Consider the following 60,948-nt stretch of genomic DNA (forward strand, 5'->3'; position numbering starts at 1 on the left):
CCCGGAGGTAATGAGCATTATAAGCCCACAAGAGCAGATAAAGCAGAAAAGAGCCGTTTCCTCTCTCTCTCTCTCTCTCTCTCTCTCTCTTAAGCACGCACACGGAGGCTACTCGGGGTCTTTCACCATTCTCGCTTTCCCTCTCTACTAGATAATGCAAAGACCGTAAAAGACTTGGGAAAAATCGCCCCTGTTTTTCGACGGGAATACGCTGAGAGGGAGGAAAAGAGAGAGCTTTTCTAGAATGGCTTCGAACGGCCTCGCCGCCGCAGTTTTGCTGCTGCTCGTCCACATTGGCCTGCTCTCGAGCTCCTGCTATGCCGACGATCCGTTCGTCTACTTCGATTTCAAAGTCTCCTACATCACCGCCTCTCCGCTCGGCGTTCCTCAGCAGGTCCGTGCTCTCAGATCTCCTGCTCTGTTTTTCCCCTGAATCTGTATCTCCTTCGTGCTCCGTCTTTCAGTGTTGAGCTCGGCTTTTTGCCCGCTTATGGTTGATGGGTTTGTGCTGAATCCTCGAAAGTTTCCATTTTATGTACGGATCTGTGTGATGTGAGCTTTCGGTAGTTTGCTTTGAGCTGATGCGTTTTGGTTGGAGGTCGAAACGGACAATGTAGTGTCGACAGAGTGAGTGTTCCACTGGGCTTATCGTTTGGGTTTCGATTTTGCTTTGCAGGTTATTGCTGTTAATGACAAGTTTCCAGGACCTACTATCAATGTCACTACTAACAACAATGTCGTTGTCAATGTGCGCAACAAGCTGGACGAGGGTCTTCTTATGCACTGGTATGATTTGCTTGACATTGCGAGACAGGAGGGGGCAAAAAAGAAAGATTTGATTTTGCTGCTCTTTTGATCATGTGGAGTGTGTGGTGTGTTGGTTATGAGTAGGTCCGGGATACAGCAGCGGCGCAGTTCGTGGCAAGACGGTGTTCTGGGGACTAACTGCCCCATTCCTCCAAAGTGGAACTGGACTTACCAGTTCCAGGTCAAGGATCAAATTGGGAGCTTCTTCTACTTCCCCTCCACTTATTTCCAGAGAGCATCGGGCGGATTCGGTGGCTTCATTATCAACAACCGGGCTATAATCCCCATTCCCTTCGCGACTCCCGATGGTGATATTGTCATTCTGATCGGTGATTGGTATACCAGGAACCATACGGTCGGTGATTGTTTGATGATTTGGGATTGTGGCATGTGGTCGAAAGCTCACTTTTAAGATAGATTTTTTTTTTTGCTGTAGGCCTTGAGGAAGTCCCTCAATGGTGGGAAAGATCTTGGGATGCCTAATGGTGTTCTTATTAATGGGAAAGGACCTTACCAATATAATACAACGCTGGTCCCGGATGGTATTGATTATGAAAACATTACAGTCGACCCAGGTAATATTAATTAAGGTTCTATTATTAAACAAATTATCTGTGATTATTTAAGCAGACCAAGTAAGCTCTGCTTCCAATTGATAATGTTATGCTGGGGTTTTACTTGTCATTGTGGAGTTTTCCCAAGACTCTCAGTTGTGTGCTAGAAAAGAATTTGGCTGACCAAGATAGGTGCCAAAATTATCTGGTCACTTTTGCACTATGAGTATGATTTTAGGAGTTGCAGCCATGTCCTAAGAATATCTGCATCACCATCGTGGCGTTAAGGGTGCTTCTTATGTTTTCATGCTCATTTCTGTCATTCTCTTCTTGTGTAAGCAGCATTATCGTTCTTGATTTTTGCTTCACCATCTGCAACATTTTGCCTCATCAGGGAACATATTTATAGTCAATGACGTTAACAATCTCATGTATATTAGTTATTTGATTGTTTCGTAATGCTGCTCGGTCTAATTAAAGTGAGCACACACAATAATTTATCCTGTAACTAGTTCATGGGTTGTGGTGGATATGGCTCGAGCTGCACACCGAAGTTTGATCGTTCTGTTTCCCTTCTTTCTTTTCTTTGTTTTTTTTTTTTTTTTTTTTTTTTTTGGCGGGGGGTGTGGAAGGTTTAGGAAGTCCTGCCTGATTTGTTTGAAGGTGGGGTAAATCATCAATAAAGCTTGTATGATTATGAACACCATGAGACTTACTGATGCCAATATGATTAACAGGGAAAACATATCGCATCCGTGTGCACAATGTGGGAATATCAACAAGCTTGAATTTCAGGATTCAAAACCATAACCTCCTTTTGGCTGAGAGTGAGGGTTCATACACGGTGCAGCAGAATTATACTAGTTTGGACATCCACGTTGGTCAATCATTTTCATTCTTGGTGACAATGGATCAGAATGCTAGCTCTGATTATTACATTGTAGCAAGTGCCCGATTCGTGAATGAATCTCTTTGGAAAAGAGTAACTGGTGTCGCCATATTGCATTACACAAATTCAAAAGGGAAGGCAGTGGGCCCTCTTCCAGATGGGCCACAAGATGAATATGACAAAACCTATTCTATGAACCAAGCGAGATCAATCAGGTATGCTTCCAGGAATTTTATACGTAGACACTTACATTTCTTTTCCTGACTATGGCAGGAGTATGTTGAGTCAGCATCACCTTGGATTCAACATCTGGACCACTTTTTATCTGGAAAAACCGTCACTGCAATGAAAAGTCTTAAATTTGCATTCTGAGATTGTCGGTCCATGTTAGTTTTAAAAGTTGATGAGAAGATCAATGCATTAAATGTTTGAAAATAGATCAAATGTGGCGTCAAAAGTGCCTCCCTCATTTGTTGTAACCTAATCTTTTAATCGCTGACACGACATGTGCGATTACTTTGTTTATTGAGACAATAGATAATTGAATCTCAATTCTTTGATCTGATGCTGGGATGCAGATGGAATGTGAGTGCCAGTGGGGCTCGTCCCAATCCACAGGGGTCTTTCCGCTATGGCTCAATTAACGTGACTGATGTGTACTTATTGAGAAACGCTCCTCCAGTGACAATTGATGGAAAACGGCGCACGACGCTTAGTGGAGTTTCGTTTGTGAATCCTTCCACCCCAATCAGGCTCGCTGACCAGTACAAAGTGAAAGGAGCATACAAGCTTGACTTCCCCGAAAAACCACTGACCGGACCGCCGAAGATGGAAACATCTGTGATTAACGGAACTTATAGGGGATTTATGGAAGTAATATTGCAAAACAACGACACCAAGGTGCAGTCGTATCACATGAGCGGATATGCATTCTTTGTAGTGGGGTAACTTCTTCTGCATCGCCATGCCTACTTGCAACATTGCTTTAGCTTTCCATGGTTATACTAGTGCTATTTACTTTGTTAGTTGGAGTGGTAGGAATTCCCTTTCCTTTTAATCAAAGAATGGTGACAAACATCTTCTATGTATAGGATGGATTATGGCGAGTGGACAGAAAACAGCAGAGGGACGTATAATAAGTGGGATGGCATTGCCCGCTCCACAGTCCAGGTGCGTTTTCACTAGTTGAAAAACTTCTACCGGATAAATTTCTAAATATCCTTATCTTTACCCTTGACTTTCTCTGAATGGTTGGGCTCATTTTCTGCATTCATTGAGGAAGACTCAGCATTTCATTGGTTGTTGTATGCCTTCGTAGTGCTTTATAGTTGAGTGTGAAAGATGCTTATTGCAAATGATCCTGCAGTGGGGATGCTCTATGGCATCTCCTGTTATTCAAAAAGATAACGCTTGACAACTTATTTTAGTTCATAAGAAGCTGAAGTGCCTCATGTTTCTTGTTTCCTTTAGTCAATGCTAGATTTTCTCCCAAGTAAATGGGAGACAGATGAAAGATTGCTTATACTGATTACTCTCTCTCTCTAGGTCTTTCCTGGAGCATGGACAGCGATCCTTATATCCCTTGACAATGTCGGAGTTTGGAACTTGAGAACAGAAAACCTCGACTCATGGTACCTCGGCCAAGAAACTTACGTGAGGATCGTCAATCCAGAAGAGAATAATAAGACTGAGCTGCCCATGCCTGATAATGCTCTGTACTGCGGTGAACTTAGCCATCTGCAGAAGTAAGTAATCCAAATCTGCCCCTAAATTCTTTGTTTCGATAGATAGAACGATCATCAGACAATTAGGCAGCCTTTCCCTTTCCGAAATCACGCCTTTGACCCTGACAAAAGGCATCTACTGCTCATTTTTTTCTTTTAGTATCTTCAAGGAAACGTATTTAATCTAAAAACCAAAGCATAAAGAAACAAGCATTTTGACCTATCTTATTGTTTTGGTGAAAGCTTTCCTGCCACATACTAAAATTCAATGCCTCCACTTGCAGGCCTGAAGATATCTCTTCGGGAGTCACAATCACTGCCAGTATATCAACCGTGGCTGTCACTGTGCTAACGATACTCTGCGCTCTCATGTCCATCTCCCGCTAGGCATCATCGTTGCCATCTCCTTCTAGTGTTTCCTTTATGTCGCTTCGCCGGATTGTAGCTTCTTAGTGAGGTTGGTTTGCGAGTGTTTTAGGGTGTGCCATTCTAGCCTGTCCATAATTCAGTGATTTTGACATGTATTCTTTTGATCCACAGTAGTCTAAGTGTTCCGCACGGGGTCCTTTCGTCCAATTTATTGTGATCTTACATTCTTTTAAATACCCTACAATTGTATGAATGACTTATGAACAATTTTCCGAAGCAAATCTAATTTTCTGCCCTCCGGTTTGGCTCTATTAATCACTCATTAGCTTTGTCCTGTCTTTAGAAGGGACTAGTCCAGATTACATATCGACTTGGAAATTTGAGCCTTTGTTGCCTGGCTTATGTCATTGCTTTGGAACTGTAAAGGAGTTAGTTTTCACACGTGTATTTTTCATTTTATTACTGTTAATATAAATTTATTGTAGGTAGTTCACTTAACAAAGGTCGACATTCTGACAAGAAGACCTAAGTTCAGTTAGTCATTTCGATACAACAATCGTCCATCGTATTCTTTTCCCAGGTTTCTCAAAGGCTATCTCTATTTGCACACAAGAATCAGAATCCAATGTTCACGTTTTGGCATACTTTAAGCAATGCCTCGGATACTGATAGTGACGGACTTGGCATCAAAAACTCGAAATCAATGACTGGTGTACACATCCAAAACCAGTTGAAAAAAAATGATGAAAGGATTTGTCTGTGGCAGCGATCTTTAACTTGTGTGCTTCCGACCAAAAAAAGGGCGGCCAAAAGAATCGTCACGACAGAAATCCCATGCTCTCATGTCTTATGCTTCACAAGCCCTTATCTCTGAGGAATCCTCAGTTCTCAGCAACTAAAGAATGGTAATGAAGATCCTCAAATCGATTACCCAGAACTGAAGTCTCCTTTCTAAGAAAGAAACTCGTAATTCCATGAACAAAATCTACGGTTTGGCTCGGTACGAGATGTGCGGAGCAAGTAGGCTCGCCCCTTTCACTTCAGGTGAAATTTACATTTGGTTGGGTCAAGAGATAGACTGAACCAAAGGGTTCGTGGACGAGCCGGACGAGGAGTCATGCTGCCCATTAAGTATCTCAATCACCCGCTGTTTGGCGAGATGCAAGAGGAAGCTCAGAGGGTTCGTGGGTATGATATCCGGCTGGGATCAATGTACATTGCAGGATTTGGGAGTTTGAGAAGGTGAAGATGAGGATTGTCACCAGAGATTGGCGTCGGCAACAACAAAAGCCAGGCTGGTGGTAGCATTTGCTAACCTCACTAAATTCAAAACGTTTAATCTATAAATTTAAAGATGATAGAATGAGCGACTTAAGGCAATGGTGATTTTAAGTCTGGTGGTGATCAAGATTTATGATTGGTGTTCCACAAGTTGCAGGTCCTCTGTTCTTCAGTTTCTAATTCCTCATCGATCTGGTTATTTGATGCAAACATCAAACTACTTTCAGAGTTCTGCAAACTATGGAACTCATCCCCGACTTTTCCCTGTCATGGGTGAGCCGATCGTCTCCAAAGTACGCAAATAATAAACTACACAAGATTGGGCATATTGAAACTAATTAAAATCACAGCATCAAAGCTATCCTGGCCTAAAATCAAGGCGATCCTCCTTCAAAGGATGAGGATTGTGAAAAGAATGAGAAGCTGCCCAATTCTCGGTCTTGGATTGTTATAAGCCCAACAAAAGTACATAAGGAAGACATGCAATAAGGAAGTCTCTAACAGTGTCCACAGCTGAGCCATGTTTGAATTCTGTTCACCCTCAAGCTCGCTCAATAACTGATGCTGCTTCGGGATCAAGAAATTCACCTCTGCCCCTCTTTAAATTGCAGAAAAGTACAACAGTCGTAGTCCAGCTCATTCGAGCATGGTGAAAATTACAGTGAGAAGATGCAATTCAAGGGGAAAAAAAAAACCCCTCACATTACCAGCAATTCAAACTTTTATCTCCTGGTTGTGTAATCAGTTTCTTTGTATTATTCAACTCACTGCAAATGACTATTTTCTAGTATCTACCCCTCCAGGAACTCCATTTGAGTTTCAGTTGGTACCAGAAAGGAGAGATGCCCAGAACTCCTCGTGGTATCCTTGGGTCAAACACATCGAACTGCACCTGACTGAGGGTATCTAGCATTACTTGCGCAGGCACAGCCGGGAGCAGAACTGGGATCGCCTCAACAGGCACTGTTCCAGCTAATTCACGAGCCTTCTGCAAGTGGATGTTAGCCACAGATGCCATCTCGAATACTGCATCGCAAAGCTTCTCACGGGAGTCTAATCGAACTTCTGATTGACCTCCCATTTCGACCAGCAATCCATGCTTGGCCGCCACTTTTCTAGGTATATATAAAGAGTGGCGGCTCTTGCTAGCATGATATGGCAGCGACTTAAGCAGCAAAAGAAGGCCACTGGCCTTTCCAATATGAGATGCCGCATGATCAGCTGCAGTGGACCTGATTCCACCAGATTGAAGTGTTGTGTAAAGAATGGTTGATGCAGTGTCCTCGGCATACTTTTCCAATTCATCAATGGTTTCTGGCATTTCAGTCACCTCTCTGCTAGCATCATTGATACGAGCTTCAACAGATCGTTTCAACCATGCTTTGCTAAATTTGAACTCAGATACAACTGCAGATAAGGCCCGTGCAGTTGGGTGTTCAATTAGTTTATTAGCAAAAATTTTGTCTATAGCTTCCTGCCACCACACAAGGCGCATGAGGCCAATTCTTGGATCAGAAGCAATGTCCATGGCTCTGGATGTTTCAACATTGAAAGCACGGAGGGCAAATGCAGCCTTGCGCATGTTGGGTGGAAGTTCAAGAAGGCAAAGGTAGTGATGGTAATCATAACTCCGAACCTGCTGCACGCAATGGGAAAAAGCAGTGCGTAAGTTAGTAGATGCACCGGAGCCGCTCATCAGTTCAACGTCAGAAAACCACCCTGCAGATACACAGAACTCGAATGAGAACAGGAGATCTCTGTAAAAGACAGGAAGAAACTTCAGCTCGTTTAAGTTTCCAGGTAGCCTTTCAACTGAAAATTTTGGCTTTCACACATGCATCTACGATTCTACGCTTCTTATTCTCTTTGCCAATGCAAACCTCTATCCTATCTATGCAAATTGATGGCCCCAACATCTTGCTATAAACGCAGGGCCAGGTCATTGAGTGAGATGGATAAGAAACGTCATGCTAACCGTTGCGCATCACTAGAACTTCTTTGATAGTCCTTACTCAAAATTAAGCTAGATATTCCGCTCTTTTCTGGTAGAGTTGCAGTTTTTCCCGCCCCACAACGCGTCATATGGCCCGGGAGCACATACATAAATTGGCCCAATTGTTGCAGACCTTTTAGCACACAAGTATTGATCACCACACGCTGCTATGCGTTCTACCAAATTATTTTCACCAATGCCAGTCCATTTTAGTACGCGTGAATTCACGACGGGACACAACACCAACTGTTCGGACAAATGCAGTTGCTAAAAGAAGCAAAAAGCCATTCGGCAAAAGGATCAACGAAGTCCCCATTTTAGCAGATGTGGAAACGCACTGGCATGAAAAGTACGGAGTTGCGTGTGACAAAATTTCTGGAACAGAAATTGATTTCTGAAAGTTAAAAATTTTAGTTTTTGATTTTTTCTTCAAATCTACTTCTGAAATATAAATCTTTTCAGAAATAAAAAAATCAAATTGCGTTACCAATCCAAAACTGTTCCGGGAACAGAGAAATAGAGAAGTAAGCGCCCGAATACGATCTCGCTGAAGCACGCACTCACAGAGACATTTCGTCAAACAGGTGGCCCCCAACGTAATTTCCAACGGTCGAATCCAAAATAAGCTGACGCAAACGCGAATTTCGGATCTTACCCGGATCGTCACAGGCGATGGCCGGCGCCGAACGGTGGTTCCAGCTTCCAGGTAAATACCAAGAGGCGAGTTGGGAATGCGGTTCCGGGACAGCGAGCGGGAAGCGGGTATGGCGTCGCGGGGAGCGGCCGAGCTCTTCGGCACGTGGAGGCGCACGTGCGGGATCTCCGGCGGGGGGGAGGCGGGCGCGAGCGAGGGCGGCGGAGGGAGGTAAGGGAAGGGGAGGAGGAGGAGAAACGCCGCGGTTGCGGGCGGAGTTACGCGAGCGGCGTGGATCTCGGCTGGATTTCGGTTTGCTCTCGGCTCTGTCAGATGTAGGCTCGTGTTTTGTTAGTTGGGTGGGAGGGGAAAAACACCGTTGAATCTGAAAAAACCAGAAACTATAATCAAGCATGCCTGGTCATTTTTCCATTGGCATTAGCACATCATCTTGTTCTTTATAATTCCTGAATTTATGTTTTCGCATGGCCATCATATTTTCTTTCTTATTATGTAAAAGTGTTGTAATTGAAATGCGACGAAATCTTGTTAATTTTCATCAATTTATGTGTTAAACATAGTCGTGTCTGACACTATCGGCCTTGAATATAACCGATGGTCTATTAAAAAAAAAAAAACAAAACTGAGATCATTTTGTTATAAAGTTAAATCTTTAGAAGAAAATGTAAATCAATCTCGGCTGTGCTTATTTTTCACCTCCTAAACGAGTTGCCCTTCTTTGTTGTGAAAGAATCTTAGGTGAAAAAGCAATTATTTAGCTATTTTACACTAAAGGAGAACTTATGAATAGTTGCTATTTTTCAAATTACATATTTTCTGCGGAACAAATGTATCTAAGTATCATTTGAGTTTACTCAATAAAAAAATTCATAAATAGGAACAAAAAAATTGGAAAACCAAAAAAAAAAAATACTTAAAACCAAAATCTGACCCAAAAATAAAAAACAACACGTTAAAGTTTAAAAAGAGGGAGAGTGGTGGGGCTGGGGACAGACCAGAGCGTAGCCACGGCGGAGACCGATCCTGCTCGCCTCGACCACCGGCATTATATAGTTCGACTGTAGAACGAAAATAAAAGTCCAGTAGATCCGATTTCATATCTGAAAATGCAGAGCACAAGCCTTTTATCCGCGTAGGAATCACGCAACTTCTGCGGTTGGACAGAAAATTAGAAACATTCAAATTTCCTAATCATATTGAAATTTTAATTAAGATGAGTCTGTGGCACATAGAGGGTATAATACTTTTCATTGTTTGATTATTTGAAGTTATGCAAACCTTCATCTATAAGACCCACCCCATTGTGGGCACATTGGCTCGGGCGGACTTCCCCCGTTCTCCTTGGGGGGTTCGATTCTCCCCACGCGCAATTGCGCAACTTAAGTGTGCTGCCATGGGAAGTGGGTCCCTGTACTAGTATCGTCCTAGGTTTATGTCGCCGCCTACCGCCTGTACGGCGGTTCTGAGTCCAAAAAAAAAAAAAAACCTTAATCTATAAGAAAATATATTATGAGTTATTCATCTTTTCTGGAAATAAACGAAACTCGTTTGATTGGCCATTAGAAAGGGATAAACGCAATATACCAGGTGGGATTATCAGGCTTACAAATTTTTATTTGACGGGAACCGGACTAAGTAGATGGGCCTAGGCCCAACACCTGTTTCAGTTTGTTGTTGCAAAGAGCTTAGTGGGCCTGACCGGGTCACGTTCGGGTCCCACACGTTAATCGAGCTGGGCCTAGGGTTTCGCCGGAGTCGTCTCCCTCCTCGAACAGAGAAACACAGAGCGTGGGACGAGAGCAAACACCACTTTTTTTCTTCTTCCATTTCACATATTTCACAGTAACTTCTTACATTCGAAATCTCAACATGCGACAGAAGAACTTCTTACGTTCCTGCATATGTTATACATCTTATATAACTAGTCCTCTTTCTCATCGCCATTTACACATTTCTCAGAACTATCGTTTCTTTCAGGGTCGACCCCGACCTTGCCTTCCCACCGTGATGCCCAGATCTACGGCTGCCCTTTGGCCCCGCGGTGCCTCGACCCGTACCTGTCCACGAGGGCCAGAGCGTTGCTCACCACCTGCGCCAGCTGCAGCACCTGCCCCTGCACCGCCTTCTTCGCGGCCCCGTCCATGCCGGGCCTCGCGAACCCGTCGAGGCACGTGTTCTCGTCGGTGAGGGCCCCGCTCACCCACGTCTGCGCGTTGCTCATGTGCCAATCGAACGCCGCGGCGGCGGCCGCCTGGCCTCCCATCTGGCCGAGCTCGTCGATCGCCTGGCTCAGCCGGCTCACGCTGTGGCCGACGTTCTGGACGCAGTCCTGCACGGCCTGGGACTCCCGGGGCGTGATGCCCCGGAGCCGGGACAGGCGCCCGATGTGGGATGCGGCGGCGCTGGCCCGGGCGAGGCTGACCTGGAGAGCGGCCCGGGCGAGCTGGCGGGGGTCCTGCTGGACGGAGGCGGCGTAGCCAGAGAGGCACTGGACGCAGAGCGCCGGGTAGTGGGTGGACCTGCAGGAGGACTTGATGAAGTCCGTGCTGGGAGCTTTCGCGGGCTGAGAGTTGGACGGTTCGAGGAGCGCTGTGAAGAAGAGGATGTGGAAGAGGAAGAGGAAGGAGAGGGATGGTTTTGCTTTGGCCATGTTTATGAGCTGGTTTCGGACTGCGTGCATGTGAATGTGAAGGTGAAAGGCATCGTGGAGTGCATGGTTTATATAGAGAAGTTGAGAGAGAGAGAGGGAGGACCTTCCTTGGAAGCTCCACGCCAAGTCATTGTTTATTTACGTCGCAATTTTCATTTATTTATTTATGTGGTGGCAAAAATGAGGCAGCCACGTGACTGCCTGCCGGCCCTTTTGAGCTCCCTTCATTTAGGGTTTGCATTTATTTTAAGCTCTAAAAAAGTCGGTACCATGTTATTTACCAATTTCGACTTCATTTCTCTCTATGGTATCATGCAGCGAGAACAGAAATCGGGAGTTTGATTTGTCCTGATACACAAATGAGTAGTGCTTGACTAATACATGATCAAGCGATATCGGGCAAGGCTACTAGGCTTATCAAGCGACGGAATGGACAAGTTGCTGTGTATGCTTAGTTTAGTAACGAGAAATCACGAGACCCACTTTTGTCTTGCTAAGGAACACGGGTTCTCGCACGACCTTTAGGCCCCAATCAAATCTGTATATCTTTCGTATATAACGAGATTACCCGATATATATTTCGAGAGAGTGGCTTCTGCCTCGAGGTTTGTCGTCCACCCGGTAGTTAAATAAGCGGCTGTTGTCCTAACTTTGATCGAGGAATCAAATTTTGCGCATATGAAGTTAAATTCTAAAGGTTAAATGCATAAAAAGAGAAGCACAAAAAGTCAATAAACTGGTGTAATATTAGCTAAACTAGCATCTTGATTGCGATTGCGGGTCTCAAGAAGTGTGGAAATTTAGGGTTTAACTCGGATTGGACATAATCTCTTTGAGTTTGTGGGAAGCCCTTACATCCACAATCTTGGAGGCTTTATTGTTTTATAATTGCCACGAAATCCATTATGAGGTGATTTACTTTTGACAGAACACTAATGAACTTCAAAAACAAATCATACAGCAGTATTGTTAAAATATGTCTCGAGTTTAAGCCCAATGCAAAATTACGAATATTCCGAATTGGATATGTTGTGGATGTTCGAAATCGAGCAAAGAAGATCCGAAGATCAACTTCCTGAATTTGAATCCGCGTTGGAGAGTTTGGCCGCTAAAATAGGAAAGTCCAACTTTGACTAGGACTTGGATTTTGTTTAAAATATACAAAGATATATTTTGGATAGGAAACAAAATCCTATGAGAAGTTGGCAAAAGAATAAGGGTTTTACTTATATATAGACTCGAGGCCGTGGGTGATAGACGTGGATCACAAGTTGTTTTGAAGCGTCACGTGAGTGCTTGGTGTTCCACCGTTGATCATGAAGAATTGGTCTTGAAGCACCACCTCGTTGTCGAGTGCTTGGGAGGGATTTTCTTTGTCGTGAATTACATCCAAGAAGGTTTAGTGTTAAAGCCAATTAAATCTTGTGGTAAGATTTGTGTGTAATTCCTTCGTGAGATTGAGAGATTATTTCTTGAGGAATTTCGGGGCTAAACACTGTGTGTGTTATTGGGTGTAATTGGGGCTTGGGAAACACCGAGAGAGTGTTTGAGTGACTTGAGTGTGTAATCTCCTTGTATTGCTTGATCTATAGTGAAATTCGCTGCTGCTCTCCCCGTGGACGTAGGTCTTTACGATTGAACCACGTAAATCTGGTGTCCGATTTATTTTCTTTTTCTGTCTATATTATTGTTCGATCGCTCGCCCCATCGCAACAAGTGGTATCAGAGCCAGGCTTGGCTGAGTTGAAGCGAATCGATGGCGACAGAAGAAGTAAAAGTGAGAATCGACAGATTTGATGGGAAGGATTTTAGTTTTTGGAAGATGCAGATTGAAGATTATCTTTACCAGATGAATCTGCACTTGCCTTTATTTGGGGAGAAACCAGAGACGATGAAGCAAGCCGATTGGGATTTGCTGGATAGACGAGCTATGGGTGTTATTCGGCTAACATTGGCTCGTAACGTGGCGTTTAACATCCTGAAGGAGAAGACCACTGCTGATTTGATGCAAGCCCTGTCGGATATGTATGAGAAGCCCTCTGCAATCAACAAGGTCTGTTTGATGCGACGTCTGTTTAACTTGAAGATGAAAGAAGGTGTGTCAGTTGCAAATCATATCAATGAATTCAATGTGATTGTTAGTCAATTGAGTTCAGTTGAGATTGATTTTGAAGATGAGGTATGTGCTTTGATTCTATTATCCTCATTGCCTGATAGTTGGAATACTACCGTTACTGCTGTTAGTAATTCCTCTGGGTCAACAAGTTTGACGTTTGATGGGGTTCGAGATTTCATTCTGAGCGAGGACATTCGCAGAAGAGAATCTGGCGAATCTGTATCTACTGCTTTAGTAGGTGAAAATAGAGGAAGATCTGTAACACGTGTGGGTAATAGTAGTACTAATATGAACAGACATAGTCAATCTAGGACTGCTAATGTTGTCTGTTGGAGCTGTGGCAAGAGGGGGCATCTTAGAAGGGATTGCCTTAAGCTGAAGAATGAGAAGGGTAAGGGAATTATGGTTGATTCTACGAGATAATGTTGCAGCTGTAGCAGATAATGCTGATTATGTCTTGTCTGTCACTGATTATTCATCATTTGATGGATGGATTATGGATTCTGGTTGTTCTTTTCATGTCACACCAAATAGAAATTGGTTTATCACTTATCAGTGCACGGGTAGTGATAAAGTCCAGTTAGGGAACAACGCTAAGTGCGATGTTGTGGGTGTTGGTGATATTAAAATCAGAATGCATGATGGTATCGTGAGGACATTGACTGGAGTGAGGCATGTTCCGAATTAAAAAGAACTTAATTTCTTTGGGTGCCCTAGATTCAGCTGGTTGCGGGTATTCTTCAAAAGGTGGAGTTCGAAGATTGTTCGAGGTGCCCCGGTGATAATGAAAGGAATCAAGCACGATGGCCTGTATAAACTTCAAGGTGAGATCGTGATAAATTCCGCTGCGGAGACGTCGGATACATCTGTTCGAGAGTCTTTTGACTACTCGAGGAAGACCTGGGTGTTTGTGCCAAGGCACAAGTTTAATGCTGATGTCAGGATCTCGCAGTCAAGAGCTTTGATCGAGACGGAGACTGGTAAGTCGATCAAGCATGTGCGGATTGACAATAGCATGGAGTTTTGCTCGGAGCTGACAAATAAATTCTGCATGAAAGAGAGCATAGTGAAACACCGCACTAGTGCTAGTAAATCACAACAATTTGCAGAATTGATGAGCAGAACATTACTAGAGATGGCCCGAAAAATAATCTCTAGTGCTGGTATGGCTAGGAGAATCCTAGCTGATGTGCTAAGTATGGTAAGCTACCTGGTGAATAGATCCCCATCAACTGCTATTGAATGGCAGGCTCCTAAAGAAGTGTGGTCGTAACGTTGCCGATTATTCTATTCTTGGAATGTTTGGTTGCCCATGTTATTTTCGAGTGAGTGATGGTAAGCTTGATGGGAGGGCAAGGTGCATATTCCATGGCTATGCACAAGGTGAGTGGGGCGATCAGTTGTGGTGCCCAGATATAAATTCACCTGTTAACAGCAGAGAAGTTACCATTGATGAGTCTCAAGTACTTCTGGCTAGGAGTGATTATAGCAGTGTTAATTCGGATCTGAATGGTGTTCAGCTTGAGGTGGAGTTGCGACCAGAAACTCCTGAGGTAGCGAGTACGAGTACTAGCAAGGTAATCGACACAGATGATGCTCATAGCGAGGTGGAGCTTATAGAGCCAACGGTTCTGAATCGCCGATATTGACAAGGTATGTATTCAATCTCCCGATAGATATGGATGCAATAATGGTTTTGCTTTATCTGCGGTTGAGGAGGTTGTGTCGAAAATCCTTGCGGAGCGAGTTAAAGGTGCATGTAGAGTTGGTATTCGATGAGGTCCTCGGTTATGGCGAAGTTCAAGCGAGGCTTGGACTTGGATAATATCTCGTGGCGGTTGAGCCCATTGGGGGCTAAGGGAAAGTAGCAGCACAATTTGAATTTTTACGAAGCGATTGTTATTTGGCTCAAACGTCGAGCCAAGGTGGAGATTGTTAAAATATGTCTCGAGTTTAAGCCCAATGCAAAATTACGAATATTCCGAATTGGATATGTTGTGGATGTTCGAAATCGAGCAAAGAAGATCCGAAGATCAACTTCCTGAATTTGAATCCGCGTTGGAGAGTTTGGCCGCTAAAATAGGAAAGTCCAACTTTGACTAGGACTTGGATTTTGTTTAAAATATACAAAGATATATTTTGGATAGGAAACAAAATCCTATGAGAAGTTGGCAAAAGAATAAGGGTTTTACTTATATATAGACTCGAGGCCGTGGGTGATAGACGTGGATCACAAGTTGTTTTGAAGCGCCACATGAGTGCTTGGTGTTCCACCGTTGATCATGAAGAATTGGTCTTGAAGCACCGCCTCGTTGTCGAGTGCTTGGGAGGGATTTTCTTTGTCGTGAATTACATCCAAGAAGGTTTAGTGTTAAAGCCAATTAAATCTTGTGGTAAGATTTGTGTATAATTCCTTCGTGAGATTGAGAGATTATTTCTTGAGGAATTTCGGGGCTAAACACTGTGTGTGTTATTGGGTGTAATTGGGGCTTGGGAAACACCGAGAGAGTATTTGAGTGACTTGAGTGTGTAATCTCCTTGTATTGCTTGATCTATAGTGAAATTCGCTGCTGCTCTCCCCGTGGACGTAGGTCTTTACGACTGAATCACGTAAATCTGGTGTCCGATTTATTTTCTTTTTCTGTCTATATTATTGTTCGATCGCTCGCCCCATCGCAACATAACGTTAGTGGGGAAATTAATGTCCTAAATGTGAAAATAATTTTGACTATACATCTAAGCAAGGGCATACGGACATACAAGGTTAAATTCAAATTTCATACCAAAGAGAGCCAAAGAAAAAGGGGTTTAGAGACAAATGCCAAAATAGTAGCATGGTTACTCGAATTTTAGCTTGGTCATGACCTCGAGCATAAAGACTGTAGAGAGCTAGATATTCAAAGTGGTACATATGATTAGATTTTATGAACATTAATATACTGTGACGGATAACGTTGATTAATTTTTTCAATTGATACAAATGTATGATATTCATTTTCAAAAAAAAAAAAAAAAAAAAAAGGAATCCCAAACAGAATAAAAACTAATTATATGTCAAGTTTTAGGACAGTTTGGGTATAGGAGGGCCGACACCGGAGGAACAGCTCTACAATGATGAGTCTACAATAATCCTATGAATCAACTGGCGACGCCGACCGGCTAAGTACAAGCCTGCCAAGATGATTCTCCTTCTTCCTCGATGCTTCTTCCTTGTCACTCAAATCTCATGCAACTACCGTCACAGATCATATGCGATTCCTGTACGACCGCTGCATTAAAAAACAACAAGTCCACGTTTCTCGCTTCTCGAGAAGGCGCAGACCACACGGCCAGTTGCACAATGTCAACCCCATCGATTCAAACTTGTTTCCCGTGTCAGGGTCTCCCAGCACTTGCCTCAGACTCAGAGCAATATAATAAAAAACAGCCACTGCCAGTTATTAGAAGCTGTCCCTTCCTGTCTAGTGCTCTATTTCCTAGTCTCCTCGTGGGTCTGTTGCGCATTAAAAGATCCTGTCTCAGAATTTGCTTGACCAGCAATGCCGATACTGGTTCTGGTCTCTCCCTTGCTTCTGTAAAGAAAAAAAGATGGGATTACACAACTTGAGTTATGGCGTGGCACGTTACCCAATCCTTGGTCAAACCTCCAAACTTGCCTTGGATCTGAAGATTATCTAGGGTTGTCCAAAACCGCCTCCTTTAATGCGTGTACACGCATGAAGATGACCGTCGAGATGGATTTTGTATCCGCAAATAATGAATCATAGAATTTTATGATCAAGGATCAAACTTAGCTTCTCATAAATTTAACGAGTACCTAAGACTACTAGGCAAATGGTTCTTCTTAGAACAATTTAAAGGGTCTTTTATCACTTTTTCGCGTGTAAGTCAATTTATGTACCTATGAAAGACACGTGAAATGTTCTTACCAAAAGAAAAAAAAAGACACATGGAATGTACAATGAGATATCTAAAGAACCAAAAAATATATAAGATGAAAAATGATGGACATGATAAGGATCGATGGAAGAGAGTGTTAGGGTTCAGGCTCATGCAATTATGTTGGTTAAATCACTTTTTTCTCAAAATATTTAAATTGTTCAAAAACAGAGATATTATCTGTGTATAGCACGTTTCTTACCAATCGGCAAAGAATGAGGATATTTGAAATTAAATCGCAAGACTTGACAGCCATTTAAGATGACGACGAGGATTGTGTGATGAATCCCAATGATATATTGTCATCGCTATATATTTTGATTTTATAAGCTCATATTAGCTAACTCAAAATTTGAAAAACTAGCTAGGCATCCACATTAAAATTGGGGCTACGTGTCCTTAGGTACACGCTATCGGTCCATTGACTAAACATTACATCGTTGATGATTTTTGTTGGGTCGACTGCATTAATGGGGAGACAATATTGCTGGTTGACTCCACTTTATTAGAATTTATCGAAAGAAAACAAAATAAATCAAAACACAATAGATAAAAATAAAATAAAATCCACCATTGGCGAACGCATCTCCCACATAAGCCCAGTCAAACTTCTAGCTGCGCCTCTAAAAGTCTGAAGTCGTGCATTGGGCGGGGAACAAATTATCTTTTCAGCTCACGTGTGGATTTTTGTTTCCCTTTTCCATATGTACAACACAATCGTCACCCATGTTCTAACAACAATTTAGGCATGCGTTTACTAAGGCTCCGTTTGTTTTGTAAAAAATAATTTTCAGGAAAATGTTTTCCGAATTTTCCGGCGTTTGTTTCGAGGAAAATGAATTTCTTGGAGAAAATGTTGTCCATGAAAGGAAAAAAGTCTTATAAATTAAGGAAAATATTTTCCACTTTTGAAAAGTGGAAAATATTTTCCTCACTTAATTTCTCTTATCTCATACATTTACAAATCCTCACTTCCTCCTCCTCTTTTTTGTTAGAATTATTTTTTAATTTTCTATTTCTTTTCTTTTTTTCTTTGTTTCCCATCTTCTTCTTTCTTGGCTAGTCGTTGGCCGTTGCCAAGCGAACCTCAAGCTCATCGATCTCAAGTTTGCGCTTTGCATTCTTGCTTATCTTTTTCTTTATTTATTATACCTTGCAATTGTAGATTACTCAAGCAAAGGGCTCTACATGCTTTGCTTCTTTTTTCTTTTATTTATTAGATCACAAAAGACGCAAGAGGAAAACAGGCCATTCAACTGGAAGATTCTCATGAGGGCTATACATGCTTTGTTTCTTTTCTCTTTTGTTTCTTTTTAAAATCTATATGAACATTTTTTAGAGTAGATGAACGTTTGGTGACAATGAGGAAACAAAAATATGAAGTAAGTTTTCTTGGTAAAGGCAAATTCATATTTGATGGATTTGTAAGTTGGTAAGTGATGCACGCCTAAGTGGTGAAGTATTAGAAAGTATTTTCCTTACCAAACACCGGAAAATATTTTTCGAAACATTTTCAGGATTTAGCCGAATACCAAAAAATATTGTCATTTTTCTGGAAAATCATTTCTGGGAAAATATTTTCCAAAAATGGCCCATTTTCCGCGAAACGTACGGACCTTAAGACTTGCTACATTGATTTGATTTCTCTTTGGACCAAGATTAACGTTTTCGTAATTCGAGTTTGAATGCACCGCTGGAATTGTCTGATAACTTTAAGAAAATCTCGAACTTCAAGTTCTCCTAGATGAAGATTATGGTGTGGAAGTGAAGGATTAGGGTCGAGGTCTTGGCAATCGTGATTGTATTGATCATAGATCTAGAGGAGAGGCTCGTCGAAGTCGAAAGGTGAAGGCTCGACCCAAATTGACGGGAAGTTCGATTCCTCCTTGACGTATGCATGTACATCAGAGGCTGAATTATGTAGTGACAGAGCCAGAAATCTGGCTTAGGAAGGCGAAATTCCTAGCACAACTCACTTTAATTTTCAATTCCAAATTTTGGTAATCATTCAGTAATACCAACTTAATTAATTTACAATAATGAAACAAAGCCTAATTATTCAAGAAAATGCAACATAGTACGACCACTTATATTTGAAAATAGAGAATTATTACCAATTCACATCTTACTTTATTTATATTCATGAAGGAAGGAAATCAATTTTAAAGACTGAGTTACAATGTTTAGCCGATATAGTCTTTTGGGTTTAAATCATAAAAATTTGTTTTCCAAAGTACATGAAAAACTAAATATATGTTGGTATTGCGTTCAAACTTGTTGGAGATTTTATGTATCGTTCCTGCTAATTATGATAAAGATTTGGGTAATCAATAGTCATATTGCTTCGTGAGGGGATTGTTTTACCTTAGAGAGAAACGGACGTGAGAGCAAAACATCACTTTTCTTGCAATTCACATATTTCACAAAACTTCTTACATTCACAGAACATGAACAGGCGACAGCAACAGCAGAACTCACGTTCCTACATGCGTTATATATCTAAACACTTCTCTTTCTCATGACCATTTACACCAAACCCAGAACTATCATTCTTTCAGTCTCAACAGCAGACCTACGGCTGTCCCTTGGCCCCGCGGTGCCTCGACCTGTACCTGTCCACGAGGGCCAGCGCGTTGCTCACCACCTGCGCCAGCTCCCCCACCTGCCCCCGCACCGAGTTCTTCACGCTCCCGTCCATGTCCGACCTCGCGAACCCGTCGAGGCACGTGTTCTCGTCGGTAAGGGCCCCGCTCACCCACGTCTGCACGTTGCTCATGTGCCAATCGAACGCCTCCCCAGCGGCCCCCTGGCCTCCCATCTGGCCGAGCTCGTCGATCGCCTGGCTCAGCCGGCTCACGCTGTTGCCGACGTTCTGGACGCAGTCCTGCACGGCCTGGGACTCCCGGGTCGTGATGCCCCGGAGCCGGGACAGGCGCCCAACGTGGGACGCGGCGGCGCGGGCCCGGGCGAGGCTGACCTGGAGCGCGGCCCGGGCGAGCTGGCGGGGGTCCTGCTGGACGGAGGCGGCGTAGCCAGAGAGGCACTGGACGCAGAGCGCCGGGTAGCGCGTGGACCTGCAGGAGGACTTGATGAAGGCCGTGTTGGAAGCTGTCGCGGGCTGTGAGTTCGATGGTTCGAGGAGCGCCGCGAAGAAGAGGAGGACGTGGAAGAGGAAGAGGAAGGAGAGAGATGGTTTTGCTTTGGCCATGTTCACGTCTGCGTTTGAGGTTAGAGAGAGTGCGTGTGCGTTTGAGGTTGGAGAGAGTATGTGTGTGCGTGGAGGTGAAAGGCATTGTAGAGTGCATGGTTTATATCGGTTTATATAAGGAAGTTTACAGAGAGAGGTGCCCACTTGGAAGCTCCACTGGAGTCAATGTTTATCCATGTCGCATTTTTCGTTTATTTATTTATGTGGTGGCAAAAGAAGAAGAAGAAGAAGAAGAAGAAGAAATGCCGTCACGTGACTGCCTGCCGCCCCTTTTGAGCTCCCTTCATTTAGGGTTTGCATTTGTTTATGTTCTTAAGTCGGTACCATTATATTGACCCATTTCGACTTCATTTTCTCCCCATGGTATCATGCTTTAGATTTCTTCAGTGAGAACAGAAATTGGGAGTTCGATTTGTCCTTATACACAAATAAAAAGTGCTTGACTTATACTTGATCAAGTGACATCTATTATAACATTATTAATGTGATTTTACGTTCAGTTTATTATTACTCATGTTACCTAGTTTTATTGATGATTTATTGTCCGCATTAAGGTGCATGATAACTATGGTATTTGCTCAATATTAAAATTGGTGTTGATGAAAAACATTATCCGAAAGGGATGTGGACATATAAATAAGTTATTTAAGTCAAATCCTCTTCTTATTAATCTTAAAATCTGATGATCAAAAAACACACCATCAACGTTGAGAAGGTAATTGGCTAGAAACATTTATTCACCAATCGTGCAAGACTTTGCGAAGATGAGTTTTAAGATAGTTTGGGTGCTGGAGGGCTGACGCCGGAGGAACAACTCTAGAACGATACAATAATCCTATGGATGAACTGGCGACGCCAACCGGCTGAGTACAAGCCTGCCAAGATGGTTCTTCTTCTTTCTGGATGCTTCTTCCCTGTCACTCAAATTTCATGCAACTACCGTCACAGATTATACGCGATTCCCCTACGACCGCAGCATTAAAAAATCACAAGTCGACGTCTCTCGCTTCTCAAGAAAGCGCAGACCACGGCCAGACGGCCAGTTGCACAATGTCAAGCCGTCGATTCAAACTTGTTTCGCGTGTCAGGAAGGCACCTAGCACTTGCCTCAGACTCAGAGCAATATAATAAAAACTAGCCACTGCCAATTATTAGAAGCTGATCCTTTTGGTCTTCTGGGGTTCTATTTCCTTGTGTCCTCGTGGGTCTGTTGCGCATTAAAAGATCCTGTCTCAGAAATTGCTTGACCAGCAATGCCGTGCTGATTCCCGTCTCTCCCCTGTTTCTGTAATGAAAAATAATAATTGGATTACACAACTTGAGCTATGGCGTGGCACGTTATCCAAACCTTGTTCAAATCTCTAAATTTGGCTTCGATCTTAAGTTTGTCTAGGGTTGTCCAAAACCGCCTTCTTTCGTGCGTGTACACATATGAAGATGACCATCGAGATGAATTTCGTACCCACAGGTAATGAGTTGTGGGATTATATGATCAAGGATCAGCTTTGCTTCTTGATGATATGACATGTTCGCATGTAAGTCAATTCATATACATTTGAAAGACGGGATGTACGACGAGTAACTAAAGAATTGAAAAAAAAAATGAGACGAAAAATGACGGGCATTATAAGGATCGATGGAGGAGGGTATGTTAAGGTTTAGGCTGAAATCACTTATTTATATTGAAATATTTCAACTGTTCGGAAACAGGGTACTAATAATATGCGCACAGCATGTTTCTTACCGATCACCAAAGAACGAGGGTGTTTGAAATTTAATCGCAAGACTCGACGGCCATTTTAGACGAGGACGAGGACGGTGCGATGAATTTTAAGGATATAATGTCATGCCTATATATTTTGATTTTATTAGCTCATATTAGCTAACTCAAAATTTGCCAAAAACTAGCTAGAGATCCACATTAAAATTGGGGCTACATCTTCTTGGGTACACGCTAACGGTCCATTGACTAAACATAACATCGTTGATGATTTTTGTTGGATCGATTGCATTAATGGGGGAAAATTTTGCCGGTCAAATCCATTTTATCAGAATTCATAAAAAGAAATCAAAACACAATAGATTTTAAAAAAAAAAAATTCCACCATCAGTGATTGCCTCTCTCCCACATAAGCTTGGTCAAACTTCCAGCTTTGTCTCTAAGGGCGCGTTTGGTAACTTTTCTATTCAAAATTGTTCTACGTAACAAAAATAGAAAAAACTATTTCTGTTTCAAGAAACAATTTTTGAACAGAAGAACACGTTTAGTAATTGCACAAAATTTCTATTCTTGGAATAGAAAAAGAACAGAAACACGTTTGGTAAACTTGTATAATTTTTTTTTGTTTATTTTAATTTTATTTTTCCTTTTTATTTTTTATTTTTCTTTCTCTTTTTTTCTCTTTCGCGTCGCCGACCACGGCGAGCTCGCCGGAGGCCAGCCCCGGCCCCAGCAAGGCTTGGCCTCGCCTAGGCCGGGAGAGCTCGACCTCGCCAATGGCCGGTGACGCTCCGGCCAAAGAAAAAGAAAAATAAAAAAGAAGAAGAAAAAGGAGAAAATAATATATATATATATATATATATATATATATATAAGTTTTCTATTTTTGTTCTTTTGTTTCTTCAAAAAATGTTTTCGGAAACAAAAAACAAGTTTTTCTTGTTTATTATTTCTGTTCCCGGGAACAAAATTATAGATTTTAAACAAAAGCGTAAAGAACGCGTTTTGCTTTTTTTTTTTTTTGTTTCCGGAACAAAAGAATAGAAATTGTTTTCCGGGAACCAAAAAAAAAAAAAGAACTCAAACAAATAGGCCCTAAAAGTCTGAAGTCGTGCATCGGGCAGGGGAAAAACTTATTTTTTCAGCTCACGTGTTGATTTTTCTTTCCCTTTTCCATATTTACAAGACAATCATCACCCATGTTCTAACAACGAGTTAGGCATGCGTTCATCAAGACTTACTACATTGATTTTCATTTCGCTTTGCTCAAAGGTTAATGTTTTTGTTAATTCGAGTTTGGGAGTACCGCGGCTCTCGTCTAATAAATTTAAGAAAATCTCGAACTTCGAGTTCTCCTAGATGAAGACTATGGTGGAAGTGAAGGATTAGGGTCTCGGGAATCATAATCTATATCGATCATAGATTCGGAGGGGGACATCGAAGTCGAAAGGCACAGGCTTGACCCAAATTGACAGGAACTTCGGTTCCTCCTTGACGTATGCACATATATCAGAGGTTGATTTATGTAGTGATATACCCCGAAATCTCGCCCGGAAATCTCGCTTAGCAGGGGCGAGATTTGAGCACAACTAACTTTAATTTTCAATTCCAAATTTTGGTAAGCATCAAGTAATACCAACTTAATTGATGTACAATAATGCAACAAAAGCTAACTATTCATGAATATGCAACATGCGGTTGAAATGTGATTAAAGAGTACAACCATGTATATGTGAAAATAAAGAATCACTTGGGTGTTTTCATCTCGTGGAAAACTAGCGATTCGGAAAATATTTTCTGAAGAATGATCGCTTGTATAATTTACAAAATTAAATGAATGGAAAATATTTTCATTTCCCGCGAAAATAGCTAGATGCAGATTGTTATCGATAATAAAAATATTTTCCATTGACTAATTTTTCTAAACAATATAAACAATCATTTTTCGGAAAATATTTTCTACATCACTCATTTTATGCTAAACGAACACATTCGAAATTTGAATCTTACTTTATTTGTATACCTGAAGGAAGGAAATCGATTTTGAAACTGAATTACAATGTTTGGTCGATATAGTCTGTTGGATTTAATTCATAGAAGTTTGTGTTCTAAAGTACGAGAAAAACTAAATATATGTTGGTATTGCGTTAACGTAGAAACTCAAACTTGTTGGAGATTTAATGTATCGATCCTGCCAATTGTGGTCTATAATTGGGTAATGTTAAGTCAAATTGCTCTGTGACGGGAGTGTCCTTACTTCTTCCTTAGAGAGAAGCGCACGGGAGAGCAAACATCACTTTTCTTGCAATTCACATATTCCACGAAACTTCTTACATTCACACGACATGAACACGTGACAGCAACAGCAGAACTCTCGTTCCTACATACGTTGTATGTCTAAACACTTATCTTTCTCATCACCATTTACACCAGTCCCAGAACTATCATCTTCCCACCGTGATGCCCTGATCTAAGGCTGTCCTTTGGCCCTGCGGTGCTTCGACCCGTAACTGTTCACGAGGCCCAGCGCGTTGCTCACCACCTGCGTCAGCTCCACCACCTGCCCCCGCACCGAGTTCTTCACGCTCCCATCCATGTCTGACCTCGCGAACCCGTCGAGGCACGTGCTCTCGTCGGTAAGGGCCCCGCTCACCCATGTCTGCAAGTTGCTCATGTGCCAATCGAATGCAGTCCCCGCGGTCCCCTGGCCTCCCATCTGGCCGAGCTCGTCGATCGACTGGCTCAACTGGCTCACGCTGTGGCCGACGATCTGCACGCAGTCCTGCACAGCCTGGGACTCCCGGGGCTTGATGCCGTGGTACTGGGACAGCCGGCCCACGTAGGAGCAAGCGGCGTTGGCCCGGTCGAGGCTGACCTGGAGCGCGGCCCGGGCGAGCAGGCGGAAGTCCTGCTGGACGGTGGCGGCGTAGCCAGAGAGGCACTGGACGCAGAGCGTCGGGTAGCGGGTGGCCCCGCAGGAGGACTTGATGAAGTCCGCGTTGGTAGCCGTCGAGGGCTGTGAGTTCGACGGTTCGAGGTGGGCCGTGAAGAAGAGGACGTGGAAGAGGAAGAGGATGGAGAGAGATGATTTTGCTTTGGCCATGTTTATGTCTGTGTTTGAGGTTAGAGAGTGTGCGTGTGCGTTCGAGGTTGGAGAGAGTACGTTTATGTGAAAAGGCATCGGGGAGTGCATGGTTTATATAAGGAAGTTTACAGAGAGAGAGAGAGAGAGAGAGATAGAGAGAGAGGTGCCAACTCGGAAGCTCCACTCAAGTCAATGTTTATCTTTGTCGTACTTTGCATTTCTATTATTAATTCGTTTAGCGGCAAAAGTGTCGGAAAATTAAAAAATGAAGTCACGTGACTGCCTGCCTGCCCTCTTGACCTCCCCTCATTTATGTTCTTGAAGTCGGTAACATTAGACTCGACCTATTTCGACTTCATTCCTCGATGGTGTGGTGCTTCGATTACTTCAGCAAGAACAGAAATCGCGAGTTCGATTTGTCCTAATACACAAACGAGACTGCTTTGTCTAATGCTCGACTAAGCGGTATCGAACAATGGTGTTTGGCTTATCAAGTGACGGGAGAGAGAGGTTCTTGTGTCAATAAACTAAACTAAACTAACCACTTAATAAGAAATAACGACATTCATAGGGGTCATATAAAAACAAAAAATGGGTTCTCGGACGGCTTTCGGATTCCATAAAATCTGTCGCCCTAACTTTGTGATATCAAATTTTGCAACTTAGGAACGTAAAATCTAAGTGTTAGTGTAAGTTAATAAATTGGCGCGATATCTCTAGGGTTTAGATCAAGGAGTGTTGTGAATTTAGGTTTAATTTGGATTCGCAAGATATCTTGAGTCTGTCCAAAGTCCTTAAATCCCCTAATCTCGGGGCAATCTCTTATATGGACAAAGCTTTGTTGTTTTGTAATTGTCGCTAAATCCGTCAGGGGGCGATTTTTACTTCTAACAGAAAAACTAATGAACTTTCAAAAAAAATCACGCAGAGTCTGATGTCGGTGGAGAAATTAATGTCCGAATGGATTGTGACTATGCATAGATCAGCTAAAGAAAGAATACACGACATCTAAGCAAGCAAGGACATATTCAAGGTTTAATTCAAACATCAAACCACAAGAGAAAAGCAAAACAGAAAGGGTGCGTTCAATGTTCATGGCCTTACTCGAGCATTTCCATTTCGATGGTCTTTAATATTTGAACTAGTAGCGTGATTTCTCTCATTTTAGCTTGGTCGCAACCTCAAGCATAAAGATAATGGAGAGCTGGGACTTTGAGAGGGTGCATATATTATTTCTTTCAAATGTTAATAAACCATCGTTGATAATGGGACTATTTTATGTTGAGTAACATTTCTGGGTGATACAAATCATCGTTTCGGTAAGTATTTTTCAAATTATTCGTTTGCAGCGAAACAAATCGATTCCGCGTGAAACGAAAACTAATTGTAAATTATGCTCTGGGACAGTTGGATACAGGAGGGCCGACACTTGAGGAACAACTCTACAACGAAAAAATTACAATAATCCTATAAGAATGAACTGAGGACGCCAATATCCAGCCGAGTACATGCCTCCCAAGGTGAGTTCTTCTTCCTTTCCGGATGCTTCCTCCGAGTCGCTCGATTTCATGCAACTACCACAATAGATTAACGCATAATTCGTGCGCAACCGCAGATTAAACAATCGAAGTCCACGTTTCTCGTATCTCGAGGATCGCAGAAGATGGCAAACTGCACAATATCAACCTGTCAGTTTGATCCCCTTTCACGTGTCTAGAAGTCACCTACCACTTGCCTCGAAGCATTAGAATAACACGGGTTGGCAATTAAAAAAAAAAAAAAACAGCCGGAGCCAGTTATTTCGAAGCTGTTCGTTAGGTCTAGGGTTTCCATTTCGTTTTGTCCTTGTTGGGTCGGTCCCTGCATTAAAGATTTCTCTTGGAAATAGTTTAACCGGCAATGCCGGCGTCGATTCCCTTCTCTCCCTTGTCTCTGCCTGCAGCTGGACATAGGTTTCTTACCAATCCTTCAGATCTGTTCAAACCAAAACTTACTTGAACGTTGAGGTTATCCATGTTTATCCGCAGCTGCCCCACGTTCATGAAGTTGACTGTCGAGATGAATTCGTATGCTACGCAAACGTTTCTTCTTCTATGAGTTTGAACGTTCCTATAAACACTTTTCTCGCGTGGAAACTGGTTCGTATACATATGAAAGACGCGTGGATGTACGACAAGATACCCCAAGAACGAAAAGGTAAGTAGAAAACATGAAATAACAGGCGTGAAAAAGATCGATTGAAGGGAAGGTTGGGGTTCAAGTAGGTGACATTGGGTTGGATAAATTGCAAGTCTTGACAGCTATTTTAGATGCGAATCTCGATAATAATATTATCATGCCTATATATTTTTATTTTATAAGCTTGTGTTAGCCAACTCAAAATTTTAAAAACTAGCTAGTGATCCATACTAAAATTGGGACTACATCTTTCTAGGCACACGCTATCGATCCATTGACTAAACCCGATATAGTCGTTGATTTTTGTTGGGTTGACTGCATTAATTGGGAGACAGCGTTGCTGGATTGACTCCATTTCATTAGTAGCTGCAAAAAGAAAACGAAGGAAGACGAAAAACAATGAGAAAAAACCTCCACCATTATCGGTCGCATTTCCCACACAAGCCTGGTCAAACCTTTAGCTACGCGCTTTCAAGCCTGTAGTCGTGCAATCCCCTTGAGCTCGCGTGTAACATTTTTCTTTCCCCTTTCCATATTCACAAGACAATTTGGAAAAATAAAAAACCAAGGGTTTGCTTTAGCATTACACATGTTCTATCAATGGTTTAAACATGCGTCTATTATGAGTTGTTATAATGATTTTGCTTTCGATTTTGGATAAAGATGAACGTTTTTTTATATCAAGCTTGAGTGTACAGTGACTCACATTTGATAAATTTAAGAAGATCTCGAATTTCAAGTACTTCTAGATGGAGATTGTGGAGAAAGATAAAGGCTAGAGTCGAGGTCTTTACCGGCCCTTGTCGGCCCTTGGCGAGCGCTGGCGAGGGCTGGGCGAGGCCACCTCTCACCGGATTCGGCAAGGGGATCCTTGCCTAGCCAACGCCAGAGGCCGGCAACGGCTGGCGAGCACTGGGAAGCCCTCGCCAGCCTCGCCTGGACGAGACAAAACACATTGAGAGAAAACCTCCCCCATTATCGATCGCATCTCCCACATAAACCTGGTCAAACCTTTAGGTATGCCTCAAGTCTGCGGTCGTGCATTGCGTGGAGGAGAAAAACTATCATTTTGAGCTCACGTGTTGATTTTTCTTTCTCCTTTCCTTATTCACTAGACATATTGGAAAATAAAAAAAACATGGGTTTGCTTAAGCATCACCCATGTTCTACCAATGGTTTAAGGATGCGTCTATTAAGACTTGTTACTGTGGATTTTGCTTCCGATTTTGGATAAAGATGAACGTTCTTTATTTCGGTTTGAGTGTACAGTGACTTACATGTGATAAATTTAAGAAGATCACGAATTTCAAATACTTCTAGATGGAGATTATTGTGGAAGAGAAGGTGTAGAGTCGAGGTCTCGACGGTCGGGACTCCACTCGTAGATATAGAGGACGGATAGTGAAATACGAAGGCTCCACCCAAATTCACAGCAAATTTGGTTCCTCCTTGGTATAAATAGATAGATTTAGAGGCTGAATTACGCAGTGATGAAGCCAGAAATCTGGCTTGGGGGAGGGTGACATTTATAGCACAACCGACTTTAATTTTCAATCCCAAATTCCAGTAATGCAATGTCAACTTAATTAATTAATAAATAATGCAACAAAACCTAACTATTCGTGTGAATTTAATAATCTTTAAATCTTACTTTATCTTTATTCATGAAGAAATGAAATCGATTCTAAAAACTAAGTGAGTTGAAAAGAAAATAAGTCATTCAAAACCAATGTTTAGGCAATACGGTCATTTGAGTTTATTTTGTGAAAATTCTTATTTTTAAGTACATGAAGACGTAAATTTATTTTGGTGTTGCATTACGATAGAAACTCAAGCTTATTAGAGATTTAATACAACATTCCTGCCAATTATGAAGTATGCAAAATTTTAAAAACTCATGGAAAAAAGATGATTCTAGAGAGACATTTCTCTCTCTCTCTCTCTCTCTCTCTCTCTCTCTCTCTCTCTCTCTCTATATATATATATATATAGATATTTCAAATAATTATATCCCTACATTTTTTAACAACTCTTCTTAAGACACCTTTCAATAAAATATTTAGATGTTTAGGCAACCTAGAAATACCAGAATTCTTGAGAGAAAAGATGAGGTACAATTCTTCAACATCAAATGCCCCTCTTTGGCTCCATGGCCAGAATTACGTATTTATGTTGAATTGTAATTAAGGTGTCCGAGGCGATATGTGGATAAGATTTCTCTGAATAACTTACCGATCACTAGAAAATTTCATTAAGTTACTCTTGATTAGTCTCATTACAAATTGAAGTTTTTCGACAAGAGAGAATCTAACATAACAATGCATTGTCCCACTTGGTTCATTAGTTACTTTATCTAGAGCAAATTACTACCTAAGACCACCATCCGTCACGACCGAGTGAAATTTCCTTGGTCGATGTTATGTTAGTTGAAATTCACTTGATCCGTGACTGAAGGTGTCCAAATTAAGTGTTCAGTACTTTAAATTAATGTATACCTACATTAGAAAGTTAATAAACATACATGCGTATCCACACACATTCAAACACCAAATTCGAAGACACTCAAGTTACATTTGTTTTACAAAAAATTTCATAATAAAGGAAATTTTTTTTCATGAAAATCATTTTAAAAGGAAAATAGTTAGTTTTATTTGCTTGGTGGTCTAGAAAAAGTTATTTTCTTCTAGCAAGAAGGAAAAGCTACTTTCCCTCGTTCTAAGCTTATCGAAGATCGATTAATTTTCCATCATTTAAATACCAAAAAGTTATAAAAAAAAAATTCTAGAATAATTTTCCTTCAAATAAACAAACCAATAATTTTATTGTGCAACTGCGTATAAAGTACTAACCAAGATGTTGACATAAATCGAAGTGGAAAGCTAAAGACACCCAAAGTTTGGGGCAGGTCGTGTCGTCTTTAATGCCTTTCCGCATCTCCTGATGTTCGAGATTTGCTTTTCCGGAAAAGGAGAAAAGTAGGACGATAGAGTTGAGCCGGTCCGGCCCATGAAGACCCTATCTTGGGCTTTCCCATTCGACCCAACATACAATGCCTCAATCCAATTCGATGGGCCCAAAGTTTTCTCCGGGCCCATCTCCCTCGAAAGGAAGCAGTTCCCATTATCACCACCACGCTTACTGTCCACTAGACCAGTCAAAATAGGTCATAGACCCATTTGTTAACCCATATGAATGTGAAATAGATCATAACTGGGCTAATTAAATCAAGTAAATTGTATAAACGGGTTTAAACATACTATGGGTGTTATATGAGTCATATATGGGTTTATGACCTATTTATATCTAGCTCACTTTATAGCTCTCTTTTCATTCTCTCTCATTCTCACATAGCCTCCCACTCACGCGTTCCTCTAGGTATAAGTTTTTGTAAATTGGAATGAATGGCAATGTGTTTTAACAATATAAGTTAGATCGACATGAGTCAAAAAAATGCTATACAAATAAAATGAGTTATAAATGGGTGGATAGGTTAATTTTGGTCAGATACTATTTATAATCCGACCTAAACTTGACCTGACTCACCCGTTTAATAGGTTCACCATCGACGAAGCGAGGAAGTCTCCCAAATCTATACATGTCTCGACGACGACTCTTTTTGGCACTTCCGGCGGACATTTTATCAAGATGCAATCAGCTTCTTTCCGGCCACATCGCTCGTGGGTTCGGGACAAGATTGAACACAATCCCGTTCTGCCTAACACTTCTTCGCAAATCGGTTCCCATTCGGACCGGGTCCTCTTTTTTCAGGTGCGAAAGGAGGACATTTCAGGACCCCCGCGAATGGCGGACTTTTGTCTCTTGGATAACCGCGTGAAGATGTCGGAAAGGAGGTTTTTCTTTTCCGGTTTTCATCTCCGTGGGATGTCGCGTGATTTTCACCCGCCACCACCGTGTAAAATGCTAGGAAACCTACGAATTATTTACTTTTTTAGTCGTTTTTTAGGGTAATATTTTAGAATAATTACTCTATTCTTTTTGGCGCTTTTCTCGTCGGTGTCTAATTGGGGAAATCCAACGTCTCCTGTCCGCTTGAAGAAGGCTCCATCCTGTCGCAGTCGATCGTCGTTCAACAATCAATATTGTACGGGCACAGAAAATTATTAGGGTACTTTCGTTGACCATAATGCTTCATTTCTACACGCAAACGCCGGCTGTAACGAGACTCTTTCTCTCCCCCTCATTTGTTTAGTAGCATAGACGCCCGCGATTGATTTCTGAGTACATCTAAGCCAATCATTGTCCGATATTTTGTTCTTTTGAGAATTGTAGATTAGGAAATACACGTTGTTTGACAGGATCCGAGAAGTAGGTGAGACGTCCCATTAAATTTTACTACCTAATAGTGAGTTTTATGAATCGAAAATATAAGAGATGCGCATGAAAATATATGGATATAATTTTAAAAATAGGGAGTATTTATTGAATTTCTTTTTGTGCGACAGGCGTTGAATTGGCTACGAGTTTGGGCAATCCCCCTCATCAAACAAGAAACGAATTGGGTTGGTGGGGGTAAAGATATGTAATTCACCAGTCGATGCCTTCTAATTCAATAATTAGCCAACTAAGTTAAAAAAGAAAAAGAGAGCAAGATATTAGCAAATAAAACGTGCGTTGGCGGGTCAAATATTTTGAAAGATCATTATTCTTTTTCTGACATAAGCATGTGGCGCCTTGGAATTTGGACAGCTGGTTCCTTCCCGAAAGCGACATCAAAAATCCAATCGAGGGCCATCCGAATTTTAAAATTTTCAATCTTGACTTGTCAATTCAAGGGGGCGGTAAGATCAAATCTTTACGTTTGATGTTCAAAATTCTCGACCTAATTGGTCACTTTCTATGTCGCGCACATGACGTACGAAATGTAATTTGCTTGTCCATCTCGTCATTTAAAGAACAGAAAGTTCGCTTCTGATGACTATTTCAACGAAATAAACATAGAGTGAACATGGTTGTGCAGTTCCCAAATAATACACGTAGCTCTAGCTGCGTGTTGATAGTGATTAGGGTCGTATCCTGATTTTATGCGTCTTTTTTCTTTTTGTCCTATTGTATTTCTGTGTTTTAAGGTTTATCTAATTAGAGTCCTTAGGATTAACCTGAGTTTTTTTTTTTTATCGAAGTTCCTCCTAGTTTGAGCGTAATCAATTTGGGTTAATTTGTTAAAGCCGATCAGAGTATTGACACGACCAACGTGAGCGTCATATTCAAAAATGCCCTTGTCATATCTAGCAAGGGCTCACGAGCCACAACAAGGGTGTTGTAACCCTTGCACACTATCGTTATGGCTGATGAGGACTCATAAGCCCTCGCTCTGGCCCTCCTTGCCTGCCCTTATTGTGGCCCACGAGGATCGTAGCTTCCTTATTAAATTGGTAAATTCATAAAGGGTTTAGGACTAAATTAACATAATCAAAAAGTTTATGATTGAATTAGTCATCGTACAATAAAAGCCCCATATCTTAACTTTGTGTAATCATTTGAGAAGGAGCTCAACTTTGGAACTATTGACATATCGGATTATGATTCACTCTTACTCAAGATATTAAGCTGATGAGTTATATAAGATAAACTAGGATATTAATTATTGCACCTTACACCAAATCTCAAATACAAGATTTCTTACGCTAAAGACCCTTGTGCACATAGGAGCCTGATTGGACAAATAAAAAAGTGTTAATATTAAGAAGAAATTTCAAATTGATGAACTTATAAGTTGTAACAAATTTACCTCAAATTAAATTTTTAATAATAAAAAACTTCAAACTGGTGCATTTTATTTGTTACTTTCAATTAAATTGAATTAATATCATAAAAAAGCACAAATTGTTACCTCTATAACAAACAAATGATAAAATCTCAAATCGATATACCCGTCAATTACCATTTGTCATTAAATTCAATAATTTGACGATAAAATTTAACATAAATTAATGTAAAGTAAATTCATTATAGCTTTACAAATCCAGGGATTTAGGGATAAATCGTTATATATGTATCGGTTTGATATGTTTAAAATCAAATACCTGATGGAAAAAAGAAATGGAAAGACTTGCGTCCAAAGTCTTCCCATACTGCCAAGAGCGAATGCCGCCACGCCACGTCGGGCGGAACAAACAATAATGAATTCGGGCGAATGGAAAAAGGAGGAAAAAGAAGGAGCGCGTGAGGGCACGCGAGAAGCAAGCGCGTGGGGACGCCGCGCTCACGAAAGTTTTCAAATAGTTCACACTTTTTCACACAGCAACAAGCCCAAACTGAAGGTGTCGAGGAAGAAGAAGCAGACACGAAACTCGGCCGTCACGGGCTCACTGAGTCGCCACCATATAAACCGAGTCGACTCCATCCGAACCCATCATCAAACCACCTCGCTCCTCCTTCCCACGCACAGAGAGAGAGAGAGAGAGAGAGAGGAATCGTCTAGAGAGAGAAACATGGCCACGACTTCTCGCCGGGCGATGCCCCTCCTGCCGGCGGCGGCGGCGGCGGCGCTGCTGCTGCTTCTGGCCGCCGCCCTCGCGGGGGCGCAGACGCCGGCGCAGACCTGCGTGTCGAAGCTCACCGACTGCGCCGCCTATCTGAACACGACGACGACCCCGCCGGACACGTGCTGCACCCCGCTCAAGGAGGTGGTGAACACCCAACTGACCTGCCTCTGCAACGTCCTCAAGTCGCCGGGCCTGCTCATCTCCATGGGGATCGACGTCCAGAAGGCCTTCCAGCTCACGAGGAGGTGCGGCGTCTCCAGAGACACCAGCAAATGCAACGGTACGATCTCGTCTTCGGACGGGGGAAGGAGGGAAGGAGAAAAATCGAGAGGGGAGGAACGAATTAGGGTTTTGCCAAAAAAGGAAGCTCGATCCGCGAGAATTTTGCTTCGTTTCTGACATTCGGAACTGAATCGAGCTCGCTCGTGCGGCGATTCTTTCTCTTTTTGAGTTTCGGTGTGAATAATTATTGTCGGAGCAGAGGTTTTCTGACATGAAATCTCTTCTTTTGATCGGCAGGGACCGCCACGCCTCCATCGTCGTCGACGACGGCGCCGCCGCCACGTAAGAAATTCGTTTCCCCATTTTTTTCATTTCCGGGTCGTTGAGCCTGTAAATCCGGGTGCTGCAGTTTCGTTCCTTTTTTCTCCAATTCTAGTTCCGAAATTCAGAGCGTGAACGGCCATGCCTTCGTGTATTTGAATGTCGATCCGCCATTGTCGAACCTCCAGATGAGTGAGTAAATCTGTAGCTGGTTTAGGGGGGAAAGCAAATCTAAGTGAGAAGATAGTTCGTCTAGAACACCCAACAGGGGCCCGGAAATTGCCGGTTCCCGACGCTGTCGGGCGCCTCCAATGTTGACTCGTGGATTGTGGAAATCTTACGTTAGGGGGGGAAAATGATTGAAGCCACGGCATTTTCCCCAGAAAATTATTGTGGTCCATGTCTGTCTTTTGCCTTAACTCTATTGGCATAGCTGTCCCACGTGAATGAGATTCATGAGGGCGAGCAAGTATGCAATAGCAGATTCATGACAGATAGAAAAATCAAACGGGGCTGGTTATGGTCGCTTTGAGTAGTCTACATCACAGGTAATTCAAATTTTGGGTTCTCTCTGGGATTGATGTCACATTGCTTCTATACATAGATAGTTCATGGTATCCTGAGTTTGTTCTAGGTTAAGACAGAAAGACGTGGAATTAGGACAAGAACTGTAGGAGCTGATCAGAAGAATCGCTCCATTGGAGTCATGTTGCTCGATTTACATATGTGGAATCTCCATTGATGCCGATGGCATTACCTTTGTCATTGCTAGAAAGCCGTCATGCTCAATGCAAAGAGTAATCTGATATACTCAATAGTTCACTTGTCAACACGGCATCTTTTGCCGACAGCATTACTTGCTAACCTTCGAGCGGCATCTTCTGCTGCATCGACAAGTGAACCAATGAGTATATCAGGTAACTCTTTGCATTCAAGGAGGATAAACAACGGGTGGTTAAGTGTTGCTGATGTTGTAGGCTCGAGCAATAAGATAGACTTGTATCGTGCATCCCCTTTTGTGAGACTCTGTGTTTCCTTTCGATTGAGACATATCGATTGGTATGAGTGTTTGGTTTCTAATAGCAGAATGGTGAATGAATGTTACAGCGACAGCTGGAGGCGACAGCGACGCCGGCAGGATAGCTTGGAGCGGAATCTTGAGCTTATTCCTGATTCTGGCATCGACGATGTTTTATTGAGGTCCACGGATCACGTTGCATACATCTGATTGACGAGGAGATACTTCACACGGATTGTTATGATTCATTAGAGGGGGTGAATCTCGGCTTTTGGAGATCTTGGTCATTTCAGTTGCTTTCGGCTTTCTTGATGTGTGCATGGTGAATTCGATTTCTTTGCGGGGAGGCTCTAGCTAGCTAATTTACTATAATTATACCGCGATTATTGTGTACTCGACTTATCCGGATCTCGACCTCGAGACACTCTATGGAGGTCATTTCTCAGGTACATCATTATTAAATTGTTTAACACTAGTCTTACATTAGTCACTCACGCCATATTTTATCTCGGCTTTGGAGTTTGATTCGTGCCTTCTTCTTTGCTCAATGTGCTTGATTAGCCCTTGGAGGCGAGCTCTCTGGAAAGCACAGTTGGTTGTCCGTTCCCTTTAATTGTCCTCTTATAAAGGCTAAAATGACAATAATTTAAATCGATGCCTCTTCCTTTCCTTCGCCAAAACAGATGGATGGAAAACTCATATTGGCATAACGATTATAAAAGGAGAGAGAGAGAGAGAGAGAGATGATTATGTATTACTATGCTCCTGATTTAATACCAAATTACGAAATTTAAAAATATATATTTTAAGTATATGAAAACAGAAGTACATGTTATTTTGCTTGTCAATATATAGGTATTTTGAAAGGGTTTGGATATTTCCCATTAGAGAAAAGTGCTAGATTGCGAGACTTTTAAGATTTACAAAAAAAATATTTGAAAAATTTGCATGCCCAAGACTTTTGATTGTAAAATACTTGTACATAACACATGTATGTACTTGATTTTCGCTAAAACTCCCGTCTCCTCCATTTTTATAGAAATTACGGAAAAAATACTCTTTCATCAAAGCAAAAAGTATGATACACATCGAAAACACCCGCCATATTCGTAAGGTAGATGCAGTGATTTTTCTATAATTTATCACTAGGTGGCAGAAGATAATGACAAAATTCAATTAGCTGGCACGAAATTCTATAAGAAATTGCAATAGAAATAGGTACACTATTAACAGAGCCCAAGGCTCGAGGCCTCGGCCCATTTTCTATCGTCCCGCCGAGGTGGACTCGACAGGGGCCTTCTTTAAGCGTTCTCACTTTAGGCCAGTATCTGTTGCAGGGAGAAATACGATTTCAACCCGATGTGAATTTACCGAAGGAAATCCAAATCCGACCCGCCTCGACTTAACTCGAAACACACATTGTCGCACATTTTTGATGAAAAAGACTTTACAATCACATTCGAATGATTTTGTAACGAAATGGCATAACCTAAATGACGCGCTGGCGCCGCGTGAACTATTGCTCACGAAAATATGTTCTTGTTAGCTAAAGTTTCTTCCTTATTTTTGTGGGTCGAAGTTGTATTAAGATAATGCTGGACATTCTAAGATATGTCTATTAAATTAGTATATTAAGTGATTTGGTGGACTTCTATTATATATACATGTTATGGCCCAATAGTTTAAAGGCACATTATAGTCTATTAAGTTATATAGTATGGCAATTTATTGGTATGGAGTATTTGGGATTTGGTGGCTCTTAATTTTACTTTATCAAACGTCCTTCAAACTTTTCGTTTAATTATCGAAGTTCAAACCCATAGGACAATATTTCTGTCAATTTGGGGAATCTTCCCTTACAATTTTCAACATAAATAAATATACGAAGACAACATATGATATTCATCTATTAAACAACTAAGTTTACAGAAAAAGGCGTCACCCCACGTGCTTCCTGATTTTTTTTTGTAAAATTATCGCACAAATATGGATCCTACCAACTATTCCTTTACATGGAGATGCAAGTTAGGTACCCTCAGGATACATTACAATCCCGTCCGTCCCCCAGTTGCAGCTCCGCACAAACTTTCAACCCGAACCGTCCCTCCTGAGCATTCCAAATTGGAGGCCTCTCCCCCCTCGGAGAATCTCTCCTGCCAAACTCGGACAGGTCGGACCAGAACTACGGGTCTTAGTCCGTGGCCCCACGCGCTCCAGAAGACTTTTGCATCTGTGGGTATGGTGTATCCGCCTACCGTGCGGGTTTGGCTCCGGCTGCGGCGCAAGAACAGAGGTGCTGCCGGGTACAGTCTCAGTGTTTCCTTCACTACCGCATGCAAGTATGGTAATTTGTAGTTGTGGGACTCCTCAGACCATGTTTTTCAGCTTGACAATATCATTGAGGTCTGTCTAGACTTTGAGAAGGACTTGTGGGTGTAGTAGCAGCTTGGCCGTTGTCCATCCGACCGTGGTAGATTTGGTATCGGCACCTCCTATGACGATGTTCTAGTAAAAACAGTATGGTAAATAGCTCCCGTGCTAATTTCGATTTTATTAGGACATCATTATAGGTGTTGTGGGTACCACATCAACCATGGTCGGATGGACACTGACCGACCGACTACAACACATAGGTAGGCTGATCAACTAAGCCGTATGCCTCGAGTGAGATTGGTTATCCTAGACGATCGCCAAGTAGTGAAAGGATTTGCCTGTAAGAAGTTGACTTTCTTCGTATTGTTACTTTTATCTATTATATCTCTTTAAAGTAATTAATATGTAGACTTGTGATATAATAGAAACTGCATACTTGATAAATAAGTCCATCTCTATTAGATTTGACTAGAAGAGAGAGGTCGGAGATTCACTTGATTTTCTTAATTTACCATATTTAGAACAAAGTCACAGAAACATAAGAGAAGCTAAAAAATTAAAATTACACTCCAATACCATGAAGCTGAAATTTCAAATCCTCCATTTTTTTATTCAGCCAAATTTTGTCCCAACCGATTTATGTTTGTTTACTAATTATTCGTTTTTCCTAATTTATAAATTATGTAATAGCTCTTCTGCATTTTTATCTAATTTGGAAAATAGCAAGGCCATGAATGATGGGTATTTTTTGTTTTTGGCTTAACTTCCTAAACGTCTTTTTCTCATTTTGTCAGTCTAACAACTCACAGAAAGAGATAATGAGAAAGCCATCGCTATTATCCACAAAAGGGGGAGATTTTTTTGCGATGATATATCGGGTGATTCACCCTATTGCAATCGCTGTCTGTATAACACTTAGGAGTCGATCACTCTGCCAGAGATTCGACTGACCTAGGTTCTGGACATTTTTAATGCCTAGGTTATACGGCCTTCCCATGAAGGCAAAAGCTAACAGATTCGACTGACCTAGGCTCTAGACATTTTTAATGCCTAGGTTATACGACCTTCCCATGAAGGCAAAAACTGTTGATGGGTTTACTAAAGTGTTGACTCGATTATTTGACTAGTTAGCATTAAGTAATTTGAAGTAATTCAAGTTTTAGTTACGTTTCATTAATCAATTGTTTATTTTGCTACCTCAGTGAGATTGAGTCATGAATGATGATTTACACAGTTACCACGAAGAATTATTTCTATCCAGGCTTTACACCATTTATAGCCTTCGATCTTAATTTGACAAAGATGGGTAGGGTTATTCAACTTATGCTTCATATTCGTGTGGAACGTTTTTTCTTTTTCGATAGAAAACAAAACTAATTTGTTTGTTACCCAAGTTTGTCTGATAGAGTTAGAATAGTTGTACCTGGTGCTCAACGCTTTGTGAAAGGTTTGACTCTTAATTTTGCAATAAATTTGTATCATCAGGTCCTCCTGATAATTTCTTTTACTTCATGTGTCAGCACCTGAAAGCTGGGGCCGAGTATAACGTCGTGCCATCAATTGGGTTTTCAGCTCTTAGCAGGATAAATAAGAAGTTTAACAGTTTCAGCCTGTGGTTAGCAATACTTAGATCATTTATGAAGCAGACTGATCAATATAATCAAATACATTGAAGTGCAGTTTCTATTTGCTGTGCATATCGTTTCTTTGAATGAATGTGAATATGTGTTTAGTGGATGTAAAAATACAATGTGAATTTGTGTTTACGTTCTGCAACCGAGATTACGATTTTTTTTTAATTGAGGCTTCCTCGAGAATAAATAACTAAATTTCTTTGTGATTTATGAGAAAATTAACTATTGACGTCTTCGCTCCATTTTTCTTCCACCATATCCCTCACTTGGAAAAATTCAAAATGAAACTTTTCAATATTTAATTAGATTTAAAGTTTTTTTCTCGGTCAATTAAATTCTCCGCATGTACCATTTTGATTTTTTAGGCTTCCTCGATAATAAATAACTAAATTTCTTTGTGATTTATGGAAAAAATTAACTATTGGCATCTTCGCTCGATTTTTCTTCCACCATATCCCTCACTTGGAAAAACTTAAAATGAAACTTTTCAATATTTAATTAGATTTAAGGTTTTTTTTCTCGGTCAATTAAATCCTTCACGTATAGTTTTTTGATTTTTTTATGTTCCACGAGAACCGTCAGCCCTGTGATTGGGGTGAATTGGCGATGGTGGCTGTGGTGATGCTAGTGAGAAGGATGCCCGCTTGATGCTGGAGTGAAGACTACCCTCGTACTCCACCCTCGTACATGTCCCTTCGGTCGGAGAGGCGTGGAAGGTTCATGCAAAGTTCGTGCAAGGTTTGTGCAATGGGCCACGAATGAAGGAGCTAATCTTCGAACTTAATAACCAGGCCCTCTCGGCTCAACCAAGGCATCCGGCTTCAAATTAGGTATCCTAGCTCAACTACGGCATCTCGGCTCAACCAAGGCATCCTGACGCTAGCTTACCAAGGCATTCGGGCTCAACCTAGGCATTCTGGCTCAACTATGAGTACTTCTATGCACCACATAGAAGCATTGCATATTACAGGGAAGAAGGCAAGTCCTCCCTCCTCTCCTATGCTGGGCTACCAGATCGAAGCCCTATTTACGGACACTTCAAGCTCTTTAAGGGTGAGTTTCTAGCTCCATTTTCTGTTAAAATGATGGGTTTCCGGTTGATTACCTGAGTGATTTTCAATTTGTTATGACAACCACATAGAAGTATTGCATATTACAGGGAATAAGGCAAGTCCTCCCTCCTCTCCTATATCGATGCTAGCAAATCCAAGCCCTATTTACAGACACTTCGAGCTCTTTAAGGGTGAGTTTTTAGCTTCATTTTCTGTTAGAATGATGGGTTTCTAGTTGATTACCTGAGTGATTCACAATTCATTATGGCAGTTATGCACCACATAAAAGTATTGCATATTACAGGGAAGAAAGCAAGTCCTCCCTCCTCTCCTATACGGGCGCCAGCAGATCCAAGCCCTATTTACAAACACTTGCTTTTGAATCGTGAGTTTCTAGCTTCATTCTCTGTTAGAATGATGGATTTCCGGTTGATTAACCAAGTGATTCTCAATTCCTAGTCATGCACCACATAAAAACATTGCATATTACGTGCAAGGAAGGGAATGGTCCTATACAGTTGAAATTTTACCACTGGACAAGACGAGTAGACATGGAAAGATTTTCAATTGGAGGGGAATTGTGGAAACACTTCCTGTAATGTTTCGACGGTTAGTTCCATTTTTTTTTATTTAATATTCACGTTAACTCATTCTGTGTCATGCGTTTGTTAAGATGTTTAGTGTTTACTACCACATTTTCTGCCACTATTATAGTCAAGACGCGACAAACATGATTTATCAAATAATAACCTCAGATGAGCATTGTGCCCGAACTGGAGTGATGCTGATGCATAGGTAGGCTAATCAACTAAGTTTTATGCCTCGAGTGAGATTGGTCATCCTAGACGATCGCCAAGTAGTGAAATGATGCATGTAAGAAGTTGACTTTCTTCTTATTGTTACTTTTATCTATTATATCTCTTTAAACAAACTAATATGTAGACTTGTGATATAATAGAAACTGCATACTTGATAGATAAGTCAATCTCTATTAGATTTGACTAGAAGAGAGAAGTCAGAAATTCACTTGATTTTCTTGATCTACCATATTGGTTTTGATTTAGGACAAAGCCACGGAAACGTAAGAGAAGTTAAAAAATTAAAACCACACTCTGATTACATGAAACTGAAACTTCAAATCCTCCATTTTTTTATTCAGCCAAATTTTGTCCCAACTAATTTATGTTTATTTACTAATTATTCGTTTTTCCTGATTTATAAATTATGTAATGACTCTTATGCATTTTTATCTAATTTGGGAAGTAGCAAATCATGAATAATGAATTTTTTTTTGTGGAGATATATCGGGTGATTCACCATATTTCAATCACTGTCTATATAATACTCAGGAGTTGATGACTTTGCCAAAGATTCGACCGACCTCTAGGCTCTGAACTTTTTTAATGCCCAGGTTATACAGCCTTCCCATGAAGGCAAGAGCTGTTAATGGGTTCACTAAAGTATTGACTCGAATACTTGACTGATAAGCATTAAGTAATTTGAAGTAATTTGAGTTTTAGATACGTTTCATCAATTAATTGTTTATTTTGCTACCTCAGTGAGGTTGAGTCACGAATGAAGATATATACAGTTGTCACGAAAAATTATTTCTATCCAAACTTTACAGCATTTATACTATTTGATCTTAATTTGACAAAGATGGGTAGAGTTATTCAACTTATATTTCATATTTGTGTGGAACATTTTTTCTTTTTCGATAGGAAACAAAGCTAATTTGTTTATTACCCAAGTTTGCCGGATGAAGTTAGAATTGTTGTACTTGGTGCTCAACGCTTTGTGAAAGGTTTGACTCTTAATTCTGCAATAAATTTGTATCATCATGGTCCTCCTAATAATTTCTTTTACTTCATGTGTCAGCACCTGAAAGCTGGGGCCGAGTATAACATCGTGCCATCAATTGGGTTTTCAGCTCTTGGCAGGATAAATAACAAGTCTAACAGTTTCAGCCTGTGGTTAGCAATACTCAGATGATTTATGAAGCAGATTGATCAATATAGTCAAATACATTGAAGTGCAGTTTCTATTTGCTGTGCCTATCGTTTATTTGAATGAATGTGAATATGTGTTTAGTGGATGTAAAAATGCAATGTGAATTTGTGTTTATGTTCTGCAACCGAGATTACGATTTTTTTTTTTAATTGAGGCTTCCTCGAGAATAAATAACTAAATTTCTTTGTGATTTATGAGAAATTAACTATTGACATATTTGCTCAATTTTTCTTCCATTGTATCTCTCACTTGTAAAAATTCAAAATGAAACTTTTCAATATTTAATTAAATTTAAGATTTTTTTCTCGGTCAATTAAATTCTTTACGTGTAACTTTTTGATTTTTTAGGCTTTCTCGAGAATAAATAACTAAATTTCTTTGTGATTTATGAGAAAAATTAACTATTAACATCTTCGCTCGATTTTTCTTCCACCATATCCCTCGCTTGGAAAAATTCAAAATGAAACTTTTCAATGTTTAATTAGATTTAAGGTTTTTTTCTCGGTCAATTAAATCATTCACGTGTAGCATTTTGATTTTTTTATGTTCCACGAGAACCATTAGCACTGTGATTGGGGTGAATTGGCAATCGATAGTGGCTATGGTGATGCTAGTAAGAAGGAGGCTCGCTTGATGCTGGAGTGAAACTGCCCTCGTACAAGTCCCTTTGGCCGGAGAGGCGTGGAAGGTTCATGCAAGGTTCGTGCAAAATCTGTGCAATGGGCCACGGACAAAGGAGCTAATCTTCGAATTTAATAACCAGGCCCTCCCAGCTCAACCGAGGCATCCAGCTTCAAGTTAGGCATCCTAGCTCAACTATGGCATCTTGGCTTATCCGAGGCATCCTAGTGCTAGCTTACCAAGGCATCTGGGCTCAACCCGGCATCCTGACTCAATTATGAGTACTTGTATGCACCACATAGAAGCATTGCATATTACAGGGAATAAGGCAAGTCATCCCTTCTCTCCTATACTGGGCCAATAGATCCAAACCCTATTTATAGACACTTCAAGCTCTTCAAGGGTGAGTTTCTAGCTTCCTTTTCTGTTAGAATGATGAGTTTCTGGTTAATTACTAAGTGATTCTCAATTCATTATGGCAATTATGCATCACATATAAGCATTACATATTACAGAGAAGAAGGCAAGTCCTCCCTCCTCTCTTATACCAACACTAGCAGATCTAAGCCCTATTTACAGACACTTCAAGCTCTTCAAGGGTGAGTTTCTAGCTCCATTTTCTGTTAGAATGATGGGTTTCTAGTTGATTAGCTGAGTGATTCTCAATTCGTTAACCACATAAAAGCATTGCATATTACAGGGAAGAAGGCAAGTCCTCCCTCTTCTTCTATACTGGCGTTAGCAAATCTCTTATTTCAAAGCCCTATTTACAGACATTTCAAGCTCTTGAAGGGTGAGTTTCTAGCTTCATTTTCTGTTAAAATAATGAGTTTCCGGTTGATTTGCCAAGTGATTCTCAATTCGCTATAACAGTCATGCACCACATAAAAGCATTGCATATTACGTGCAAGAAAGGAAGTGGCCCTATGCGGTCGAAATTTTACCACTAGACGAGACGAGTAGACATAAAAATATTTTCAATTGGAGGGGAATTGTGGAAACATTTGTTGTAATGTTTGGACGGTTAGTTTCATTTTTTCAATATTCACGTTAACTCATTATGTGTCTTGCGTTTATTAAGATGTTTATTGTTTATTGTCACATTTTATGTCACTATTACAGCCGAGACGCGACAAATAGGATTTATCAAGTAATAACCTCATAGAAGCATTGTGCCCGAGTTGGAGTGATGTTGACGCATAGGCAGGCTGATCAACTAAGCCGTATGTCTTGAGTGAGATTAGTTATCCTAGACAATCGCTAAATAGTGAAAGGATTTTTTTGTAAGAAATTACCAATATGTAGACTTATGATATAATAGAAACTGCATACTTGATAGATAAGTCAATCTCTATTGGATTTGACTAGAAGAGAGAGGTCGGAGATTCACTTGATTTTCTTGATTTACCATATTGATTTCGATTTAGGACAAAGCCACGGAAACGTAAGAGAAGCTAAAAAATTAAAACCACACTTTAATGCCATGAAATTGAAACTTCAAAGCAAGGTCATGAATGATGGATATTTTTTGTTTTTGGCTTAACTTCCTGAACGTTTTTTTCTCATTTTGTCAGTCTAACAGCTCGCAAAAAGAGATAATAAGAAAACCATTGCTATTATCTGCAAAAGGGAGAGATTTTTTTGCGGGGATATATCGGGTGATTCACCCTATTGTAATTGCTGTCTGTATAACACTCAGAAGTTAATCACTCTGCCAGAGATTTGACGGACCTTTAGGCTTTGGACGTTTTTAATGCCTAGTTTATATGGCCTTCCTATGAAGGCAAGAGCTATTGATGGGTTCACTAAAGTGTTGACTTGAATACTTGACTGATTAGCATTAAGTAATTTGAAGTAATTTGAGTTTTAGTTACGTTCCATTAATCAATTGTTTATTTTGCTACCTCAGTGAAGTTGAGTTACGGATGAAGATATATACAGTTACCACGAAAAATTATTTCTATCTAGGCTTTACAGCATTAATACCATTTGATCTTAATTTGACAAAGATGGGTAGGTTATTCAACTTATGCTTCATATTTGCGTAGAACCTTTTTTCTTTTTCGATAGGAAACAAAGCTAATTTGTTTGTTACCCAGGTTTGTCGAATGGAGTTAGAATGGTTGTAGTGCTCAACGCTTTGTGAAAGGTTTGACTCTTAATTTTGCAATAAATTTGCATCATTATGGTCTCCTGATAATTTCTTTTACTTCATGTGTCAGCACGGGGTCAACTATAGCATGATGCCATTAATCGAGTTTTCAGCTATTGGCAGAATAAATAACAAGTCTAACAGTTTCAGCCTATGGTTGGCAATACTCAGATGATTTATGAAGCTGACTGATCAATGTAGTCTAATACATTGGAGTGCAGTTCCTATTTGCTGTGCATATTGTTTCTTTGAATGAATGTGAATATGTGTTTAGTGAATGTAAAAATATAATGTGAATTTGTATTTACGTTCTGCAACTGAGATTACAATTTTCTTCTTTAATTGAGGCTTCCTTGAGAATAAATAACTAAATTTCTTTGTGATTTATGAGAAATTAACTATTGACATCTTCGCTCGATTTTTATTCCACCATATCCATCACTTGGAAAAATTCAAAATGAAACTTTTCAATATTTAATTAGATTTAAGGTTTTTTTTTTCGGTCAATTAAATCATTCACGTGTAGCTTTTTGATTTTTGTTAGGCTTTCTCGAGAATAAATAACTAAATTTCTTTGTGATTTATGAGAAAAATTAACTATTGACATCTTCGCTCGATTTTCGTCCACCATATCCCTCACTTGGAAAAATTCAAAAAGAAACTTTTCAATATTTAATTAGATTTAAGGTTTTTTCATTGGTCAATTAAATTCTTCACATGTAGCTTTTTGATTTTTTATATTCCACGAGGATTGTTAGCACTATGATTGGGGTGAATTGGCGATCGATGGTGGCTATAGTGATGCTAGTGAGAAGGAGGCCTGCTCGATGCTGGAGTGAAGACTGCCCTCGTACAAGTCCCTTCGGCCGGAGAGGTGTGCAAGGTTCGTGCAAGGTCCGTGCAAGGTTCGTGCAAGGTTTGTGCAATGGGCCACAGACGAATGAGCTAATCTTTGAACTTAATAATTAGGCCCTCTCGGCTCAATTGAGGCATCCAGCTTCAAGTTAGGAAAACCAACTTCTATTAATGACACTTTAATTGCAAACATTGCTTTGGCCATGGCTAAAATTCCTTTTCAATATTGTTCTCTCATCCATAACATGTACGGAAATAAGGCTTTTTGATATTTGCCTAAAAAACTCCCTTAAGTTCATTTTATTATGCAGGTTAAGTGATATGGCGGACTTCTATTATATATACATGTTATGGCCCAATAGTTTAAAGGCGCATTATAGTCTATTATTATATAGTATGGCAATTTATTGGTATGGAGTATTTGGGATTTGGTGGCTCTTAATTTTACTTTATCATATGACCTTCAAACTTTTTGTTCAATTATCGAAGTTCAAACCCATAGGACAATATTTCTGTCAATTTGGAGTAATCTTCCTTACAATTTTCAACATGAATAATATATGAAGACAACATATGATATTCATCCATTAAACAACTTAGTTTACAGAAAAAGGCGTCACCCCACATGCTTCCTCATTTTTTTTTTTTGTAAAATTATCGCATAAATATGGATCCTACCAACTATTCCTTTACATGGAGATGCAAGTTAGGTACCCTACTCAGGATACATTACCATCTCGTCCGTCCCCCAGTTGCAGCTTCGCACAAACCTTCAACCCGAACCGAACGGCAGGTAGTGCAAATTCCCTCCCGAGCATTCCAAATTGGAGGCCTCTCCCCCCTCGAAGAATCTCTCCGGCCAAACTCGGACAGGTCGGACCAGAACTACGAGTCTCAGTCCGTGGCCCCACGCGCTCCAGAAGACTTTAGCATCTTTGGGTATGATGTATCCGCCTACCGTGCGGGTTTGGCTTAGGCTGCGGGGCAAGAACAGAGGTGCTGCAGGGTACAGTCTCAGTGTTTCCTTCACTACCGCACGCAAGTATGGTAATTTGTAGTTGTGGGACTCCTCGACCATGTTGTTCAGCTTGACAACATCATTGAGTTCTGTCTAGACTTTGAGAAGGACTTGCGGGTGTAGTAGCAGCTCGGCCATTGTCCATCCGACCATGGTTGATTTGGTATCGGCACCACCTATGACGATGTCCTAGTAAAAACAGCATGGTAAATAGCTCTCATGGTAGTTTCATTTTTATTAGGACATCATTATAGGTGGTGCTGATACCACATCAACCATGTTTGAATGGACAATGACCGAGCTACTACTACATGCACAAGTCCTTCCAAAGGTCCAGAAAAAGCTTGACGACATCGTTGGGGTGAACAACGTGGTCGAGGAGTCCCACATCCACAAGTTGCCATACTTGCATGCAGCGGTGAAGGAAACTCTGAGACTGCACCCTGCAGCATCTCTGTTGTTGCCATGCAGCCCGAGCCAAACCTGCACAATAGGCGGATACACCATACCCTAAGACGCTAAAGTCTTCTCGAACGTGAGGGGCCACGCATCGAGAGCCGCAGTTCTGGTCTGACCCGTCCGAGTTCCGGCTCGAGAGGCTTTTTGAGGGGGAGAGGCCTCCGAGTTGGAATACTTGGGACGGAATATGCATTACATACCATTCGGGTCGGGTCAACGGATTTGTGTGGGGATCCAACTGGGGGAGAGGATGCTAATGTATGTATTGGCTACGCTCCTGCGTTTGTTCAAGTGGAGATGGCCATGGGGCCGGGAGTTGGATTGCGAAGACAAATTTGGGATAGTTCTTGAGAAGGCCACTCCACTTATTGCTATCGCCACTCCGAGGGTATCTGACTTGCATCTCCATGTATGGGAATAATCTAGTGGGATCCAAATTTATGTGATTATCCTAGTTATCAAACCGGGAATCACCCGGGGGGATTATTAGTTGGTTAAAATATGAATTATCATACGTTGTCTTCTTATGGAGGTCGTACAATGTCACATAGTATGGAAAAATTCAGAGGGAAGATTCCTCCAAATTGATAAAATATCGTACCGTGGGCCTAAACTTAAAATAATTAAACAAAATTATACGATAAAGAAAAATTAAGAGCCGCCAAATCCCAAATATTCCATAAAGGAAAATGACCTTAATAGTCCCTAAATTATGACCTAACGTGTAGTCTTATCTCCGAACTTTCTATTCACTCAATTGATTCTTGAACTATTCTTAAATGTTCAATGTAATTCTTAAGCTCATAAGGGACGAAGCTATCACAACTCTCTAAACTATTGTGAAATGTGCAGTTTATCTTTGGGGATTTCTAGAAATTGCAATTTAGTTCCTAAACTTTTAATTTATTCAATCAAACCCCTCAAATTTTTATAACAAAGTTAAATTAGTTATTTGGTCCTTTCAATTTATTTTTTAATCATTTATAGAAGTGAAAAGTAAAAAAAATGACTTCCTTAAAAAGATAAGATGAAAATGTACTTTTAATTTACTTACCAAAAAAAAATGTACTATTAATTCTTAAAAGTCTTATAAATTGCATATGTGACCAGAAAATATAATGGAGGATTAACGGCTACAACAAAATGCCAATTTAAGGATGTGTAATGGGATACCCTGCACAAGATTTATGGTGAAGATCTTTCAATAAAACATCATACGATCTACCTAAACATATTGTTTTTATAGTAAGATGATGTAAATCATGACAGAGCAATATAGATAGATTAGTCTATAAAATTGATTTATTAAGTGATATGTCAGACTATAAGCAGTTCGATAAACAGATTATTTATATTTTGTAACGAATAACCACATCGTACATCCACTTTATAAATTAATCATATTACCTATCTTTGGAAGTCTACTACCGTGACATCCAGGTTATCACCCAACGAAATCATGCACTCTTGAGTACTAAATCCGTCATTGCCGCGACACCGTCACCGCCACAATCGCGCACCACCTCGCCACGTCCCTCTCCCCAACCGGTTTTCCTTGATTGCGACGGACGACAGTAAGATGGCAATAAATGGTGACCGTGCCTTTGGACTGCCACAAAACTAAGGAGCCTTGACCCAAACAGTCAAAGACGGGGGAAGCTTGAAATGCGGCCTAGAATTCATCCACGTTGACCCAAAAACGTGGCACAAAAACTCCACGTTTGGCCATGCAAGGGCGAAGGAAATTGAAGTATAAAGACCAGCACCCTCACCCAAAATTCTTACATCCTAACTCTCACGGTCTCATCACCATCTTTCTTCATTTTCGCACCCAACCAGAAGCATCGCAGGCCTCGTTTCGCCCTCATTCCGCTTGCGCCACCCAGCCGTCCTCAAGCCACCCTATCAACTTGTTGCGGATCGACGAACGACCGGCCGCAACTAGGCTTCCGAGACCTCGCCGGAACCGCATTGACACTTGCTTTGGACTAGAGGCAAATAAATTGCCTTATGCTGCATAGGTTGATTGCCACGCGTCGAGATTGATTTCCTTAGACTTTAGTTGTCTCGGTTGATTTCATACATAGTTGTGTTAGTCAGCAATGTCGGAAAACGTACATCACGAGCATTCTTCAAATTATAGTTTATTGAGTTCACTGAGGTGTTGCTGAAATACGAGATGTTGACATTTGTGTTGGTTTGAGCTTAAATGATACGAGTCGCGGACGAGTTCGAGGATACGACTATTTTGGTTCAGTTAATTGTAAACTGTACTTTTGCCAATTTTATATTGGTATTTGTGGTATGAATTTTGTGAAGCTTTCTTCACAAAAGTTTCGCATTATACTCTGTTTTATAATATATTTTAATTTCGGATTTTTTGGACTTCGTATGTTCAAAATATATTTAAAAAACTGAAGCGGGTTTGAAACTATTTTCTCGGATTCTTATTGACCTTTACTCGGTTCTTATTTTCCACTGAGTTTTCGACAAAAGATTTGGATAAATATTCTTCATGAAAGTTTTAGACCATACCTTAGACTATAATATATATTTTTTCCATGATTTTTGGAATTCCTTTAAGATTTAAAAATGTCCAATTTCGAATCTGTCTTACATTGGAAATTTACCCACTTTTGACCCAAATTATATAAAATTGTTGGGACCCGTACAAGTTTAATCGGATTTTGAGTTCTTCGTCAAAAACGTTCCTTGGTGTCTCGTCCACATCGTGTTAAAGTTTGGTAATTTTGAAATTGATTTACTTGGCGATTTCTGGTGATTTCTAAAAGCAGACAAACTGCCCCTTTTATTGTCAATTTCAAGATTTTGAATAAACTCCTTTTTATAACCCGTCTTATTGAACTGGCACCGCCAACCAAATGTTTTGTACCGTTTTTCTAATTTACAAATGGACAAAGGATTTTGAAACTGAGTTGATTCTTGTGCATTAGCACAGTGGATGGCATGTGAAATTGAATTGTTGAATTACTACACCAAGGAATGAGTGTGTGATTTGGGAATGTCATTGATCCTTGAAATGATGATGCCCCGGGTTGTAATCGGAATATTTGGAGGGATAACTGGGTTCCTCCATATGCTTGGAAAATGTCACATGATTCCCCTAGATGTCCTCGCGATGTTTGATGGGTGCGAGATGCTCAAGGGGTAACGAGGTTCCTTGAAAGATGGTGGCAGTCAATTCACAGTAAAGATATCAGTTGCACTTCCAGATTTCATTTACGCTTTACTAGGTTATTGTTTTCCTAGGAAATGTTTTCTATTTGCTATCCTAATTTTGAGAAAGGTTCTCCGACAAGTTGATATCATTACGATCTCCTGTCTTTTATATTTAGACTTCCTTGTATATGCTATTATTGACTCATGTGATACAGATAAATTAGTAATTTGCTTGCTGAGCTTTGTGCTCAATTGTGGTTGATCACTATTTTTTAGATTAGTAGCATTTTGGGAAGATCAGGCTAAGATTTTAGATGTACTGTGGGAGGGAAATAGATTACATAGTACATATGTGGTATCTAGGTCATGATGATGTAGCTACTACAGTTTCTAGGTGTAGTACAAAGTAGCGGTACCTTCTGCTCATTCCCTAGTATACCCAACCCTATCATCTAAAATATATATAAATAAAAAATGAGAGTACCCGGTTATATATTTCTACATGCGTTGCTTGAAGTTAGTGTGTACTGGGTTGTCGTTACACGTTTTCACATACCTAAAATGGAAAGAATTGGATAGTTACGTTAGCTGTGAAGTACCAGGGCATCACAATCCTATTTTCGAAAGCCAATGAACTGCAACTTCCAATTGCAATTGAATGGGTCAGGCCACTTTAATATTCCGTGTAATGTGTGTAAACATAATTTCTCCCCAAAGTCGAATATAAGCAATTGCCAACCTATAATTGACTTGTCCGACTGGCATATCCCCACTCCATAGCAACAAAATGAAATTGATGAGAAAATCACCCAATCGATCCTAAACAAATAATGTAGATGCCGATTTAGTCATGAACTGTTTAATTATGCCAATGTAGTTCTAAATCTTTATTTGAAATTCTAATTGTCGAAAATTACTGATGACAATCCATTAGTTGTCCAAGCCAACATGCCACATAGGACGTAAGTTTTTTTCAGCGACATTTGATTGGACTAATTTCATTAGAATTTCACATAAAGGTTTAAGATTACATAGGCAAAATTGAAAAATATAAAACTGAATTGGAATTCATACAATAGGTTTATGAATAATAGGGTAATTATCTTTGATATTAATATGAGGCTAATTCTATTCCTATGATTTTAACAAAAGATTTGAGGTACTATTAGTTACAAATCGATATGGTCCATCCAAATATTCTATACCGCGGACAATAATTTGACCGGAGATCAAAAGAAGTATGTCGTGGTGGCTGATGCTTAAGAAACGGCAATCCTGAAGGAATTCGGTTCACTAGAAGTACATCGTTCATGTGACATTGGGAGGGAAAACATCGGAACGATCCCTCCGAATTGATGTAAACATCGTAGCGCTAGGGTTCATTTCTAATAAATTCCAAAAGAAATATCGTATTGTCGGTGGTGTCTCTAAATTGGCACATCTCTCTCTAACATCTACCAATCATCAACTTGTAGGTTGTGATTAGACCTATCAAGCGGATGGGCCAACACGAGCTTGGGTTGGGTCATAAATGGTCCAACCAAATTGATTCATTTATTTACCAAGCAAATTTCTTAACTCGACTTGACTCGAACCATACTTGACCTGTCTTGGGATTCATTCTTAGCATTTTTTTTTTCTCCTAACACTATTGTCTCTGAAAAATGGATGGCTCCATGAACTGGCTTGCCGAGTAAGTGAGAGAGCTCGGGGGTCGGGTTATGGACGAGAGTGTGAAGGTTTCAATGAAAGTCCCAGCTCAGGCGATCGACAAATCATAAAGCAGGTTTAGACTTTGATTTTAGGTTAACTATTAATGAGATATAAATGTATTGGTTCGTGCCCGTTTAGTATTACATTATTTGATGTGATGCTTTTCGGTTTTGATTACCGATTATGCTGTTCCAATACCCAAACAGAAGGGCACAAATATAAAAGTAATGAAGTCAATGATCATAATAATAAGTTCATAAAAAGTACAGCAAATGTCAAAAGCAAACAACGTAAGCCATGACTTGGCGATACGTCCCTTGTTCGGTCATCACTTACGCTACCATTCTGACAAATAAAGAAAACATTATTTTATAGCTCTTACTTAAATGACGAGTTGCGCAGCCGCTACAAAATGAGAGTTCCATGTTGAAGCATATACTGGGAGGGTGGGTGTAGGATGGATGATTTGAACCTATGAATTCACCAATTATAAGTTGGGCGCTTTAACTATTTAGTCATATGGCCATGACATTTATAACACAACCCAAATAAGCTTTACTCATCGCCACCGGTATGCATTGGAGTGGAATAAGAAATCGATTTCTTCACCTCCGCCCCCTCACTATTACTAGTATTTTGATTTCTTTTTAATCCATTTGAAAAACACTTCAACAAAGAGAAGCCTGAGTTGAGCACAGTTCCGTCCAGGGGGAAGTTAGAAGTGGAGCATGATTTGTAGATTCTTGAGTTGGGAAGATTCAGAAGCTTGAACTGATACACGACCTGCCTTGGGTGCAGAGCTATACAAAGTGATAGGGCATTCGTCCGCACAAAAAAAGAGAAGAAAAAGCAGTCTTCTTCTTTCACTTAGAGCAACAATCGAGATTCCAAATTCTCGTGATATTCAACAAAAAATAACAATATATTTGCTATTGAGTACAATATCTCGTTCATGTTATTATACATAAAGGCTATACAACGTGTCATAGCATGACCAAGTTGAAATTTCAAAATTTCAGCCCTTTAGGGGCCTTATTAGACCTGTCAAACGAGTGGATCGGGTCGAAAATGATCCTACCCAAATTGATTTATTTCCATGCAATACAAACTTTGTGATTCATATTCGACCGAACGCATGTCCAACCCTACTGATATTACTAAAACTCTTCTATTCCAATCTAAAAGAATCCATACTCAAAGCAAGGTGAGAGCACAGAGTGAACAAGCGCAAAACAGAGTAAAAAGATAATTATAAAAATGGATTGAGTTAAGTAAGTTATGAACCTATTTAATATTCATATTATTTTGACTTTGTTGAAAATATATCTCGAGCTTGAGTCCATTGAATAAAAACCAATATTAAACCGTGTGAGGCTGTCTCGGTTAATAAAGTCCAAGCCGGACTTTGTGCTGCTAGCCGAAGGGAAACAAGAAGCCGAAGAGTGCGGCAGATCCTCGCAAGCTGCCATTCAATTTCCTCACGCCTAGCCGCACGCCGAAAGGTTAAGAAGGCGACAGGAAGAAGTTTCTTAATTGAGCATACGTAGATTTAGCTCGGCCGCGCATGTCCTTCGTTGACTTCCTGCTGCATGAGGAAAGGCTGCTTTCACTGAATTTTCTGTACAGCAAATTAGAGAACAGCAGTCCGCTATGTCCATGTAATGCAGAGAGGAACTTGTGCAGAGAGTCCTCTTCTCGTGAGGGCTCTGATTGTTATAATAACAGCCGAATATGATTTAACTAGTTAAATTCTTGTTATTAGAATTTGTGTAATTTCTTGAATAAGATTTCATTAGGAATTATGAGGGGCTAAAAACCGATCAAGTTGTTGAGTGTAATTGTGGGGTTGGGAAACATTAAGTGCGTTTGAGTGCTCGTGTGATTATAATATCTATTGTATTACTTGTCTCTATAGTGAAATTCCATGCCGCTCTCTCCATCGACATAGGTACTAATATTTGGACTGATCCACGTAAATATGATGCCCGGCTTCTTTTCCTTCCTTCTGACTATTTTATCAATTTGCTTGTCTATATTCACAATAGGCTTACCATTCTAAACCCACTTATAATCCATTTGCCGAATATAAACAATTTCAACCTATCAAATATAGAGCAAGAAATGGGTTTATGGGTTTATGACTCATTTTGACAGGTTTAGGCTTTACCCAGCGAAGCCACTCTCTAGAAATGCAAATGTTATTGTTCTTTGCGTATAGGTAATTTATCTTACTTGCGAAAGGAAGAACAGTTGGATGCAGAAGCGTCCGCAATGCAGATAATTTATCACCTCTCCAAAGATCCGATGATGGAGATGCCTTTGAGAACACATCCTAGAAGACTAGTTGCATCCATTCGACGATTATACGGATGCCTACTCTAATATGGCCTCCATGGTCGTTGCGTCCATCGGTGTTGATGGTGGCACCGATCTTCACAAGCAGCAAGCAATTGTTTGTTCTTCTAGTTTTGTTAATTTCTTTTCTTTCTTATACAATCCAGTTTCTTATTTGGCGCTTTATCTGGACCTGCCCGATTAATCCAATTTACAGGATGTCCCCCAATACCGAATAGGATAATTTTCTTATCGAATCTATTTTTCCTTCTCACATTCTCTTAATTATACTAGTATTTTAAACTTTTTGATGGCAATATTTTTTGGGAGAATAGTGCCACATATCCTTAACCAACATGACAAATATCCATTTAATTGCAAAATGTCAGAACTTAAGAACTAGTCACTCTTACAGAAAATTCTTGTAAAGAGATAGATAGCAACCTCCATCATCGACGTATAGAAAAATAGTGAACTCCATCCAGAGCATGAGGTCACTTTTTTCATTTGACCACCATAAATTAACTTAGGTACAAAATTGGACAAGTAGCACTCTTTGTTCATTCTCTGTCCTTAAGATAGGAGACAAGCACCAGCTCTTTGGGAGACGTTCTTTATCCACCTCCGTAGGAGTGGAAAAAGAAGAATAATAAAAAAAAGTACGATACCTGCGAAAGATGCTAGTATAATTCAGAAGAAGAAGAAGAAGAGAAAAATAAGATACCCGTGAAAGATGCCTGTATACTTTTTCTGCAATAACGACAAAAAATTGACAGCAATACACCTAGGTACAGTGATAGCAGAAGAAGAAGAAGAGAAAAATAAGATACCCGTGAAGTACACTTTTTCTGCAATAACGACAAAAATTGACAGCAATACTTTCTGAACGATAGTTGACCAGCACGCACCTAGGTACAGTGATAGCAGAAGAAGAAGAAGAGAAAAATAAGATACCCGTGAAGTATACTTTTTCTGCAATAACGACAAAAATTGACAGCAATACTTTGAGAGATGGCAGAAGAAGAAGAAGAGAAAAATAAGATACCCGTGAAAGATGCCTGTATACTTTTTCTGCAATAACGACAAAAAATTGACAAGCAATTCTTTGTGAGCGTTGCTCGACCAACAAACACTTGGGTACTATATAAGGCAACTAGCCCTCTGTGCATGAACATGCTTTGGTGTTTTGAGGCTTCTACATATTATATCGGTCGAATGGGATTCATCATGCCTTTGGTTTACCATGTCTCTAGGCTATTGCCAAACCCTAGGGAGGACCATTTACCATCAATGTTCCTCTACTCTATACTAACCCTATCATGCCTATTTTGGCTCCAAAAGTTACTCATAATTTCCCGGAAAGGCAAGTCCTGCCTACCGCCCGGTCCGAGAGGTCTACCGGTGGTGGGTTACCTCCCATTTCTAGGGCGCAACCTCCACGAGTTCTTCATGGAACTTGCCCGAGAATACGGCCCGATATATAAGCTCTCGATAGGTACCAAACTCTACGTCATTGTAAGCTCTCCAATCTTAGTCAAAGAGATTGTACGCGATCACGACGTTGTGTTTGCCAACCGCAATCCTAGCAAGGTCTCATTGGCCTTCTCCTATGGAGGGAAGGACATCGCTTTCGCACCTCACGGGACCCAGTGGCGGATGCTGCGGCGGTTGTTCGTGCGCGAGATGCAAAGTACGGCAAATCTTGACGCCTTTCACTCTCATAGAAGGAGAGAAGTCGTGACAAGCGCGAGAGATTTGTGCACTAGGGCGGGACTGCCGGTCAAAGTGGGGGAGGTGGCTTTCCAGACGGTGATCAACATGATAACATCCATGTTCTGGGGTGGGACGCTCGGGGAGGAGGAGGCGGCGCGCGTTGGGGCAGAGTTCATGGAGGCGGTGGCACGGCTCACCACTCTATTGGGAACGCCTAACGTGTCGGATTTTTTTCCGGTGATTGCTAGGTTTGATGTGCAAGGAGTGGAGAGGGAGATGAAGGAGGCGGTGGCTTGGATCGGAAGGATCTTTGATTTTGTCATTAGTCAACGCATGAGTTTGGAAGAAGTAAGAGGGGGCATTGGAGGGGAGAGGAGTGACTTCTTGCACTTTCTTTTAAAGTATAAAGATGAAGAAACCGGGAGATCAATTTCCCCGGAACAAATCAAGGCTTTGCTTATGGTAATTTTCTCTCCATTTCCTCGGTTTCCACATTCTTTCTTGAGCAAAATACGTGTGAATTCCGAAAGCATCCTTACTATTGGTACGATATATGGACCCAAAAATATTCAAAGTTATGGAGGCAAAGTTTGGTTTAGTTTTTTGGTTTCTTTCTGAGGGAAATTGTTAAAATTCGAAATGCATTAATTTAAGCTCTTTGTTGAACAATCTAGGAGAGTAGCTAGCCAACTTCCGGAAGTTCCCCTGGAAGTATAAACATGCGATTGCCGTTGAGGGTAAAAAAAGAGTTACAGTACTGATCAGTGTCCTAGAGTTGTCCATGTGCGAGGAGAACCTAATGATATTGGGTTTGGAAAGTGACGCGTCAAGAGAAAGGGGTGATGCACGTGTTAAATTTGCCTTACGATGTTCTCTTTTTCCATGCATTCTGGGACGCCAATAAATAGATCTCGTGTTAACTTTTTTTACCATGTCGTTTTAACAGGACATCGTTATAGGAGGTGCCGACACCACATCTACCACGGTCGAATGGACAATGACCGAGCTGCTACTACACCCGCAAGTCCTTCTCAATGTCCAGAAAGAGCTCGACGATGTCGTCGGGCGGAACAACATGGTCGAGGAGTCCCACGCCTTCAAGTTACCCTACTTGCATGCGGCGGTGAAGGAAGCTATGAGACTGCACCCTGTAGCACCTCTGCTGTTGCCCCGCAGCCCGAGCCGAACCTGCACGGTAGGCGGATACACCATACCCAAAGGCACTAAAGTCTTCTTGAACGCGTGGGCTATGCATCGAGACCCGCGGTTCTGGTCCGACCCGTACAAGTTCCGCCCCGAAAGGTTTCTCGAGGAGGGAGAGGCCTCCGAGTTGGAATACTCCGGACAGAACTTGCACTACATACCGTTCGGGTCGGGTCGACGGGTTTGTGCGGGGCTCCAACTAGGGGAGAGGATGCTAATGTATGTGTTGGCTACGTTCCTGCATCTGTTCGAGTGGAGATTGCCACCGGGTATAGAGTTGGATCGCGAAGAGAAGTTTGGGGTAGTTCTTGAGAAGGCCACTCCACTGATTGCTATTGCCACTCCGAGGATCCCTAACTTGCATCTACATGTGAAGGAATAGTTTGGTCGGATCCAAATTTATGTGAATTTTATAAATAAAAACCAAGAATCACATGGATTTCTTGAGAAGGCCACTCCACTGATTTCTAGTGCCACTCCGAGGATCCATAACATGCATCTCCATGTGAAGGAATAGATTGGTTGGATCCAAATTTATGTGATAATTTATAAATAAAAACCAGGAGTGACGTAGAATGATGCCTTTTTCTGTAGAATTAGTTGGTTAATATATGATTATCCTATGTTGTCTTCTTATATAGGTAGTACATTGTGCATGTTACATTGTGGGGTAAAACGTGAAAAAGCGATTCCTTCAAATTGACATAAAAATTGCATTGCCGGGTGGCATTTCCAATAAATTGACCAAAGGAAATAGTGCACGGCGTTGGAATTTCTTATAAATTAATTTAGTTATAATATATGTTTTAGTAAGTTCTTATTACGCTAGAATTTTTTTACAAAATCTGTTTCTAATGTATAATATAGAGACTAGTGATGAAAAAGTACATGGATTAGGGAAAAATAAATTTACATAGAGCAATAGGGCATTCGTGCGTACATGGAGAAAAGTGAAAAATAGTCCTTTTCTTTCACATAAGACAACAATTTAAGATTTCAACATGTTCCTTAGAAAAACAACGATTTTTTGCTATCGACTATCGAGTACAATTAACTCGATGGTGTTGTAATATTTCAATGGCTATTCAACATGTCATCGCAGAGCATTATCAAGTTGGCATATAAAAAGTCCAATGATGCCATGATGGTTCAACAATCGATGCATTCTCAATGCACCAGATTCAGATATTACATGAAGTGGTTCTACGAAAAAACAACAAAATGAATCGTCTTTCATCCTTCTATAATTACTTCTTCGTGAGTTGGGTAGTGTATGACATTCACACATGACATCTTAAATAATCTTTTTAATCCGACATGACATATCTCATGCATTCGATCTGCAATTATTTTTAACCAAATGCGATTTCTTCTTCTAATATTGCATGTACTCTACAATTTTGTGGACGGACAAATTTTTCCCCTTAGTAAAGAAATTTCAATTATCCCAAGAATAATGTAACAAAATCGGACCCTACACATGATTTGGCCAGTAAAAAGGAAGACAACTCGGCCTATGTGAGTAAACACGCTAAGGCTGTGTTTCATGGTCTGGACTTTTTCGTCGTGTCCCCTATCATCGCACGGTCGGCTAGCATCACTGTCCCATCTCGATCCTCGACATTGCCACCCTTGCGGACCTGTGATCACCGCCGATGGCATCCGCGCCTTGGGCGGAGCCAGATTCTCTCTGAACCTCTTGTTGCAGTGTAGCATCTCCACCAACTCGTTCAAGCATCAGCGGTTGCTGGCGCGGTCGGGCGGTGAACACGGCGAGGGAAACCGTAGAATAGCGAGTCGCGTCGAGCAACTTGGACGCAGTGATTATCTTGGCCTCCACTTTGTTATTGTCCTGGAAATAGTAGATCTCTAGGGCATGGAAGAGATTGACCGCAAAGGTCTTCCTTATGTCCTCACCTCTAGAGCTCACCGACTTGTCGTATTTCCATTGATGAATCGAAACAAAAGACGGAACGCTTTGCTCGATTTGTTCGATTCCCATGAGGACAAATGTGTGACCGAGTGAGAAACTGCGGAAAAGGTCGGAACTTCTCTTTATAGGTGAAGTGTATATGTAACAAAAAACGCACGAGTAATGAATGAAAAGGGAGGATGAATGAAAGCTTAGCGATCACGCTAGATTTGGGCGAAGGTGGAGATGCCGATTGAGAAGCTCTGGTTGGGGATCATGACGTGATCGGTGGTGGTTGGAGGTGACTACAACCGCACGTTGGTCAAAGATGACGATGATCAATTATATTGGTGGTGGTATTCACATGGTGGCCAACTATTTTATTGCTCTTATACCATAAACATGTAAAATCCTTTTAACCTTTATTACACCATCGTGGGAATTTTCTTAATTTGGGTCATATCCCTTCTTTATCTAGCCTTATTCCTATCTTGGACAACAATCAAATACCAAATATAGTAAAATTTACCATATTCTAATTTTTACATCGATCGATCACCAAATGTAGCACAAGGGAGCAATAAGTTGCTTATCTCGGAATTTCTTACACTGAAAGAGAAGTATCAATCTTGCATCCTCTCCAAATAAAAAATAAATAAAATAAAATAAGGATTTTTGAGAGAAAGAGGATGTCAAGAAAGAAGGCTCATGAAGGAGCTTCAGATTCCAAGTGGCCCAAACATAGTGTGAATGGACTCATTCAAAAGCAAAGCTTTGTGCAATAAAGTTTAGAAATTTGTGCAGAGCCCAATCATTGTCTTTTTGGCTAGTATGGAGCCCAATCACTGGCCTGTTAATTATATGTCATCTCCAATAGTTTAGCCCATATGGCCCAAGGAAATTCTTGAGCCTAAAGATGAAATTGGACCTATGTAGGCAAAACCACATTGGGCCAAAAGATGACATTTGGGCCAGCAACTTCACCATCGATGGGATCCCATAACGCTGTAAAATCCTATGAAGAGATCAATGTTGGGAACTTGATGGATTCAACCTGAATTTGCAAAGTCATTGGGGGTGAGTGAGATAATTGATTTGGTGCTCGCTAGCCAAACACACACTTCCTATTCATTTAACCTTTTAACTCTCCTTTAAATCTCACTTTGATTTGTACTTGTATTCACTAATTTGCCATGAATTTGGTTGAGTACATAAGTACCGCACGCCATTAATCCATAATTGTATTGAACCGTTTTGTTCTCAACCTTTTGCGATGCATGAATGAAGAGAAGAAAATACCACATCTTAACTTTTGAGGTCGGCATAATTGATTGAGAGAATCAGAGGATTTCCAATTTGAAAATTCGAGGTTGTACATTCAAATTTCATGAATTACCTGCAAAACATCTTAAGGTTGAGGTCGCACGCAAAGGCCAAAAACCTGAACTTATTTAGTTCACGAGCCTTGAAAGTTGATCTAAGAG

The 60,948-nt window shown here is 40.7% G+C and overlaps 7 protein-coding genes across 7 annotated transcripts; 3 read left to right on the top strand and 4 right to left on the bottom strand.

Annotated features, from left to right (window-relative positions):
* The first annotated feature begins 51 nt into the window (after window positions 1-51).
* LOC104443716 (monocopper oxidase-like protein SKU5) lies at window positions 52-4,658 on the top strand. The gene is made up of 9 exons (XM_010057228.3): window positions 52-394; window positions 677-786; window positions 892-1,162; window positions 1,244-1,382; window positions 2,099-2,465; window positions 2,829-3,194; window positions 3,342-3,420; window positions 3,796-3,995; window positions 4,259-4,658. The coding sequence occupies exons 1-9, from the start codon at window positions 245-247 to the stop codon at window positions 4,359-4,361; spliced, it is 1,785 nt and encodes a 594-aa protein (XP_010055530.2). The 5' UTR covers window positions 52-244; the 3' UTR covers window positions 4,362-4,658.
* Window positions 4,659-6,110: 1,452 nt separating this feature from the next.
* Window positions 6,111-8,584, bottom strand: LOC104443717 (NADH dehydrogenase (ubiquinone) complex I, assembly factor 6). The gene is made up of 2 exons (XM_010057229.3): window positions 8,273-8,584; window positions 6,111-7,343 (listed from the first exon to the last, which is right to left on the bottom strand). Exon 2 carries the CDS (start codon window positions 7,318-7,320, stop codon window positions 6,409-6,411), a length of 912 nt encoding a protein of 303 aa, XP_010055531.2. The 5' UTR covers window positions 7,321-7,343; window positions 8,273-8,584; the 3' UTR covers window positions 6,111-6,408.
* Window positions 8,585-10,068: 1,484 nt separating this feature from the next.
* Window positions 10,069-10,949, bottom strand: LOC104443718 (21 kDa protein). Its single transcript, XM_010057230.2, has one exon. The coding sequence runs from the start codon at window positions 10,920-10,922 to the stop codon at window positions 10,290-10,292; it is 633 nt and encodes a 210-aa protein (XP_010055532.1). The 5' UTR covers window positions 10,923-10,949; the 3' UTR covers window positions 10,069-10,289.
* Window positions 10,950-19,359: 8,410 nt separating this feature from the next.
* LOC104443719 (21 kDa protein) lies at window positions 19,360-20,356 on the bottom strand. The gene has a single exon (XM_010057231.3). The coding sequence runs from the start codon at window positions 20,183-20,185 to the stop codon at window positions 19,550-19,552; it is 636 nt and encodes a 211-aa protein (XP_010055533.2). The 5' UTR covers window positions 20,186-20,356; the 3' UTR covers window positions 19,360-19,549.
* A 3,830-nt stretch (window positions 20,357-24,186) lies between these two features.
* On the bottom strand, window positions 24,187-25,077 carry LOC104443720 (21 kDa protein). The gene has a single exon (XM_010057232.3). The coding sequence runs from the start codon at window positions 25,006-25,008 to the stop codon at window positions 24,376-24,378; it is 633 nt and encodes a 210-aa protein (XP_010055534.2). The 5' UTR covers window positions 25,009-25,077; the 3' UTR covers window positions 24,187-24,375.
* An 8,349-nt stretch (window positions 25,078-33,426) lies between these two features.
* LOC104443722 (non-specific lipid transfer protein GPI-anchored 8) lies at window positions 33,427-35,744 on the top strand. The gene is made up of 3 exons (XM_010057233.3): window positions 33,427-33,954; window positions 34,194-34,238; window positions 35,325-35,744. The coding sequence occupies exons 1-3, from the start codon at window positions 33,621-33,623 to the stop codon at window positions 35,414-35,416; spliced, it is 471 nt and encodes a 156-aa protein (XP_010055535.2). The 5' UTR covers window positions 33,427-33,620; the 3' UTR covers window positions 35,417-35,744.
* A 20,096-nt stretch (window positions 35,745-55,840) lies between these two features.
* LOC104443723 (labd-13Z-ene-9,15,16-triol synthase, chloroplastic) lies at window positions 55,841-58,004 on the top strand. The gene is made up of 2 exons (XM_010057234.3): window positions 55,841-56,811; window positions 57,296-58,004. The coding sequence occupies exons 1-2, from the start codon at window positions 55,852-55,854 to the stop codon at window positions 57,932-57,934; spliced, it is 1,599 nt and encodes a 532-aa protein (XP_010055536.3). The 5' UTR covers window positions 55,841-55,851; the 3' UTR covers window positions 57,935-58,004.
* Window positions 58,005-60,948: the final 2,944 nt, after the last annotated feature.

The sequence above is a fragment of the Eucalyptus grandis genome, chromosome 5 (assembly GCF_016545825.1).
Source record: "Eucalyptus grandis isolate ANBG69807.140 chromosome 5, ASM1654582v1, whole genome shotgun sequence".
In the NCBI taxonomy this organism is placed as follows: Eukaryota; Viridiplantae; Streptophyta; class Magnoliopsida; order Myrtales; family Myrtaceae; genus Eucalyptus; species Eucalyptus grandis.

Excerpts from the sequence above, each read along its gene's own strand:
- LOC104443719 (XM_010057231.3), bottom strand. The coding sequence starts at position 20,185 with ATGGCCAAAGCAAAACCATCTCTCTCCTTCCTCTTCCTCTTCCACGTC.
- LOC104443723 (XM_010057234.3), top strand. The coding sequence starts at position 55,852 with ATGGGATTCATCATGCCTTTGGTTTACCATGTCTCTAGGCTATTGCCA. Across the intron at positions 56,812-57,295 it reads AAATCAAGGCTTTGCTTATG|GACATCGTTATAGGAGGTGC; the intron begins GTAATTTTCTCT and ends TCGTTTTAACAG.
- LOC104443720 (XM_010057232.3), bottom strand. The coding sequence starts at position 25,008 with ATGGCCAAAGCAAAATCATCTCTCTCCATCCTCTTCCTCTTCCACGTC.
- LOC104443717 (XM_010057229.3), bottom strand. The coding sequence starts at position 7,320 with ATGAGCGGCTCCGGTGCATCTACTAACTTACGCACTGCTTTTTCCCAT.
- LOC104443722 (XM_010057233.3), top strand. The coding sequence starts at position 33,621 with ATGGCCACGACTTCTCGCCGGGCGATGCCCCTCCTGCCGGCGGCGGCG. Across the intron at positions 33,955-34,193 it reads AGACACCAGCAAATGCAACG|GGACCGCCACGCCTCCATCG; the intron begins GTACGATCTCGT and ends TTTGATCGGCAG. Across the intron at positions 34,239-35,324 it reads GACGACGGCGCCGCCGCCAC|CGACAGCTGGAGGCGACAGC; the intron begins GTAAGAAATTCG and ends TGAATGTTACAG.
- LOC104443716 (XM_010057228.3), top strand. The coding sequence starts at position 245 with ATGGCTTCGAACGGCCTCGCCGCCGCAGTTTTGCTGCTGCTCGTCCAC. Across the intron at positions 395-676 it reads CGCTCGGCGTTCCTCAGCAG|GTTATTGCTGTTAATGACAA; the intron begins GTCCGTGCTCTC and ends TTTGCTTTGCAG. Across the intron at positions 3,996-4,258 it reads GAACTTAGCCATCTGCAGAA|GCCTGAAGATATCTCTTCGG; the intron begins GTAAGTAATCCA and ends CTCCACTTGCAG.
- LOC104443718 (XM_010057230.2), bottom strand. The coding sequence starts at position 10,922 with ATGGCCAAAGCAAAACCATCCCTCTCCTTCCTCTTCCTCTTCCACATC.